This window comes from Micromys minutus (genome assembly GCF_963924665.1).
Source record: "Micromys minutus genome assembly, chromosome: 6".
In the NCBI taxonomy this organism is placed as follows: Eukaryota; Metazoa; Chordata; class Mammalia; order Rodentia; family Muridae; genus Micromys; species Micromys minutus.
Window position 1 is genome coordinate 73,569,141 of NC_137975.1, and position 72,089 is coordinate 73,641,229.

Sequence of the window (72,089 nt, forward strand, 5' to 3'; positions counted from 1 at the left end):
AACCCTATTAAAAAATGGGGTACAGAGTTAAACAAAACATTCTCTGTTGAGGAATATCGAATGGCTGAGAAATATCTTAGGAAGTGCTCAACATCTTTAGCCATCAGGGAAATGCAAATCAAAACAACCCTGAGATTCTACCTCACACCAGTCAGACTGGCCAAGATCCAAAACTCAGATGACAACAGATGCTGGCGAGGTTGCGGAGAAAGAGGAACACTTCTCCACTGTTGGTGTGGTTGCAAACTAATACAACCACTCTGGAAATCAGTCTGGCGATACCTCAGAAAATTGGACATAATACTACCTGAAGACCCAGCTATTCCACTTCTGGGCATATACCCCAGAGACACCTTAGTACACAACAAAGATATATGCACCACAATGTTCATAGCAGCTCTATTCATAATAGCCAGAAGCTAGAAAGAACCCCGATGTCCTTCAGAAGATTAATTGATACAAAAATTGTGGTACATTTACACAATGGAATACTACTCAGCCACCAGAAACAATGACTTAACCAAATTCTTAAGAAAATGGCTGCATCTAGAGAATATCATTGTGAGTGAGATAACCCAGTCACAAAAAAACAGACATAATATGCAGTCACTGATAATGGGATGCTAACCCCAGAGGCTTGCACTGCCCCAGAAACAACTCACAGACTGTATGAAGTCCAAGAAATAAAGAAAATAAAACAAAACAAAACAAAAAAATCTCTATACAACAAGAAAACTTTGACTATTTCCATGTTAATGAATGCTCCGGCAAGATAAGGATGAAGATGATAAAAAAATACTCAAGTAGTATGAATATATCTAAAATGAATAAAAGTGAAAAAACTGTTATTTTATATCAGAACATTGCATAATAAAACAGTTTTTATAAGAGTGATTCTGAGAGATGCTCTGTTTCAGAACATTGTAGCTGGCCCTGTGGGTACATGTTATTTCTGCTTCAAGAATGCCACCATTGTGTTCTCTTTCTATAAATGAACTATTCTCAATACAGAAGTCCTCCCAGATGAAAGCCACATGAAAGATTCTCTTTCTGATATGTTCTCGTGGTTTACTGAATAAAAGTCAGAGTATTACAAGATTTAAACTGTTTTATTTGTTTTTATATTTCAAATGTAAACAAAATATTTTAAAAATTTCTAAACAAATAACAAAGATAAGAAAGGTTAATCATTGTTACAATAGAAATAATTATTTTAATTTTCAATTTTTATTTACCCTGACATATATAATGTGCAAATTAGTTACTGTGCACCATAATTCCCCATTCAGTAGAGAGTATAGAAATCCGGGTTTCCTCAAAAGTTTTCCTTTCATATACAGAAGAACAGAAGACACATTGCCAGCTGCATCTACATGTATAGAGACACCATCACACAGGCCAGAGAGAGAGAGAAGTAACCTAGAACTTGTCTCTCAAGATAACCAATTGTGTTTTCTCTTCCAGAACAAAATGACAATTTTATCACTTCTAATCCCAAGCCTACACACTTATTTACATTTCTTTACATCTGGGATATGAAGAGCTTCTGAGGAACCAGAATGAAAAATACATAGGACCATTGTTGGGCACTCATAAGTTTGAGAAATGTACTTGAAGTTTTATGAGTAAAGATTGCTTTAGAAATAAGGCCAAGGTGGGGATGGAGTGGTAAGGAGACGTTGATATTTCAAGACCAATAAGGTAATTAATGTGCAGGAATAAAAAAATCGGGTAAAGCAAAGACCTTCACTACTGATAGGCATAGGTAGAATAAGCTTATATTGCTCCATTTATTCTACTTCTGTCTAACAAGGGCTTTAAGAAATAGAAAAATGAGACTTGACCTGTCTGTAAGAAGCTGGTCCCCTGCCAGTTTAGAACCTGGCACTTTGAGACAGTGAAAACAAGTCAGGATATGTGGGAAATTCAGTGCACAGAAACATGGCTATTTATTAATTATCTTACCTCACATCCTTCCTATCAAAATAATTAAACCATAATTAAGCTAGAAATAACTTCTGAGCAAAACAGATATCGTGACTGTGGGAGAGAGGGAAGCTGTACTTCAGGGACTGAGGCCTGGCAGTGACCTTTTCTTCATCCTGACAATGTGACAATATTCAACCTGAAGTCTTCAGACCTGATGGCAGCTAAGAGCCCCACAGATCCAGAAATACAAATATGCCCTGGCAAGTGTCACTTTCCCAGATGAGCTTCAGAGTCTGAGTGCACCACAGAGGTCCAGTCACAGAGTACACACCTGTTTCATAAAGAGATTCATTAAAGTTGAAGTCGCTCTCTTACTAAGACATGGAGATGTTGAAAGGATATTTAAGACTTGAGTTCTCCCCTTTTCTTCTGACTTTGACAAGGCTAGTCTCTGGCTCCAGAAAGATGAAAGGAGATAAGTTCCTGGAGATACAGAATGGGACAAAAATTTTGAGGCATTATTATCCATCCTACACCTGGAGTCATGAGAGATGGGTCTTTGCCTAAATATCATCTTGACTAATTTTTAAAGTGATCAGTATATAGAAAATGTTTAAGAGTATATCAAAACTTTGGAGAAAGTCAAGACAGGAATTCAGTAGGGCTGAAACCCGAAGACAGGAGCTGATGCAGAAGGCATGAAGTGGTACTGCTTCCTGGCTTGCTTCCTGTGGCTTGATCAACTTGCCTCATAACACACAGGAACACAGGCCCAGTGAGGGCAAAACTCACTATGGGCTGTGCATTTCCACACTGATCATTTATTTAGAAAATACCTGGCAGTGAGATCTCATGGAAATATCTTCTCAACTGAGGTTCCTTCTTCTCTGATGACTCTAACTTGTGTTAAGTTGACATAGTACAACTGAATACTTATAAACTTGATACAGAAACAAATCAGTATTAAGCCACAACCATTTTTTCTTATTTATCTCCAAGATATAACTTTGAAAACAAAAATAATTTTAATAGTCCCACATTTTTTTTTTTACAAATTCAAACACATTGAAAATTTAATAACTTTAAAATCAAACCTTTCTAAAACTCCAATATTATTTACAAGTTTAAAATATTTCAGGTGTGGGCTTCTGGAAAAATAAAAAGTAAAGTAAATGCCTTCTTTAAGAGGGAAAAGTCAGGAGAAAGGGCCGGGTGACCACCATCAGAACTCAGGACCTGCCCGCAGACAGCTGACCCCAAAACAGTCTCACAAGAGCTCTCCTACCTGAGCCCACGGAGACAGAACTGAGTCACTGTCATCAGATCTCACTGTCAGCCAGCAAGGATCCAAACACACAAGAGCAATCTCCTTCCTGAGCCCATGGGCCCTCTGACCCACAGGAGAGACAATCTCCAGTCAGAGACAGAAAGATCACCTACAATCACTGATAATAAGATGGCAAGCAGAAAGTGCAACAACCTAAGCAGTGGAACTCAAGACAACCTGGCAACATCAGAACCAAACTCTCCCACCACAGCATGTAGTGAATTTCCCAACACACCAGAGAAACAAAATTTGACTTAAAAACATACTTCATGATGATGATGGAGATCTTCAAAAAGCACATAAATAACTCTGTTAAACAATTACATGAGAATCAGGAGAACACAGACAAACTAATAGAAGCCCTTAAAGTAAAAACACAAAAATCACTCAAAGAACTACAGGAAAACAAGGCCAAACAGGTGAAGGAATTGAAAACATAAATAGAAACAATAAAAATCACAAAAAGAGACAACCCTGTAGATAGAAAACCTAAGAAAGAAATAAGAAGTCATAGATGCAAGTATTACAAACAGACTACAAGAGATGGAAGAGAGGATCTCACGGCAGAAGACAACATAGAAAACATTGACATATTAGTCAGAGAAGATGCAAAAATCAAAAAATCTTCTAACACAAAAGATCCAGGGTATCCAAGACACAATGAGAAGATCAAACCTAAGGACAATAGGTGTAAAAGAGGGCAAAGACTCTCAACTAAAAAAAAAAAAAAAAAAAAAAACAGTAAATATCTTCAACAAAATTATGAAAGAAAACTTCTCTACCCTTAAGAATGAAATGATCATGAACATACAAGAAGCCTACAGAACTTCAAATAGATTGTACCAGAAAAGAAACACCTCCTGACACATAATAGTCAAAACACTGAATGTTCAAAACAAAGAAAGAATACTAAAAGCAGTAAGATAAAAAAGGACAAGTAACATATAAAGGCAGACCAATCAGGATTATACCAGACTTCTCAACAGAGACTATGAAAGCTAGAAGATCCTGGACAGACATCATACAGAGCCTTAAAGAACAGAAATGCCAGCCCAGGTTACTATATCCAGAAAAACTCAATTACCATATATGGGGAAACAAAGATATTCCAGGACAAAAGCAAATTTACACAATATCTGTCCACAAATCCAGTCCTACAAATGATAATAAATGGAAAAATACAGCACAAGGAGGGAAACTACACCCAAGAAAAAGCAAGAAAATTATTGTTCAAGAAAACCAAAAGAAAAAAAGCATACAAACATAATTCTGCCTCTAACAACAAAATCTCTTAACATCAATGGACTCAGTTCTCCAATAAAAAGACATAGACTGTCAGACTGGATACTTAAACAGGATCTAGCATTTTGATGCATACATGAAACTTATCTCAGAGACAAAGACAGAAACTACCTCAGAGTAAAAGGTTGAGAAAAGAACTTGCAGAGAAATGGCCCCGAGAAACAACCTGAAGTAGCCATTCTAATATCATATAAAATAGATTTTGAACCAAAATTTATTTTAAAATATAAGGAAGGAAACTTCTTACTCATCACAGCAAAAATCTCTCAAAATAAAATCTCAGTCCTGAATATCTATGCTCCAAATACAAGGGCACCCACATTCATAAAAGAAACTTTATTAAAGTTTAAAGCATATATTGCACCACACACAATGATAGTGAAAATCTTCAGCACCCCATTCTCATCAATGGACAGAACATGGATGCAGAAACTGAACAGAGACACAGCAGAAACTAGCAGCGGTTATAAACCAATTGAAATTAACAGATATCTACAGAACATTTCATCCTAAAACTAAAGAACATGCCTTCTTCTCAGCACCTTAAGATACCTTCTCCAAAATTGACCATATAGTCAGTCACAAATAAAAGTCACCCCCCCCCAAAAAAAGGGCCTTAACAGATATAAAAAGATCAAAATACTTCCTTGCCCCTATCAGATCACCACGGACTAAAGCTGGTCCTTAATAAGAACAGAAACAACAAAAAGCCCACATATACTTAGAAGATGAACAATGCTCTATTCAATGTTAATCTGGTCAAGGAAAAAAATTAAGGATTTTTTAGAACTTAATCAAATGAAAGCACAAAATACACAAACTTGTGGAATGCAATGAAAGCAGTGCTAAAAGGAAAAATTGTAGCTCTGAGTGCCTCCATAAAAGAATCTAGAGAGAGCATACACTAACAGCTTGACAGCACAGCTGAAAGCTCTAGAACAAAAAGAAGCAGATACACCCAAGAAGAGGAGATGGCAGGAAATAATCAAACCCAAAACAGAAATCAACTAAGTAGAAACAAAAAGAACTATATAAAGTATCAACAAAACCAGGAGCTGGTTCTTTGAGAAAATCAACAAGATTGATAAACCCGTAGCCAGACTAACTAGAGGAAACAAAGAGAGAGTATCCAAATTAACAAAATCAGAAAGGAAATGGGAGACATAACAACAGAAGCTGCAGAAATTCAAGAAATCATCAGATCCTATTACAGAAACCTATACTCAACAAAACTGAGGAAATAGACCAGTTTCTAGACAGATACCAGGTAGTAAAGTTAAATAAGGATCAGATAAACCATTGAAGCAATCCCATAACTCCTTAAGAAATAGAAGCAGTCATCAAAAGTCTCCTAAGCAAAAAAAGCCCAGGACCAGATGGGTTCAGTGCAGAATTCTAGCACACCATCATAGAAGACCTAATTCCAATACTTTCCAAACTATTCCACAACATAGAAACAGAAGGAAAACTACCAAACTCACTCTTTGAAGCCACAATTACACTCATAACTAAACCACACAAAGATATGAATAACTCACTAAAAGAAATACAGGAGAACACAGATAAACAGGTAGAAGCCCTTCAAAAGGAAACACAAAATTCCCTTAAAGAATTACAAGAAAGCACAACCAAACAGTTGAAGAAATTGAACAAGAATATCAAGGATCTAAAATGACAACAGAAACAATAAAGAAATCACAAAGGAGGTCAACCCTGGAGACAGAAAACCTAAAACAGAGATCAAGATTCATAGATGGAAGTATCAAAAACAGAATACAAGGAATAGAAGAGAGAATCTCAGGGGCAGAAGATACCATAGAAAACATTGACACAGCAGTCAAAATGCAAAAACCTCCTAACCCAAAACCTCCAGGAAATCCAGGACACAAAGAGAAAACAAAACCTAAAGATAATAGGTATAGAAGAGAGCAAATATTTCCAACTTAAAAGGCCAGTAAATATCTTCAACAGAATTAAACAAAAATAATTTCTAACATAAAAAAGAGATGCCCATGAACATACATGAAACCTACAGAATTTCAAATAGACTGGAATAAAACAGCAATTTCTCTTATCACATAATAATCAAAACACCAAATGCATGAAACGAAGAGAGAATATTAAAAGCAGTCAGGGAAAAAGGTCAAGTAACATACAAATGCAGATCTATCAAAATTACACCAGTCTTCTCACCAGAAACTCTAAAAGTGAGAAAATCCTAGGCAGATTTCATACAGAGCCTAAGAGAACAAAAATACATGCTCAGGTTACTATACCCAGCAAAACTCTCAGTTAACAGAGATGGAGAAACCAAAATATTCCACGACAAAAACAACTTTACACAATATCTTTCCACAAATTCAGCCCTACAATGGAAAACCCCAGCACGAGAATGGAAGCTAGATAAAGTAAGAAAGTAATCTTCTGTCAATAAACCCAAAAGAAGATAGCCACACAAATATAATTCGTCTTCTAACAACAAAAATACCAGGAAGCAACAATCATTATCTTAACATCAATGGACTAAATTCCCTCAATAAAAAGACATAGACTAACAGACTGGGTACCTAAACAGGACACAGCACATTGATGCAGACAGAAAACATACCTCAGTGACAAAAAACAGACATTACCTCAGAGTAAAAGGCTGGAAATTTTTTTCAATGAAAATGTTCCTAAGAAAGAAGCTGGAATAGCTATTTTAATATCAAATAAAATCAACTTTAAACCAAAAGTTATCAAAAAAAGATGAAGGACATTTTATACTCAACAAAGGAAAAATCTACCAAGATGAACTCTCAATTCTGAACATCTATGCTCCCAATGTAACAGCACCGAGATTTGTAAAAGAAACATTACTGATGCTCAAAGCACACATTGAACCTTACACAATAATAGTGGGAGACTTCAACACCTTGCTTTCATCGATGGACAGATCATGGAAACAGAAACGAAACAGAGACAAAGTTATGAACCAAAAATATTTAATAGATATAGAACTTTTCATCCTAAAACAAAAGGATACACCTTCTTCTTAGGACTTTATGGTACCTTCTTTGAAACTGACCATATATTCAGTCACAAAACAGGCCTCATCAGATACAAGAAAATTAAAATAATCCCATGCATCCTACCAGATCACCATGAACTAAGGCTGGTCTTCAATAACAACAAAAGCAATAGGAAGCCCACATACCCATGGAAGCTGAACAATGTTCTACTCAATGATAACTTGTTCAAGGAATAAAGAAAGAAAGAAATTAAAGACTTAATAGAATTTAATGAAAATGAAGGCACAACATACCAAAATTTATGGGACACAATGAAAGCAGTGCTAAGATAACATTTGAAATGTAAATAAATAAAATATCCTATTAAAATAATAGGGCAAAGGAGGATGTAGACCTCTTTAAAAAGTTTTTTGGGAGGTGAATATAATTTGTGGTGTCAGAATATCAGTAGTTTATATATAGCAAAGACATCTTGTTTCCTCAGGCATGTTTTGGGATTTGCTCCAAAAGTAGAGTGTTGGTTGTGATTTATCCTGTCCTCCATAGAAAAGAACTTGAGAAAGATAACAGATCTCTGTCTGTATCAGAAACGGGCCTCTATTCTGATTCATTCATTTAGTTTAGAAGTGTAAAGAGGAGATGAAGGACAATGGGACTCTAGACATAGAAGGCTGGTTCACCTTGTCCCTTCATGTGTTTCTATCATATAGTGAAAACATAATTAATCCAGAGGTAATACTTGAGGTAAACAAATGTAGTAATAAAGGAGGGAGAGGCAAAGTAATCCTTTAGAGACGGAGCTTCTGCAGAGGTCTTCCTTCTCCCTGGTATGGTAATGTGTTAATATCTTGAGGATACTTTATGCTGACAAGTGCTCTCCAAACACCTAAGGTACAAATGTGACCTGGGAAGGCTCACTTGCCAGAAGACCAAGAGCCTGTCTGCCCCTGATCTTTGTGGTGAGTAGAGGTCTCAGTTTTGTTCACTCACATGTGCATGCAACATTTTGTGTAAAGACACACATCTTACTCTCTTTGACTAAGCTAATGTGTGGAGGAGAGATGCTGAGCCTGACCACCTCTACTTTTCTTCTGACACTAAAGTGTAGAATAATTGGGGCCAGTTCCAGGAGACCTAATCCCAGGAAGCACAGTTACTTTAATCCCTGTGTTTAGGGTCAGCAGTCAGGAAAGAGTTTTGGATCTTTGCCTGATACTCCCTCCTTTCTTTCAATAACTAGAACTAAATACTTAACTGAAAATTAGAAACTTTTCTAATCTCTGGGGAAAGCATCTCAACCTTAACTTTCCTTATAAGGCTGACCAAATTGCTGCTTCTTACGGAAAGTGTTCAGTTCATTTGCCTATATTTTTATTAGGTTATATATTCAAGAGTAGCAATTTCCAGCTGCTGTGTGACGTCATGACATCCAGAGCAGGAGTTTTCAGGTATCTTTGCTGCTGTTTTGTCCCTGCCTTTCCTAGCACAGCTACCAATAGAGTGGTGAGGCTGTGGATGCAGCTGATCTCAGCTGAGGCTGGGGTAGGATCTGACTCCTGTGGATGCTGTGTCCCGAGGTGCTCTCCCTGTGCTTTCCTTTGTACACTTCCTGGTCAGTTCCTACATCATGGTTTCTAATAGTTTAACATTTTGTGTGTGAAGTATAAGGACTGTATATCTAGTTTCTGTCCTCTGTCTGAGACTATGTTTTCTACTTTGATAGCAGAAGCTGCAATGGTTCATATTGAGTTTTTTTTTTCCCTTATCCCATTGATCTACAGCTGGTTTTCTGTGAAGATCTTGTTCTTATTGCTAGCATAATTTGAAATTAGGATATGGGATACTACTGGCTTACATCATTTATGCTCCCTGTTTCTTTGCCAGATTTTTTTTCCTCTTATTTGTTTTCATACCTCCATATGCAGTTCAGAATAATTTTTCTAGCTCTGTGAATAAGGTTATGACTCCTAGACTGGCCTTCACTTCACAAACTTCTGGCCCCAGCTCCCTGAGAGCTAGAATTACAGGTGCTTCTCCCACACCTGGATGTGGCTTTGGTGTATTGACAGGGAGCACATTGGATATGGAGAGTGACTCCTGCAGTAACACTAGTCCTGCTGCACCGTAAACTTTGGGAGCTTTCTGTGTGCAGAGATTCCACCATAGAGATCATCTACCCCAGTGTTAGGTTGGCTTAGGTTGGCAATCAGGGTCTAAGGTTCACATGACTTGCTACTCTCCCTGAAACCAGAAGGAATGTTTTGTTGAAGCAAATGCTTAATCAATGGTGGCCCTGAAATAAATAGGAAAAAAATATTCTGTCTCATGTGTTCACAAAGACTTTTATAAGACACAAAATTGTTACAGTAAGGTACTATACTGAAAACCCATCCCTCTCCTTCTTCTTCTCCTTCTCCCTGTCCATCCCCCTCTTCCTATTTTCCTCCTTTCTTCTCTCTCTCTCTCTCTCTCTCTCTCTCTCTCTCTCTCTCTCTCTCTCTCTCTCTCTCTCTCTCTCTCTCTCTCTCTCATTTGTGTGTGTATGTTTCTAAATTGCAATTTTCAATTTTTCTCCCTTTTAAATGTGGATCAGGATGGCTCACACCTGTAAGTCCTGCACTCTCTCATGTTGAGGGAGAAGGACAGCTGTGAGTTGGAAGCCAATCTGCTTGACAAAGATCCTATTGTAAGAAATAATCCAAAACAAAAAGATCAAAATCTCCAATGTGGAATTACTGGGTGGCACCTGAATTTTCTTCATGTTAACATGATTTTTTTTCCAACTCAACTAATTGGCACTAAATAGAAGAAGGTATTATATAAACCATACCTTAGAATTTAGACTAGCTATAGAAAGGGAAGAATACATAGAAAAATTTAGGGGAGAGGATGGGGAAAATCCTCAGAGAATAGGCAAAGATAGCAACCTCTCAAGCAGTGTTACTCATTTCTTCATTGGCTAGCTAGTGTTGTTTTATTGTGTGTGTGTTTTGTGTTCCTTTTTAGATGGAGCTATAAAAGTGATGTTGATTTTTCTATGCTGAACATACATTCTGTGGCTTTCTAACGTCAGCCATCACATCTTCTAGAGTTTTCCGGTAAGCTGGTTAAGGTCTTTTAAATAAGTATAGCTTGTCATGTGTAAATAAATACATCTGTATGTCCTAAATTCTTTATTTTGTTTTGTGTCTTCTCTTGCTCATTACCTAGCTAAGATGCTAAGCACTGGAAAAGAGAAGGTACCAAGGGTAGCAAAGGAAACAATACAAGGTATAAATGTGTAAAAATACCACACTACACCTATTGTTCTCTACAGTTTGTGTTTGTTATTTATCTTTCTTTCTATGAGATGCTCTCTGTATTTACATTTCAAATGTTATTACCTTCCCTATTCCAATCCCCCCTCCACCTCCACATGTCTCCACGAAGGTACACCCTCTCCCAGTGACCCTCTCAAACTCATTGCTTTGGCATTCCCCTACATTGGAAAAATGCACCCTCACTGGACCAAAGGCCTCTTCTCACATTGATGACAAACACTGCTATCTTCTGCTACATAAGCAACTGGGGCCATGGGTCTCTCCACGGAACTCACTGGTTGGTGTTTTACTTCATGGAAGTTGTAGAGGGTTTGGTTGGTTGATAATGTTGTTCTTCCCATAAGGTTGCAAACCCTTTCAGCTCCTTCAGTCCTTTCTCTAGCACCTTCATTGAGTTCAATCCGATGGTTAGCTGCAAGCATGCTCAGTTGTATCTGTATGACCCTGAGGAGGCATCCATATCTGGTTCCTGCCAGGAAGTACTACTTGGCATCATCAATAATGCTTGGGTTTGGTGGCTGCCTATGTGGTGGGTCTCAAGGTGAGGCAGCCTCTAAATGATCTTTTCTTCAATTCCTGCTCCTCTATTTGACCTTGTATTTCCTTCTGTTAGTGTTTTGTTCTCCCTTTGTGGAAGGTCTGAGGAATCCACACTCAGGATGATAGTTTCTAGTTCCATACATTTGCCTAGGAATTTCATAAAGTTGTTGTTTTTGATAGCTGAGTAGTACTTCGTTGTGTAAATGTACCCCAATTTATGTATCCATTTCTCTGTTGAAGGACATCTGGGTTCTTTCTAGCTTCTGGCTATTCTATATAAGGCTGCTATAAACATGGTGGATCATGTGCCCTTGTTAGATGTTGTAGCTTCTTTTAGGTATATGTCTAGGAGTGGTATAGCTGGGTCCTCAGGTACTTCTATATCCAATTTTCTGAGGAACTGCCAGACTCATTTTCAGAGTGATTGTAACAGTTTGTAATCCCACCAAAAATAAAGGAGTGTTCCTCTTTCTTCACATCCTCTCCAGCATCTGCTGTCATCTGAGTTTTTGATCTTAGCCATTCTGAGTGGTATGAGGTGGAATCTCAGGATTGTTTTGATTTCCATTTTCCTGATGACTAGAACATTTCTTTAGGTACTTCTTGGCCATTTGGTATTACATAGTTGAGAATTCTTTGTTTAGATCTGTACCCCATTTTTAATAAGGTTGATTGATTCTCTGGAGTCTAATTTCTTGAGTTCTTTGTATATATTGTATACATACATATGTGTGGGGGGGGGATTTGTAAAGATTCTTTCTCAGCCTGTTGGCTGCTGTTTTGTCTTCCTGACTGTGTCCTTAACCTTACAGAAACATTGCAATTTCTTGAGGTCCATTTGTTGATTCTTGATTTTAGAGCATAAGCCATTGGTGTTCTGTTCAGGAAAATTTTCCCTGTGCCTATGTGTTCTAAACTCTTTACCACTTTCTGTTCTATTTGTTTCAGTGTCCCTGGTTTTATACTGATGTCTATGATAGACTTGTACTTGATCTTTGTACAAAGATAAATTTTCATTCTTTTGCATGCTGACTACCAGTTGACCCAACACCATTTGATGCAAATGCTGTCCTTTTTATGTTGAATACTTTTAGCTCTTTTGTCAAAGATCAAGTGACCATAGGTGTGTGAGTTCATTTTTGGGTCTTCAATTATGTTTTATTAATCCACCTGCCTACCTCTGTACCAATACCATGCAGTTTTTATCACAATTGATATGTAATATACCTTGAGATCAGAGATGGTGATTTCCCTGTAAGTTCTTTTATTGTTGAGAATAGTTTTTCCTATTGTACATTTTTTGCTATTCCAAAGTAATTTGCAAATTGATTTTTCTAACTCTATAACAAATTGAGTTAGAATTGAGTATTGAATCTGTAGATTGCTTTTGGCAAGATAGCCATTTTTACAATGTTGATGCTTCAAATCCATGAGCATGGGAGATCTTTCCAACTTCTGAGATCTTCAATTTCCTTCTTGAGAGATTTGAAGTTCTTGTCATACAGATCTTTCACTTGCTTAGTTATGGTCATGCCATATTATTTCATATTATTTGTGACTATTGTGGAGGGTGTCTTTTCCCTAATTTCTTTCTCAGCATGTTTATCCTTTGAGTAGAGGGAGGCTGCTGATTTGTTTGAGTTAATTTTATAACCAGCCACACTAGTGAAGTTATTTATCACCTGTATGAGTTCTCTGGTAGAATTTTTGGGGTCGCTTAAGAATATTATCATATCATCTGCAAATAGTGGTATTTTGACTTCTTCCTTTCTGCATTGTATCCCTTTGTGTTCCTTTTCCTGTATAATTGCACTGACAAAAACTTGCAGTACTATATTGAATAGGTAGGGAGAGAGTGGGCAGCCTTGTCCAGTCCCTGATTTTAGTGGGATTGCTTAAAGTTTCTCACCATTTAGTCTGATGTATATTTGGCTACTGGTGTGCTGTACATTGCTTTTACTATGTTTATGTATGGGCCTTGCATTCTTAATTTTTCCAAAACTTTTTAACATGAAGGGGTGTTGAATTTTGTCAAATGCTTTCTCAGCATCTAGTGAGACAATATGTGGGGTTTTTTTTAGTTCGTTTATATAGTGGATTAGGTTGATAGATTTCAATATTTTGAACCATCCCTGCATCTCTGGGATAAAGCCTACTTGATTATGGTGAATTATCATTTTGATGGGTCTTGAATTGGGTTTGCAAGAATTTTGTTGAGTATTTTTGCATCAATGTTCATGAGAGAAATTGGTCTGAAGTTCTCTTTCTTTGTAGGGTGTTTGTGTGGTTTAGGTATGAGTGTAATTATGGCTTCAAAGAATGAGTTAGGTAGTGTTCCTTCTGTTTCTATTTTATGGAATAGTTTGAAGAGTATTGTTATTAGGTTTTCTATGAAAGTTGGATAGAATTCTACACTGAACTCATCTGGTCCTGAGGTTTATTTTGCTTGGGAGGCTTTTAATGACTGCTTCTATTTCTTTATGTGTTATGGGACTGTTTAGATGGTTTATCTGATCTTGATTTACCTTTTGGTAACTGGATAAGATCTGGTCCCAGAGAGCATCATGCTACCTGCACTCCATGAGTTTCCAATAGTCTCTCCCCGGATAGCCGGTGGGGGTTGAGGGTGTGCTGACTGTGGGCTCAGATGGGAGAGCACTTGTGAGGCTCTTCTGGGTGCTCAGCCATCCGCCTATGTTTGTTCTTAAGAACAAAACAAATTCATTCATGGATGTTTTGGGCTCATTCAGCTGTATCTAGTGGGTTTTATCTAAAAAGGGTTTATATTTGACAGAATGTTGAGGAACTACAGAAAACCAGTGAATTTTTCAAAGTAGCAAAACTACTATCATGGTGTCTAGTTATAAAGCTTGTCTCTGGGTCACAACCCTCCCCCCCCCTCTCTCTCTCTCTCACACACACACACACAGTTTGTGTGTGTGTGTGTGACTAATGGGCTAAAACTATGGAGAGGGTTACTTTCAGTCTGTCTCTAGATTACCTCATAGTGTTCCTAAATGTTACAGAAACTATGAAACAAAGTTAGAAAACATGCACACTTGCATAGCTATTGGCCTCAGTTTCCAGAGTTGATATTATTCTGTCTCCTGGAACCAGGGCCCAGGGCTTTGGGGGTTGACCACACTCACTCTCAAAATAGTGCAAGTAGAATTTGGGGCTCACTACAGATAATTTTTCAATATTTTGAAGGATTTTTTATTACATGAGTGCACCTGTATGCTAGAAGAGGGCATCAGTCCCCATTAGACATGTTTGTGAGCCACCAGATAGTAACTGGGAATTGAACTCAGGACATATGGAAGAGCAGCCAGTGCTCATAATCACTGAGCCATCTCTTGAGCCCCTAATTTTAAAATCTAAATGTATGTAAAATCTAAATTATACAATCATAGAATCAATTTGACTTTTAATATGTAACTATAAAACTACTGGGTACTAAGCATATAATATACAATAAGAAGGAAGAAACAGAAATTTCTACATTCATCAAATTGAAGGACATAATAGAACACTGAGCATATAATAGGGCTGTAAAAATCAAAATCTGGTTAAATTTGAAAGGTGTTCAATATGTTAAAACAATAAAACTTTACAGGCTCAGGAAGACAGGCTAATAACAGCTCAGGATTTACAAAACTGAGCTACAGCAGTATTATACAATGAAGTACAATATGCTTGACAAAATACTGGATGGAGCCATTGGTGTTAATGTAGACGTGCTGAGCCAGAACACAGATGAGTTATATCAATATTTGAACAACTAGATTCAAATTGGTAGTACAAGTTAAATATATTGCTTGGAAATTTAGACTTTTGAAAACAAGACTTCATGATAGCATTTGAGTCTATATAGCATAACTCACCTAACCCTCCAAAAATATAAATTGACTGGAAAGATACTTTCTCTTACATATCATGGTTTACTGATGATTTCCTCAAAAAGGTATTTGTGAGACTAACTACTCCTGCTTCAGATCTAAGGATGGTTTTGGACCCTGTCAAGGGCACGGTCTTCCTTTGTCTCACTGGAATCGGCACCATTGGAAACAGCTTAGTTTTTGTGAGTTACATGCACATGTTCCAAAGCACTGAGAAGAAATCTACACACCTCATTCTTGCTCACTTGGCACTTACAAATATCATAATGCTTCTTTCGAAAGGGATGCCAAAGACAATAGAAGCCTTTAATTTTGGAAACTTCTTAAATGACTCCAGTTGTAAAGTTGTTGTCTACCTGGCAAGAGTGTCCCGGGGCCTCTCCATCTGCACCAGCAGTCTCCTCACAGTGGTCCAGGCCATCATCATCAGTCCCAGAGACTCCATGTGGCAGAGACTCAAACTAAAGACCCCACAGCACATTTTTTACTCATTGCTCTGCCTGTGGATACTCAATTCCTTGATCAGCATGAACTTACCATATTACATTAAAAATGTCAATAGTGTGAACATAACACAGTTTAAGAAACTTGGCAACTATTGCTATTTTCTGCCTGCAAACTGGATAACAAGATGGATTTTTCTCACCCTCATGGTTCTGAGAGATGCAGTGTTTCAGGGTGCCATGGGAGGGGCCAGTGGCTACATAGTATTTCTTCTCCACAACCACTACCAGAATGTCCTCTACCTTCACAACTCCAAGATTCTCTACAGAACTCCCCCAGAACTGAGAGCTGCCCAGAGTGTCCTTTTTCTGATGATGTGTTTTCTTTTCTTTTATTGGGCAGATTGCTTTATTTCTTTATACTTTACTTTTTCTATAGAGAATCATTCCACAGTACTATATGTTCCAGAGTTCCTAACTCTTGGTTATGCAGTTCTCAGCCCCTTCATGCTGATTCATAGAGATGGACATCTGACTAAATGTTGTCACACTCAGTAATAGAGATTAGGCCTTGGTAAATATCCATTGACCATTTCAGCATGTAAAATAGAAAACTTGATAATTTTATTTTTTGTGCATGTAATACATGATCTAAAAAATATTTCAAGTACATAAAGGTAGATTTACACTCACAAATTGGTGAGGGTGCTTAGCTAATAATGAGGCAGAGGAAAATTCAAAGCCTCAACTATCTCTCCATATTGGCATCTTTTGTGAAATAGCTAATAGGCTTTTGTATCTAGAGAGGATCATCCATTATCATCACTTCAGGTAGCACACTAGAGCCATTGAAATATACCACCAGTGCATGTGAGGAGCAATGTATAACAGTAATAATGAATTCCATTGAATTATACTGTTGATAGGACAACGATTATAATGAAAATCAATGCATTGTATTAAACTTTGAGAAACAAACATCTTAGAAATTCTGCATAATGACTTTCAGTCCTAAATTCCATATTGCATATATAATTGTTTATGTTTATTTTGTTTCAGTACTAATTTGAATGTTTCAGATAGTCTCTGCATGTAGCTCTGGCTCACTTAGGATTTACTGTTTGAACATGTCTATCTTAGCCACAGGGCTTTTTCTGCATTTATCTCTCAAACTATACATATCAGACATACAGCAAAGACATTCAGACACTGCAGCATTATTTTTAAAACCAAATATCTAGTAACAGTATCTTTTGCTTGTTAAATAAAGACAGTTACACAGATCTTTTTATGATTTCCTCATTGGACATATTAAAGAATGGGAAAGTTCAATCTGCTACTCTATGATACTTTAAATGTGCTTATAACTCATTTAAAAATCTAGGCTGTCTACTTCTGTTCAACGTATAATAATAGAATTTAATTGCATATTACCCACAATGTGATCCATGGAAAGAGTATAAAAGAAAGGAAAGCGTACTTGCTTCATTTGAGAGACCCTACGTTAATGGAAATACACAAAGACAAATTTCAGTTTCCTCCTGGAGTTTATTGGGTTATTTATCTATTTCCATAAAACTTAAACTGACAAAGTATAAAATAAACTTGTGCCTCTTTTTCAAAAAAAAATTGTTTTTGCCTTGAGTTGCCTGTTATTCTGTTCTCTGTCTCGGGGACCTAGAAAACATCTTGGATAGCAATTAAATGATAATTTGAACTATATGTTTCTTAAATAGGAGCCAAATCATATTTGTGTAGAACATATTTGCATAGTTTTGAGAATAAGGTATCTGATCAGGTCCCCTTGAACAAGTTTTGATTCGTTTATTGATTTCACACATTTAAGAACAAATTGAAATTAGCGTGGAGACTTTCACTGCTTGTTTCTCTCTTTATTTTATGTCCTTGGGTGTTTCACTTCTCTATTGAACAACTACTAATTTTTTTTGTTTTAATTTGGTTGTACACTATCAAAACAGTTTTTCAAGCATTTCTTGGCCTCCTGCTGGGGCAGATTAACAGTTTGTCTTCTCCTCTAAAGACCAAACAGTCTGAAAGCCTCCTGTGAGTTACACAGAGCAATAGGTAAGAGACCCTCCCAACCAACCTCAGCAGCTGAGAACCCTGATGAGCCCAGCAGACTCAGGACCCCTAACTCCTCAGAACTCCAGCCCCCCCCCCAATTCCACTAACCCTCTGGCCTTTGCCTTCTCCTGGAGCACATCACCAGCATGTCTGCTCCTCTGAAGATCAAACAAGTCTGAAGGCCTCCCAGAAGTTTTGCTACACTCAGGGCAATAGTTAAGGGACCTGCCTAAACAACTACAGCATCTGGAACCCTGAGGAGCCCAAAAGACACAGGACTTGGGATCTACAACCCTCCAAAACCTCCCCAAATTGTACTCCCCTTATGGCCTGTGCCTTTCACCAGGGAACATCACCAGCTAATCTGCTCCTCTGAAGACCCCCACAGCCTGTAAGGCCTCCCAGGACTTCTGTTGCAAGCAGGGCAACAGGTAAGGGATCCTTCAAACAACCACAGTAGCTGGGAACCCCAAAGATCCAACTGAACTAGGGACCCATTCCCTCCTGCCCCAAGAACTCCATTCCCGCTTCTGGCCTGCACTGTTTGCTGGGGAAGATCACTAGCTTGTTTGCTCCCCTGAAGACCCAACAAACTGAAGGCCTCTTAGGAGATGTGCTGTAAACAGGGCAACAAATCACCAGTTTGTCTGTCTCTCTGAAGATGCCAAAATCTGAAGGCCTCACAGGAGGTCTGCTACAGCCAGGGCCACAGGCCTGCCAGTAGACCTGCAGCAAACCAGAGATACAAGACACAGGTTCTAGACAGACACACCCAGGCCAGCTAACACCAGAGATAACCAGATGACAAGAGGAAAGCACAAGAGTATAAGCAGCAAAGGCCAATAAACTTGGACATCATCAGAACTCAGTTCTCCCACCACAGAAAGCCATGGATACAACACACCTGAAAATAAAAAAGCTGACATAAAATCCTATCTCGTGAAGATAATGGTCTTTTAAGGAGGATATGAATAACTTGCTGAAAGAAATACAGGAAAACACAGGTAAACAGGTAGAGAAGCCTTTAAAGAGGAAGCAAATGACTCCCTTAAGGAAATGCAGGAATCAAACAGGCAAAGGAATTGAACAAGTCAGTTCATAATCTAAAAGTAGAAGTAGAAACAATAAAGAAAAACACAAATGGAGGCAACCCTTAAAATGGAGAACCTAGGAAAAAGGTCAGTAAGCAACACCAAAAGTATACGAGAGATAGAAGAATCTCATGAATAGAAGATACCTTAGAAGATATTGACACACCTGTCAAAGAAAATTCAATACATAAAAAACTCCTAACCCAAAACATTCAGGAAATCTAGAAAACAATAAAATGCCAAATCTAAGAATAATAGGAATAGAAATGAGTGACCATTCCCAGCTCAAAGGATATGAAAATATCCTCAGCAAAATTATAGGAAAAAAAACTCCTCCAAGACATATGGCTGTAAGCTTACAAGAAGCCTATATAATACCAAATAGATTGGACCAGAAAAAAATTCTCTCATCACATTATAATCAAACATTAAATGCACAGAACAAAAATAATAATAATAAAAGCTGCAAGGCAAACACTGCAAGTAACATAAAATGCAGACCTATCAGAATTACACCAAATTTCTCAACAAAGACACTAAAAGCCAGAATAACCTAGACAGAGGTCATGCAGAACTAAGAGAACCCAAATGCCAGCCCAGGTTACTACACCCAGCAAAATTCTCAATCAACATAGAGAGATAAACCAAAATATTCCAGGACAAAACCAAATATAAGTAATATCTATGGACCAATCTAGTCCTACAGAGGATTCTAGAAGGAAAACACAAACAAAAAGAGGGTACCTATGCCAAAGGAAAAACAAAGCTAATAGGAAAGAATCAAATGCACATAATGCCACCTATAGCAACAAGCATAAGAGAAATTAAGACTCACCTGTCTTTAATATTTCTAAATATGAGCAGACGCAATTCCCAAATAAAGACATAGCTAATGAATTGGATAATCAAACAGGATTCAGCATTTTGTTGCATACAAATTTTAATAACAAAGACAATGACTACCTGAGGGTAAAAGGCTAGAAAAAAGTCGTCCAAGCAAATGATCCCAAGAAACAAGCTGAAGTTACCATCTTAATGTCCAGTAAATAAACTTTCAACCAAAAGTTATCAAGTAAAATGGGAAAGGACACCTCATATTCATCACAGGAATAATCTACCAAGAGAAAGTCTCAATTCTGAACATCTTTACCCCAAAGGTAAAGGCACCCACATTCAGAAAAGAAACTTTACTAGAGCACAAAACATACATTGAATCTCACACAATAATAGTAAGAGATTTCAACATTCCATTCTCACTAATGGAAAGATCATTTAAACAGAAATCAAACAAAGATACACTGAAATTAACAGAAGTTATGAACTAAACAGATTTAACACACACATACACATTTCACCATAAAAACAAAGAATATATCTTCTTCTCAGCACCTCCTGGCACTTTTTATAGATTGACTGTGTAATCAGTCACTAAATAAGCCACAATGGATACAAGAAGACTAAAATCATCCCATGCATCCTTTCAGATTACTATGGACAAAAGCTAGACTTCAATAACAACAAAAGCAATAGAAAACCATACAAAACAACCAAACAAAAGCAATAGAAAATACATACCATTTGAAAGTGAACAACTCTCATCTCAGTGATTACTTGGTAAGAGAAAAAAAGGAGAGAGAGAGGGGGGGGGACAGAGAGAGAGAGAGAGAGAGAGAAAGAGAGAGAGAGGGACAGAGAGAGAGAGAGAGAGAGAGAGAGGGACAGAGAGAGAGAGAGAGAGAGAAAGAGAGAGAGAGGGACAGAGAGAGAGAGAGAGAGAGAGAGAGGGAGGGACAGAGAGAGAGAGAGAGAGAGAGAGAGAGAGAGAGAGAGAGAGAGAGAGAGAGAGAGAGAGAATTAAAGATTTCCTGGAATTTAATGCAAATGATGACATAGCATACCCAAAACTATGGGACACATTTATAGCACTTAGTGCCTTCATAAAGAAATTGTGGAGATCCTATGTTAGTAACTTAATAGCACAGCTGAGACCTCTAAAGCAAAAAGAAACAAACACACCCAAGAGGAGTAGAATAGACAAACTAAAGGATGAAACCAACCAATCAGAAACAAAGAAAATAATACAATCAACAAAATCAAAAGCTGGTTCTCTGAAAAAATCAACAAAACAAATAAACCCTTAACCAAACTAATGAAAGGGAATAGAGACAGTATCAAAATTAACAAAAACAGAAATGAAAATGGAGACATAACAACAGAAACTGAGGAAATTAAAAAAATCAACAAATTCTACTGCAAAAACCTATATTCAACTAAATTGGAAAATCTAGATTAAAGGGATGATTTTATGGACATATATCAAGAACCAAAGTTAAATCAAGAGCAGGTAAATTATGCAAACAGGCCTGCCATATTCTCTAGCAAAATAGAAGTCATGAAAAACCTCCCAACTCAAAAAGCCCAGGTCAAGATGACTTTAGTGCATAATTATATCAGAATATGAAAAAGAGCTAATACCAAGCCTCCTCAAACTATTCCATAAAATAGAAACAGAAGAAACACTATCTAATCCATTATATAAAACCACAATAACTCTGATACCTAAACCACATAAGACTCAAACAAAAAAGAGACCTTCAGACCAATTTTGCTTATGAATATCAATTCAAAAATAATAAAATTTTTATAAACCACACCCAAGAACACATAAATCCATAATTCACCAAGATCAAGTAGGCTTCATTCATCCTAGGGATGGTTGGTTCAATATATGAAAATCCATTAATGTAATCCACTATATAAACAAACTCAAAGAAAAAAAAAACATGATCATCTCATTAGATGCTGACAAAGCATTTGACAAAACAAAACACTCTGTCATGTTGAAAGTATTGGAGAAATCAGGAATTTGAGGCCCATACCTAAACATAATAAAAGCAATATACATCAAACCAAAGGCCAATATCAGATTAAATGGAGAGATACTTGAAACAATCCCACTAAAATCAGGAACAAGACAAGGATGCACGCTCTCCACATATCTAATCAATATAATACTCAAAGTTCTAACTAGAGCAATAAAATAACAAAAGGAGATAAAGGGGATACAAATTGGCAAAGAATTCAAGGTATCACTATTTGCAGATGATATGATAGCATATATAAATAACCCCAAAAATTCTATCAGAGAATTTCTACAGCTGATAAACAACTTCAGTAAAGTTACTGGATATAAAATTAACTCAGTAGACATCCTTTGCACAAGTGATAAATGAGCTGAAGAGGTCACCTCCTATAGCCAAACAGGAACCACAGTAAAGGGACAGGGACACCAACTCACCCACAAAACTTTTGACCCGAAATGTATCCTGTCTACAAGAAATGCAGAAATATGGAGTGAAGCAGAAACTGAGGAATGGCCCACAAATAACCAGCCCAACTTGAGACCCATCCCATGGGCAAGCAGCAGCTCCTGACATACTAATGATACTAGTTGTGCTTGCAGGCAGGAGACTAACATGACTGCCCTCTGAGCGGCTCCACCCAGCAGCTGACTCAGAAAGACAGATACAGACGACCACTGACAAACAGTACGGACTTGTATGGAAGTGTTTGAGGGAGTAATTGAGAGCCCCAACGGCGAAAGGAACTTCACAGGAAGATCAACAGAGGCAACTATGCTGGAACCTTGGGGGTTCTCAAAGACTGAACCACCAAAGAGCATACATAGGCTGGACCTAGTTCCATCCACACATGTGTAGCTCAGTCTTCATGTGGGTCCAAAACAACTGGAGTCGGGGTGGCTCCCCCGAAAGCTGTTGCCTGTTTGTGGAATCTGTTTCTCTGACTCAGTGGTCTGTCTGGCCTCAGTGGGAGAAGAATCACCTAGCCCTGCAGAGACTTGAAGTGTCAGAATTGGGTGACATCCACAGGGACCTCCATTCGATCAGAGGAGAAGGGAAGATGGAGGAAAGGGACTACAGGATGGAAGCGATGGGGGGGGGGGCAGCGATCAGGATTTAAAATAAATAAATAAACTAATTTTGAAAATAAAGAATATATCTCCTTCTCAGTATCTCACAGAACACTCCCCAAAATGGACCACATACTCAGACACAAAGTAAGTTTAATAGATATAAATAATTTGAAATGATCCTTTGTATCATGTCAATCTACCACAAAATTAAAGACTTTTTATCTTAAAGAAAATGAATACGTGGCATATTCAAACTTATGGGATACATTGAAAGTGGTGCTAATAGGAGAATTCATAACAATAAGTACCTATATAAAAATTTGAGATATCTCCGACTAGCAGTTTAACAGCATACCAGAAATCTCTACAGAAATCTCTAAAAAGCAATCTGATGTACACAACCTATGCTGCCACATGAGGCCCATGTTGCTGCCTTAGGCTATGTCTGGGTCTGGGGCCCAGCAGTAGTAGGGTTTATGTCTATGTCTGTTGCCCATGTTACCACTAAAAGCTATGTGGACATCCCTGGTCTGGGCAGATGCCTGGGGCCATGTTGATGTCTGAGAGCTGAACAGAGCTGACCCTTCTCCCCATAGGCTGCAGAACTTGGTAGAATGCCCCTGCACTTTACCTGGGCAGCACAGTAGAGCTGGTCCTGATACCATGTGCACAGGCCCACAGGGAGTGAGTTGACACAAAAGACAAGTTGGCTGGCCCTGCCTCTCGCCTGGGCAAACAGAAGAACTAACCCTGGTAGCACTGGCACGAGAGATGTTGGGCCGAACAACTCAGCTACCACTCTACTGCCAAGGCCACTTAATCTCTACCTATAATGTATACATATGTGTGTTCCAGCATCTTGTCAAGTCCAGGTGCTTATTACATCTACAACAGCTCCAGAGAAGCAACCTACAGATGCTTCAGCCTTCTCTCGCAGACACAGACGCTTCCACTGAACCTGTTACTTCTGACCTATCCTCAGATGGTTCCACAGACCCTGGACAACAAAGAAACAGCCAACTCTTAAGACTAGACAAATATCCCTACCCCCACTTTTCTGGACTCTCTAAAAACATCGCCCCAAACAAGCATGAAGCAGTTCAGAGATCACAACGACCCTATTCCTGGTCCACCATTGCCTCTAATTTTTCTTTTTTAATTAAACAAAAATGGGGGAATGTTGGGATTCTGTAAACCCCACCCCTCAGTTACCTAGCAATAGCCAGGTATACCCCACCCCTCAATTACCCAGCAGTGGCCAGGTATGCTCCGCCCCAGTGACCTGACACTATAAAAGGAGCTGCTTGACCCCTCCTGTCTCTCTTGGCCTCTCTTGCTCTTGTGCTCTTGCAGCCTTGCTCTCCCTCTTCCCTTTCCTTCCCCCATCTCTCCCACGTGCTCATGGCCTGCCTCTACTCCTCTACTTCTCTCTCTCTGCCTCTACCACCCTCTTAACCCTCCCATGACCTGAATAAACTCTATTACGTACTAAAAAAATAAAAATAAAAATAAAGATTTGAGTTAGCTCACATGAATATCTACCCCATCTATGAACTACTGGATTACATTAAGGTACAGGTCATGCAAATCCAAAGCTGCAGAATATCCAGACACAGGACAACAACATGATATCCAAGAGGTGTCCCCATGAGGATTCAGTATTGATAGTGTAGCACAAGTCAGAGGCCTCGGGCCCAAACCATGACTCATTATAAGGAATGGTAGCAAGTAAAACTATCTGGGTAATTCAGACCCAGAAAACTAAGTATGGTATATATTCACTTATAAGTAGATATTAGCTTTTCAAGAAAATAAACAAGCTACAACCTGTATACCAAGAGAGGCTAGGAAGAGAAAAGGGTCTAGGAAAGACCCATGGATCTCCCTGGGTGGGGAAAATAAAATACATTTTATGAAGGACTGGAGAGGTGGCTCAGCAGTTAAGAGTACTAGTTGCTGTTCAACTGCCAGCAACATCATGGTTGTTCATAATCATCAATGAAGAGATCTGGTACCCTCTTCTGAAATGACGGCATACATGATGTCAAAACACTGTGTACAAAATAAATAAATAAATAAATAAATCTTAAACAAATAAATCTTAAATAAATAAATCTTAAATAGATTTTACAGATGAACTGTGGCCATGAGGGGACAGGAACAGGAGGAAAAAGTTGAGGGAAAGATGGGAGAGAGAAAGAATTTGGCAAGAATTTGACTGGCTAGAACTGGGGTGTATTTGGGTAGTGATATGGAAATCCAGTGCAGTGTTCTTGGAGTCTATAAAGATGACTCTAATGAGGACTCCCGGTGATGGGGAATATAAAGTCTATACTGGGCATCTCTTGTAGTCAGGTGAGGATTCCAGTATTAAGACAGAGATGAATTCAGTAGAGTTCTGTGCCAAGGGTTTCTTATAAAAATTTTTAATCCAGGCTGTTGCTAACTCAAAGGGTTGCTCTTAGAAACTGACGTCATGGACCTATCGTCCAGGACAGCACCCACACAACTCCTTGGACACGGACACATGGAGCTGGTGCCTATATAAAGTCTTTACCCCTATGTTCTAAACTCTTTGTGTGGAAGGTGCTCTTAAGAGATTCAGAAAGAGAAGCATGGACACCAACCCAACCACAAAAACTGACGCCTATAGTCTATTCTGCCCGTACTCAACACTGCTCGGGTGAGTCAGAACAGAGACTAGATTGCTCACAGACCTAGGGTAAAACCAAATAGTACTATTTTTTAAGTATCAACAAAATGACTCCCAATGATATTCTTCTATACTCATAAATCAGTGTGTTATTGACTTATCATCAGAGAGCATTCCCCCCAGCAGGAGAGAAGAATATAGAAACACACAGCATAATATTAAGCAGAAAGGGAGTATATATGAGATGTGCCTGTTAATCCTTCCACTGAGAACACAGGGAATCTTTTGGAAAAGAAGGCAGAAAGATTGTGAGAGACAGAGAAGATGAAGGTCACCAGGGGAACAGGGCCCTCTGAATCAACTAAGCAAAGTACATTTGAGCTCACAGAGGCTAAAGCAGCAAGTACGGGGCCTGAATGAGTCAGGAGGTCCTCTGGAGATGCAGGAAGCTCAGTACACAGAAACTTCCTCTCAAAAATAATTAATAATTAAACATTAATTAAGCTTGAAATAACTTCTGAGAAAAGTGGATGCTGTAACTATGGGAGAGAGGGAAGCTGTACTTCAGGGACTGAGGCCCTGCAGTGGCCTTCCTTCCCCCTGACACTGTGACAACATGAAACCTGAAGTCTGCAGCACCTGATGGCAGCCAAGAGCCCCACAGGTCCAAACAGTACAAATATGACCTGGCAAGTGTCACCTTCCCAGAGCTGCCCCAGAGCCTGACTGCACCACAGAGGTCCAGGTGAGAACACGGAGGTAAGATCTTCATCCCCTCAGGCTGTGTCATGGAGAGATACATTACAGCTGAAGTCTCTCTCTGACTAAGACAGGGAGGAGTTGAGAAACTCTGTGACCCTTGGGTTCTCCACTTTCCTTCTGACCCTGACAATGGTGGTCCATAAAAGTCAAAGGAGACACAGAAATAGCACAGAAATGCTGGGTCATCGCTGTCCATCCTCAGGCTGGAGTCAGGAAAGAGCTCTGGGTGGGGCATTGTCTAACATTCCTTTCATATTTTTTAAAGAAAATCTGTAAGATGGAGAAGATGTGTATCAAAATTTTGAGAAAAGCCTAAGGATACACTTCTGTAACATCAGCACTAGAGAGACTGAGCCAAGAAAGTTGTTGAAAGCTAGTCTGGTTAACACAGGGGGATTCTGTCTCTGAACAAACAAGAAAAAAAGGAAAACAAACCAGCATTGTGACTCAGTGTCATTTGTGTTTGTAGGATTTGAATATGTTGCTTTTGATGCATTTTCACCTTTCAAATATTTGCACATTTTCTATAAATAATAACTTTGAATTCTAATTTGAAGCTGATTTAAAGCTTTTTCTTCTGTGTCCATTGCTATGATTTCTCGATTTTATCAGATGATGTTATACATACTAATCTCAATGTCAGTCATTGTATGCCTGGTGCCCCTACAGAAGAGTAAGCCATTAGAGTAACAGTTGCCTTTACCATCTTGAGAATTCTGTCTATAAAAGCCCAGGCTGTGAACTAGTACATCCTGAAACAGCTCATCTTAATTGTATCTGAATGCCAAGCGGGAAAGAGCAATAAACTGTTTTAATTTTTGTTTGCTTCTTTCTAATGAACTGGGATTAACAGATGGGTGTAACCTTCCCAAGGTTTGAGGACTAGACCCAGACATGTTTTCATCCATCTATCTGGACACAAGTCAATCCCATCTTTTAAATTTTCTTTTCTAGCATTCCTGAAGATGATGTAGGAGATGAATCATCTCTGTCCCTCAGCTGAAAGGCCACTTTAGTAGCAGGAATTGATTATTAAAAGATTAGAAGCTAATCTCAAATACGATTTAAAGTTTGAAAAGGAAAGAGATGACTAAAAAAGAAGGAATGCCCAGGAAAGCAAACACTACAGAAACAAAACAATTAATAATTTTCATCATAGCTAGAAGTTAATTAATGGCAGGGATTTTTACCAATTATAATTATTAAATAAACACTAAATTTTAATTGTATATATGTTAATGAATGAGCTTAAAATTAATGTTTGGAGCATTATTCACTGTGCTCAGATATTTAGAATGATGTTGTGATTTTCAGGGTGCAGTAGAGGAGCACACAAAAGATGATAACTGATCTTTAGAGTCATTAAGCCACCTGGACACAAACCTAGAGGGGGAAAACCAGGTTCATACAAACTAAGTGTGAGATCAGCAGAATATAGAGGTTTAAATAATGTACTCTTAGTTTAACAGGAAGGGGGTCAGGTAAGAGAGGTATTCCAAGTACTCAGAATATACAAACCCATGGAGACACTGGAGCATCCAGATTGATCTTATTTTAGAAAAGGGGCCCAAGGCTGACCATAAATCCCTGTGAAGTGGAAATGGAGCTCTCAAACACAAAGAATAAAAGTCTGGTGAGGTCTAAGTCCTAGAATCAGCTTGGGCTGATGTGGAACAAAGCAGCTTCCTGACAAGCGGGCTGTAAAGCAAACTGATGTAACCATGGCTCACAAGCCCCCCCCCCAGACAAATGCCACCATGTCCTCTTAGATGGGAGGGTCCCTGCTCACAACTGTGTACCCCAACCTACTGTGCTGCATGCAGCCATATTGAGAGCTCATAACTCATTCACTCTTCTCACCACAGCGCCTCACACCTCATCAATCTACTTCTTCCATCTACATCACCATCCCCTGGTCCAGAGCTGCCCCATGCTCCCTTAGGTGCCCTGAGGGCACTCAGTTGTGTCACAAATGTCCTAAGTCTTCTACTAGGGTCACAGCTCTGCTATCCACTGTCTTAGGAAGCACTCCAGAGCTCAGCTAGATATCTCTCGTGAGTACAGACATCCCCCTTGGTCATATAAATTTCCAGGATATCTTTTGATGATTCCGCTTTAACCGTGGGGCCTTACATGGAAGGATTATTCAATTTGACTTAATATTGAGGGCTACTTTAAAACCCTACCTAGCAAATATTTGTATGGAATGAAATCACAGGACAGCCAATATAAAAGCTTTTAAAATATGTAGAAAGTGAAGATACAAAACTATGAACCAAATGTAGATCTATACATTTTAGGCTAATCAAGGTGAAAATATGAAATGAATATTAAACAGAGGAGAATACACTTGGCAGATAAAGTTACAAACTCCTAGATGTGCTGCAGGTGTTGACCAGTAGAGTTTTCAAAGGTCTTTGTGTGATGTGGAGAAGGCAGACAGGTTCAGGGTGAGCCGCAGGCTTTGGGACTGGGTGGATAAATCAGATAAAATAGAATGAGAAACAGACAAAGAAATTGTGGCTGGGGAAACATGGAGTTCAATTTAACAATTATGAGAGGTAGCAAGAATAATGCACACATGCAGACAGACAGACACACAAACAATTAACCAAGCCAATTTTGCTAAAGATAACATTCTCATTTAAAACTTGAGATTTGATTACCAATTGCCAAATGCCTGTCAGAACACACACAATAATAGTCCACAAAAAGAGGGAACTCATCTGCAATATTATATGTGTCCACCACTACCTCTTGCACACCAGAAAATGTTATTGTGTAAAATATATGGTTCAGATCCATCTCTAGTATTACTGATTCATTCTTTAAAATGTATTTGTATTCTGTATACAAGGAAAGAGAAAATGATTTTGAAGTTCATTAAGAAAATATGTTTTCTCTTCATGATGATTCTTGGCACTCTGGGAAACATGTCTGCTTCTGTGAATTATATGTTCACTTGGTGGGGAAGCCAAGAGAAGAAACCCATACACCTTATTCTCATCCATTTGATTTTTACAAATATAATAATCCTTCTTGTAAAAGGATTACCTAAGACAATAGCAGCTTTTGGTTTGAGAAACTTCCTAGATGACGTAGGTTGTAAGATCATTGTTTATCTGGAGAGAGTGTCCCGTGGCCTCTCCATCTGCACCAGCAGTCTCCTCACTGTGGTCCAGGCGGTCATCATCAGTCCCAAAGCATCTGAGTGGAGGAGGCTCAGGCCAAAGTCTGCATGGCACATCCTTCCATTCTTCTCATTCTTTTGGATACTCAATGGTTTGATTAGTGTGAACCTAGTCTACTCCACTACAAATACAAGACTGAATGTATCACAGCTTAAGAGTGATGACAACTATTGTTATTTCATGTTACCCAGTCAGAAAATAAAATGGATTGTTCTCTCTCTCATGGTCCTGAGAGATGCAGTGTTCCAGGGTGCCATGGGAGGGGCCAGTGGCTATGTGGCATTTCTTCTCCACAAGCACCACCAGCAGGTCCTCTACCTTCAGAACTCCAAGCTTCTCTACAGAACTCCCCCTGAGCTGAGAGCTGCTCAAAGCGTCCTCCTTCTGATGCTCTGTTTTGCTTTCTTCTATTGGACTGATTGTGCCTTTTCTCTAATTTTAAGTCTCTCTTCAGAGGTCAATACCTTGATTGTAAATACTCGAGATTTTCTGACCCTTGGTTATGCAACTTTTAGCCCCTTTGTGCTGATTCACAGGGATGGGCTTCTGAGTGAATGCTGGCATGCTCAGTAGGAAACATTGGGAAAATGTCTCATGTATATGTTTAACAAGTGAGGAAAAAAACTTAGCTCTGCAATGGTGTGAGTAAGAAAAAAAATTGCACATCTTAGGAATGAGTATATTCTTAATCAATAATCCTGGTGACTGAAGACTTGCACTGAGAATAATATTATCAAAATAAATAATGTGCAAAACTTAATTTTCCATTGACCACTCTTTTTTACAGGACTTTGTTTTTGACATTTCTATTTTTGTATTACTTGGCTGTGTACGAATAGTTTGACTGCATTTGTGACTGTGTAGCATGAGCATGCCTGGAGCCTGTCCTACCTGGAAGAGATCATTAAACACGCTGTTGCTAACTGGGGTTCATTAATATGGTTCTGAACTAATGTGCTGTTGCTGTGAATTGAAATTGGGAAGCCCAGCCAGTGCTCTTGGCAGCTTACTCATCTCTTCAGCGCTGAGGAAGTCATTTTATCCAGGCTTTGTAACACTGGTTTTACTCCTACCAAGAGTGGAACCATGTAGGTAAAATTCATCAATATTATCGAATATCATACTGATATAATCATGTCAGTCCTAAATATTCTTTATCTTTTACCTGATGTTGTGAATTCCATACCATTGGGTTATTTTAGGCTGTTTCTAAGTGTATGTGAGTATCCATCTGTAGAAAACACTTGACGGAATTTTGAATGAATGACATACGTTCAGTCAGTAGGAACCCAATGCACTAGTCATAGAACTTAAATGTCCTGAGCCTTTTAATTGGTGTTATATTCATGAAGGTGATCTGCGAGAACGAAGACTAAACATATGGGATAAACTAGATAATCAATGCTGATAATCAATACACAGTAAAGTTTCATTTCATCTCTGTATAGTTTCGATGTTGATTAAAAAGTGTGGAGATATCTTGATGCTTAGGATGAATCAGTTATTGACTGAAGCAGGCCAATTCTCAGCAGCAGCTGCCCCTCATTAATCCCAGGTGCTCTCCACAGCACTATCCAGCTCCTCACCACCAAAGAGCTGCGAAGAGACCTGACTCTACATTCATTCCAATGAGGCTTTCACCACATCATTCCTTAAATTGGATCCATACAATGTTATTTTGTGGTTCTCTCTAAAGAGCACATTTTAAAAATTATTTATTGATATAATCGTTGAACATGATATTTTAATATGTTTAGAAGTAGGTATATGCCTAATTTTCATAAAAATTGTCTGTCGTGTCGTAGATCACTTGTAAACAAGGTGGATTCATCCTGGATCTACTTTAGACTATAAATAGGTGTTAATATTTTGCGTGCTTTAGTAGGACATACAAAACTTTTAAATGGGTGATGTGTATTGTATTGTGCTATAGATTATTAGATAGCTTGATTTTCTAATATGTTTGTTTTTATTTATGTCTATGTTTCTCTGTGAGTATATGCCACATATGTAAAGGTCCCATGCAGACCTGAAGAGGGTATTGGATCCAAGGTAACTAGAGCTAAAGGCAGTCATAAGTCCCATTAAGTGGATGATGAAAACGGATCCAGGGTTCTCTGAAAGAGTAACAAGTTATTTAGCCATCCCTTTACTTCCCTGTCTTTCTTATTAAATGTGATTTGTTTGTAGACAATGTACATTACTAATGTTATTCTTATAGCTCTTATGCTAAAGCTATTTCCTAAGTATCTAACGTTTAAAAAAAAACAGGTAAATCAACCTTCTAAATCATTGTGTGTAGTTTGACTCTAAAGGATGTGACATGGCAACATGGAAAAGGATGAAAGAAAGATGTGTTTAATCTGAGTGATGGAGAGGATTGTCAACAGTAATAATAAACAGGGGGCTGGAGAGATGACTCTGAGTAAAATCACCTGCTGACACCCAGACATCCGATCTGTCTCTGAAGAAGAAAGCAGACTTCAACGTGCTTTGCATACTCACATACTCACACACACACACACACACACACACACACACACACACACACACAAAGTAAACATTAAATTTAATTTAAAAATTTTTAACTTGTAAATAGAACATGTATAACTTTGGAAACAGCATGAAAAAGGATAGTCTAGACTCTGAATGGCACATAGAGTTGCTATTTTACATTTCTCTTGAAAGGTCAGAGAATATTGGATAAAATAAGACAAAGTTTTGATTGGACCATAAATTAAAATTTTTAATACAGGATAGAAACGATCATGTTTAAATACATGAAGGATAGAGGAGGTAACCTGTAAATTAAACTCAATTATCCCCTTCAGGAAACACACAAGAGATTTGGCAATTGGAAAGTATAAACATCGTCTCAAGCCTTATCACTTCTTTATGCTGGACACATTGTATATCACTAGCATAGACCTGTAGGACATTACACTAAATGAAATAACTCAACTACATTTAGACAAATACCACATGATTTTACTAACAGGTGCAATGTAAATACAAAAGAGCCTGGAGCTTTAAATGTGTGGAATGCAGCCTACAGCCCTCAGAAGCCCTCTATTTGCGAATCCTGCTTTTGCCTGGATCCTCATATAGTCAGAAATATAGTTGTCTGGCCATACTGAGCCTGAGAAACTTTACCCTAAAATTTTCCTTGTGATAAGATTTTCCTAGGACAATATTTTAAAACATCTACTCCCCCCAAATAGGGTAAAAAGTGTGCATAATTCTACACATTTGCCTGCAAATTTCACAGTGTTCTTGTATTTAACAGCTGAGTAGTATTCTGTACTGGCTGGTTTTGTGTCAATTTGACACAAACTGGAGTTATCACAGAGAGAAGAGCCTCAGCTAAGGAAATGCCTCCATGAGATCCAGCTGTAAGGCATTTTCTCAACTAGTCATCAATGTGGGAGGGCCCAGCCCGTTGTGGGTAATGCCATCCCTGGGCTGGTACTCTTGGATTCTATAAGAAGGCAAATTGTGCAAGCCAGGAAAAGCAAGATAGTAAGTAACATCTCTTCATGGCCTATGCATCAGATCCTGATTCCTCACCCGCTTAAGTTCCACTCCTCGCTTTCTTTGGTGATAAACAGCAATATGTAAGTATAAGCTGAATAAACCCTTTCTTACCCAACTTGGTTCTTGGTCATGATTTTTTGTGCAGGAATGGAAACCCTGACTAAGACATATTCCATTGTGTAAAACCACATTTTCTTTATTCTTTCTTCAGTTGAAGAGCATCTGGGTTGTTTTCAGTTTCTGGCTACTACAAAGAAGGCTGCTATGAACAAGTTTCCTTGTGGGATATTTGGGGTATATTCCCAGGAGTGGTGTTGCTGGGTCTTGAAGTAGAAGTCTTGCCAACTTTCTGAGAAACCGCCAGACTTCTCCAGATTGCTCCAGAGCTCCTGGACAAGCTTGTACTCCCATCTGCAATGGAAGAATGTTCCCTTTGCTCTACATCCCCACCAGCATTCCTGTCACTTGAGATTTTTATCTTAACCATTCTGATAGGTGTAAGGTAGAATCTCAGAGTCTTTTGTTTCTCATTTCCCTAATAACTAAGGACTTTGAACATTTTTTAAGTGCTTCTTGGCCATTAGAGATTTATCTGTTGAGAATTCTCTCTTCAGCTCTGTACCCCATTTTAAATTGGGTTATTTGGTTTGTTGATGTCTAACTTCTTGAGTTCTTTACATATTTTTAGTATTATTCCCTGTTATCCCCTTCTTAGATATAGGGCTGGTGAAAAATCTGTAGGCTGTTGTGTTGTCCTATTGATGGTGTCCTTACCTTCCAGAAACTTTTCAGTTTCATGCAGTCTCAATTAGAAGGAGAGCTCAAGGGAGGATGCTTGAATCTCACTCAGAGGGAGAAACAAAATTGTCCTTGGAAGTAGAGGGATAGAGGAAACTGGTAAGAGATATGACTAGAAAGCAAATTGGAGGGGGGGCAGGGAAATCAGATGTAGGTGGGGCCAAGAAGGGGCAGGACAGTGAATGGAAATCAGCAATGGGTTGGGGAGAGCATCTCTAGGATGCACTAGAGACAAGGGATTGTGGAGGCTCCAGGGAAGCTAATGGGGTGACTCTAGCTGAGACTCCTAGCATTGGGCATAAGGAGCCTGAAGTGACCATCTCCTGTAGTCAGGCAAGACTTGCAGTGTAGGGATAAGGACACCAATCCACCTACACATATCTATATCCAATATTTGCCCTACTTACAAGAAGTGCAGGGACAAAGATGTCACAGAAACTGAGAGAATGTCCAACCAATGACTGGCTTGACCTGAGATTTATCCTATGGTCAAGAATTAATCCCTGACACTATTAATGATACTCTGTTATACTTGCAAACACAAGCCTAACACAACTGTCCTCTGAGAAACTCCACCCAGCAGCTGACAGAAGCACTCGGAGTGATGTGAAGCCAAACATTAGACCAAGCTCAGGAAATCTTGTGAAAAAGTTAAGGGAAGCAGTGACCAACCCGGTGTGGATAGGGATTCTAAAACAAGACCAACAGAGTCAACAAATCTGTATGTACCCTCAGGGGCCTCCAGAAACTGAACCACCAACCAAAGAGCATACGAAGGCTAGACCTCGCCCCATCACACACATACACACAATATGTATCAGATCTGCAGCATGGTCTTTATGTGGGTCTCCCAACAACTCACTCCTGGAGCAAGGGCTCACCCTGATTCTGTTGCCTGCCAATGAATCCTATACTCCCTTAACTAGGCTGTCTTCTCTTGCCTCAGGTGGAGAGAATTGTAATTAGTCTCTCTGTGACTTGAGGTGCCAAGATTCATTTTGCAATACAAACAATACCAGGTGTTTCTTAAATTCTTGCCAAAACAATTCTATGTGTAGGGGTTTTCCACGAGTCAACAATTGTTTTTTATACAGAGTCAATAATTTGGATTAAGACTGTGATGATCTAAAAGACCCTTGCTTCTCTAGTTTCTGCCAAGGAATTGCCACTTGTGTGACTATACCAGAAGAAAGGGACCTTCCTGTGTCACATGTCCTCTTAGGTACAGAGGTCTGACCTGTGAAACTGCCACTAATGCCTGTGGAGGGAATGCCTGCCAACATGGAATCACCTGCCATAATGACTCTGAACATCCTGTCTGTATTTGTTCTGCTGTTAATGCTGGAAGGTTCTGTGAGGCAGACCACAGTGAGTGTGCTTTCAGCCCTTACAATGGGGCTGTGTGCCAGGAGAGAAGTAATGGCTCCTGTTGTCATTAATAGCCAGTCTTGCCAGGGCCATGTGCCTGGACACCAAGGCAGGCGTTATGATGTAGAAATGGATGAATGTGCTTCTGATCCCTGAATGAATGAGGCCGTATGAATGAAATAGAAAGATACATGAATCTGTGTTCAAGAGTGTTCTTGTGTGAACTGTGAGTTGGAATTGAGGAATGTGGATCACAGCCATGTATACATGGCACCATTTGTCAGGATGCTCTTGGGGCTTTTGTAACTATGCACCTAGATTCCGTGGAGGCCACTGTGAAATTAATGAGTGTGCCAGTCAGCCACACTTCCATGGAGGTAGATGGTACCTGGAGGAAACAGCTGCTATGATGACTGCACAGTTACTGGATTCACCTGCACTTTGCTGCCTCATTGTTAGTCAAAGCCTTACTGCAATGATACACTATATGAAGTCAATGCTGGCATCTATATTTATCCCTGCTGGCCTGGATACACAAGTGCTCTGTGGGAGATGGACATAAATGAATGCGGTGGCAAGCCCTTCCAATTTGTGGGGGGACATGCTGAGCTGTCCTCAGAGGATCAATAGGGACACACTGAAGACCTGACTTCCCCCTTCAACTGCCTTGGATCCTCAGGCTGTTTGTACCTGTCAGCCTGGATTCAGACAGGAGCCTAGCATAATTATCCTCTGAGAAACTTCCCCCAACAGATACAGATGTAGAGACTCACAGCAAAATATTAGACCAAACTCGGCAAGTCTTGTGTCACAGATGGGGGAAGGACTGAGGAACCCAGAAGGTATAGGGAATCCTCAAGAAGGCCATCAGTCAACTAGCCTGTATTCTTGAGGGTTCCCAATGACTGAACTACCAACCAAATAGTGTACATGGGCTAGACCTAGTGCCCACCCACCCACTCATCCTCCAACACAAGCAGATGTCCAGCTTGACTTCTATTTGAGTTCCCAGTGAGGGGCTGTAAGCCCCCTTAGAGTTTTCATACAATTCTAAGATTAAAAGAGATGTGACGGGAAGCAGAACAGAATTCCACAAAAGCATGAAATCCTCCAAACACATACTTTACAGGTCCATGCCTCTCCAAGGCAAACCCACCCTGGCTGTGCCAACTAATGGGCTGCATTCCATGAGTTCTAAAGCCATTTGTCATTCTAAAGCTTGGCTCTTGGTAGATACAAGAGATTAAATTCATAGTTGAATACCTAAAACATAATAAAGTACAGTAACACAGAGAATTTAATGAAAAGCAGACACAAAGATACACACTAATAATGATTACTTTTAAAGAATGGTTCTTACAGACATGCTGCTGGTTTATATTAAGAATACATTCCTCAGTTCACTGAATCTGCAAAGAAGCCTATATAGTATATGTTGAGGGCTCTCCATAAATAATGTGCATAGAGGAAAAATGAGGAAAGAGGGTGTCAGGAAACCTAGTTCATCTGGGTTCAGCTTTCAAGGCAGAGCAGAGTTGATCAGTGACAGTAGCTTACTCCCAGCTGCAGAGGGGTCTCCTCTGGTCGTTACATGGTGATGTTTCCAAGGGATAATGAAACTTGTAAGGATAAATATATTATTAATACAATCCAAGTGCCTGAAAGATCATGAATAATGATCAAAATACACAAGAAAGCACATAGATGTGGATTCTTCTTCAAAGAGTGCTATGTGAGCTTAATACTCCAGGTAAGGCTCCAATGCACCATCTAGCCCGCACTCCTGCATATAGTGTAGTCAGACTGGGCTGCATTCAGGTGAATTGTTTGCCAAAGGTATTCCACAAAAGTCCCCAAAGAACCCAGCATTTGGTAAGAAAAAAGGGTAACCCTCTTAAAACTAATTTCAGGGCTTCATTAGCAATCCCACAGAATTCATTGGACATGGAGACACTTGGCTGGTGCCTACATAAGTCTTCACTGTACTTCTAAACTATTTGATGAGGGAAGGTACTTTTTCAGCCCTCAAACAAGAGAAACATGGATACCAGCTCAACCATAAAACCTTTGAGTTACGATTTGTCCTGCCAGAAAATATCCCAGGACAGTGGTAACACAGAACTTACGGGACTAGCCAGTCAATGTGAGATGTTACTTAAGGCCCCACTCCAACAGAAGGAACCCATACCCAACACTGCTTGTGTGAGTAAGAACCAGAGACTAGATAGCTCACAGACTCACAGTAAAACCAAATATTCCTAGTGTTCAAAATATATAGTTCAGTAAAATGACTCCCAATGATATTCTTCTATGATCATAGACTAGTGTGTTATCCAGGCTTCATTAACGAGGCTTCCTTTGGCAGCAGATAGAACAAATACAGAGATCCACAGGCCAAAAAAAAAAAAAAAAAATAGACAGAGAATCTATCTGGGAGGCCTTGAAAGTATCCCTCCCCTCAGCATACAGGGGATCTTTTGGAAGAGGAGGCAAAAAGATTGTAAGAGCCAAAGAGGATGGAGAAAATCTGGAGAACAAGGAGCCCTGAATCAACTAAACAGGGTACATATGAGCCCAAAGAGACTGTAGCAGGAAGCGCGGGGCCTGACTGAGCATACGGGAGGTCCTCTGGGGATGCAGGAAGCTCAGTACACAGAGCTTGGTTAGCTGTTCATTTTCTCACCCCACATCCTTCCTCTCAAAATAATTAAACACTAATTAAGCTGGAAATAACTTCTGAGCAAAACAGATGCAGTAACTATGGGAGGGAGGGAAGCTGTACTTCAGGGACCGAGGCCCTGCAGTGACCTTCCTGACACTGTGACAACATGAAACCTGAAGTCTGCAGCACCTGATGGCAGCCAAGAGCCCCACAGATGCAGACAGTACAAATATGACCTGGCAAGTGTCACCTTCCCAGAGCTGCCCCAGAGCCTGACTGCACCACAGAGGTCCAGGTGAGAACACACAGGTAAGATCTTCATCCCCTCAGCTGTGCATTGAGAGAGGCATTACAGCTGAAGTCTCTCTCTGACTAAGACAGGGAGGAGTTGAGAGACTGTGTGAGCCTCGGGTTCTCCACTTTCCTTCTGACCCTGATAAGGCTGGTCTCTGGGACCAGAAAGATCAAAGAAGACAAGTGGCAGGAGATATGGAAATGAGACAGAAATGCTGAGGCATCACTATTCATCCTCAGGCTCAGGTGAGGACCGAGCTCTGGGTGGGTCTTTGCCTAAGGTTTTGTCCTTACCATTTTTGAAGGAATCAGTAAGATATAGAAGATTTTTTTGGTAACTATCAAACATTTGAGACAAGCATAATGATATACTCCTGTAAGGTAAACACAAGAGAAACTGAGGCAAAATAATTGTTGAATACTAGCCTGGTTTACACAGGGAGAAAGGAAAAGAATAACAAACCAAAATTCCTATATTTTAACCTTCACGTTTGCTGGTATTGGGACTCCAACAGCGTCACTAGTTTTGTAAAACTTGTGGGTTTCTGCTTTTCATGTATCTATACATGTATCATGTATCTAAGCTTTTCATGTATCTATACATGTATCATGTATCTAAGCTTTATTTACCAACACGTGTTTTCTTTACAGCAACATTGAATTCCTAATTGAAAATCTTTCCTTCTGTATTCATCCTAACCTTCTTTGGATCTTATCTCAAACATCTATGCGTACTTGTCACCGAGTCACTGCATACCTGCTGGGTAAGTAGACAGATTGATCACAGGACTAACAGTTACCATCACCATATAACCAAGTCGGGCTGTGAACTAACTACATCCTGAAACAGCTCATCCCACTGCTAAGCAGCAAAGAGCAATAAACTGCTTCTGCTTTTGTCTGTTCTTCTTAGAAAACTAGAGTGGATGCTGCAACCCTCCCAAGGCTCGGGGATTAGACCCAGGCAGCTTATCACCATCTATGTAGACATAAGTCCAACCCATCTTTCTATATTTCCTATTATGAGTTGATAGCAAGGTTTTTACAGGTTCCAATCACTAGCTAAACACTTAATTTTTATGTTAAATCTGCTAATGATGCTGATATCCTTGGTATTCATATCCAGAGCATTATTCAGTGTGTTCAGATATTTAGGATGATGTTGTAATTTCCAAGATGCCGTAGAGGAGCAGATGAAAAGCAATGACTGACTTTTACAGTCATGAAGCCAGCTGGACACAAACCTAGAGAAAAAACCAGGTTCACATATACCAAGTGTGTGATCAGCAGGTTATACACATTTAAATAATCTTATGAGTTTGACAGGATGGAGAGCAGGGGACAGAGACATTCCAAGAATTCAGAACATACAAACCTATGGAGATACTGAAGGAATCCAGATTGCTCTTTTTGTAGGAAAGGTGTACAAGGTTTACCAAAAATATCCAAGATATGAGAATGGAACTCCACAACATGAACGATAACATCAGAGTTCTAAGTTCTGAAATCGGCTTGTGCCGATATAGGACAAAGCAGTCTGCCTGACAAAGGAACAGGAGGAGAAGCAGGTTGTAAAGGAAACAACATAACTGCTGCTTACAAGGTCCCCAGAGGCAAATGCCACCATGTCCTCTTAGATGGGAGGGTCCCTGCTCACAACTGTGAACTCCAACCTACTGTGCTGCATACAGTCATATTGAGAGCTCATTCACTCTTCTCATGGCAGCACCTCACACCTCTTCAATCCCCTTCTTTTCTCTACATCATCATCCCCTGGTACAGAGCTGCTCCGTGACCCTTAGATGCCCTGAGGCCACTCACTCATGTGGGTCACACATGCACTAAAGGCATCCACTGGAATCACGGCTCTCTGCTACCTCCTATCCCAGGAAGCCCTCCAGAGCTCAGCTAGATAGCCTTCATAGCGGCAAACCACAGTTCCATGAATTTTTCAGGTTATCTTTGGTGATTCAGGTTTAACCTAAAGGATTATTCATATTGACACAGAGAACTGCCTTAAAAAGATAACCCACTGACTATTTTTCTAAAATGAAATCACAAAAATAGTCAATATAAACATTTTTAAATATTAAAATATAGAAATACAAGATACAAACATAGTGGCCAAACACAAATCTAGATATTGTTGTACTAATGAAGATGCAGATAAGAAGGGAATATAGAGCAATGGAGGAGAGATGTGAAGGGTAAAGCAACTGTAAGATTCTGCAGGTGCTGAGCAGGGTCTCCCAGTGTCTGTGTGTGATGTGGGGAAGGCAGACAGGTCAGCATGAGCCTCTGGCTTTGCGAATTGGGTGGAGAAGTATGAAGACATACAGTGAGAAAGAGGAAGAAATTTTGTTTAGAAAGACTTCAAGTTCGACTCAACTATGCTGGGAGTTAACAAGGATAATGCATAAATGCAAACACACACACACACACACACACACACACACACATACACACACACACACACACACACACACACAAGCTTGAACATGTCGGTTTTATTAGTGTAGAGCTATCAAATTAAAATCTCTATTAAAAGTCTATATTTCAACCAGTTACCAAACACATGTCAGCACACGTGAAATCAGAGTCCACAGGAAGAGGGGTGGGACTTTCTGAGACCTCACCTGCCACCTTCATCCACCACTGCCTCTTGAACACTTAAAATGCTATTATGCAAAATATGCTGTTCAGATCCACATTTGTCATTACTGATGCTTTATTTAAAATGTATTTGCATCCTGCATACAAGGAAGAAAGAAATGATCTTGAAGTTAATTAAGAAAATACTTTTTCTCTTCCTGACCATGCTTGGCATTCTGGGGAACATGTGTGTTTCTGTGAATTATACGGTCCGTTGGTGGGGAGGCTCTGAGAAGAAACCCATACACCTGATTCTTATTCACTTGGCTTCTACAAACATTGTAATCCTTCTTGCAAAAGGATTGCCAAAGACTATTGTAGCTTTTGGTTTGAGAAACTTCTTAGATAACTTAGGCTGTAAGATCATTGTTTTCCTGGAGAGGGTGGCTCATGGCCTCTCCCTCTGCACCAGCAGTCTCCTCACTGTGGTCCAGGCCATCATCATCAGTCCCAGAGCATCTGGGTTGAAGAGGCTCAGGATAAAGTCTGCATGGCACATCCTTCCATTCTTCTCATTCTTTTGGATATTCAATGCATTAATAAATATGAATCTAATCAATTCCATCGGAAATACAAGTCTGAATATATCACAGCTTAAGAGTGATGACAACTATTGTTATTTCATGTTACCAAGTAAGAACATAAAATGGATTTTTCTCACCCTCATGGTCCTGAGAGATTCAGTGTTCCAGGGTGCCATGGGAGGGGCCAGTGGCTACATGGTGTTTCTTCTCCACAAGCACCACCAGCAGGTCCTCTACCTTCAGAACTCCAAGCTTCTCTACAGAACTCCCCCTGAGCTGAGAGCTGCTCAAAGCGTCCTCCTTCTGATGCTCTGTTTTGTTTTCTTCTACTGGACAGATTGTGCCTTTTCTCTAATTTTAAGTCTCTCTTCCAGGGACAGTGCATTAATGGTAAATCCTCGAGAACTTTTGACCCTTGGTTATGCAACATTTAGCCCCCTGGTGCTGATTCACAGGGATGGGCTTCTGGTTGAATGTTGGCATTCTCAATTAAAGAAACTGAGACAATGTCTCTCACTTATATGTTCAACAAGGAAGAAACACCTCTCAGTTCTGCAATATTGTGGATAAGACAGAATCCCACAAAGCAGTTTAGGCATGTGTTTTTCTCAAACAATAATCTTGGTTACTCAAGTCTTGCACTGAGGTTAATCTTAGCAAATTACAATAATATACAAATCTCTTTCTTCATTGGCTATTTTTACGGAATTTTATGTTTTAGCTTTTTTATTAATTTATTATATGAATAGTTTGTCTACATTTATGACTATGTAGCATGTGAATTCCTGAAGCCTGTACAGGATAGAAGAGATCACCAAATATCCCGTGTCTGACTGGATTTGACAGATGGTTCTGAAGTAATAAGTAGTTTCTGTGAACTAAACCTGGGTTGCATGAAATCAGGCCAGTCCTCTTAGCAGCTGAGACATGTCTCCAGCACTGAATAAAATAATATAACTAGGATTTATAAAACTGGTAGTGCTATTAACACGACTTGAAACATGCAGATAAAGGTTATAAATTTTATCAGAATTCATAGTAAGCTAATCACACTCAAAATTTTCTTACCATTTTACCTTGCTTTGTACTTGCTAAATATTAGCACCATGTGGTTATTTTAGGCTATGTCAAGGTATTTGTAATTATCCATCCATAGAAAAGATCTTACAGAACTGTGGAAAAATGATATGTCCTGTACAGTTAATGAAGAGGGGCCCAGTGCACCAGCCGCAGAGCTTGAATGCCCTGAAACATTTCTTTCCTAAAGGTTCTCTACAGGAAAAAGCCTATAGGTAGGGGATAAACTAGTTAAACAGAGAACTTTTATTTTACATTTGTCTATAGTTCTTATGTTAAATGTGGAACTGCATTTTTCCAAGATGAATTAGAAAACAACTAAAGCAGACCAACACTCATTAGCCACTGCCCTTTGTTAATGCCCAGGTGCTCTCCACAGCACTATCCTGGTCCTTGTCATCAAAGAGTTGAATCAGACTTTACATTCATTTCAATGAGGGATTCCTTGCTTAATTTCTTGAGTAGAATCAATACAATGTTATTGAAATGGTTCTAATAATCTGATGAACAGATTATTTTAAAAATTTATTGGCATAATTATTGAATGTGGTGTCATAGGGCAGTTAATAGCAAGATATGCCTTACTTTGAAAAATTATGTCATATCTGATAATTTTTTATAAACATTGTGGGTTCATCATAGATGTACTTTACAATATGAATAGGTATTTTCTTTCATGCCTGTACAGTATGTACAAGACTCTTAAGTAAAAGGATGTGCATGGTGATGTGCTATAGATGATTAAATATCTTGTCTGTGTGAATGTGCACTGCATTTGAACAGATGCCTATATGGGACTAAAGGGAGTTTTAGGTCCCAAGGAGATAGTGCTACAAGTTGCATAAATCCTATGGTGTGTTGTTTGGGAAGGAAGGAGAGTTCTCCACAAGAGAAGCAAGAATCTTAACCATCCCTCCACCTCCTAGTCTTTCTGATGGAAATGTGACTTGTCTGTAGTTAACATCCATTGTTTATGTGTTTCTTGTAGCTTTTATGTTAAAGCCCTTTTTTAAGTGTCTGACATAAAGACAAACCAACACCTTCTAAATCAGTCTGTGTAGTTTGACTCAAAAGAAATTGGAAGAAGAAAATACTTGGAAGAAGAAAAATGTGTTTAATCTGAGTGATGGAGAGGGTTGATTAACACTAGGAATAATCGAGGGGAGGCAAGATGGAAGCCAACATATATGTTTTTCTAGGCACATCTCTAGCTTAATGAGGTTGTTATGATTATTTCTAAGAATTTCTATGAGTCTAATTTATCTTTTCTAAGTGGGCAGTTTATATCTTTGTCCGTTGATAGTAAGCTTATTAGTTAGAGGGTTTGTGGATTGAGAATTTAACACATAAACCTGTTTGATAAGTTAAAAAAAAAAAGAAAAGAAAAATCAGGGGACTGTAGACATGAGTCAGAGAATAAAATCACCTGCTGATACCCAAACAGTCTGATCTATCTCTGGAAAAGAAAACTGACTCTTTCATACATGCTGATATGCACATATGGGCACATGGAAACAAACAAAATAATCTTTAAATTTAATTTTAAAAATTAAAAAATAAAACATAAATGTATACTTCTGATAAACCTAAAAGGCAGATGGTCTAGACTCAGGAGGGGGGTGCATAGAGTTGCTATTTTATACTTCTCATTGAACAAAAAAAGAGAAGATTGGATAAAGTAAGACAAATCTTGATTAGTACATAGTTTTTAATACATGACTGAAATAGTCATGAGTAAGTACAGAAGGGATAATGAAGGCAGCCTGTAAGTGAGTTTCAGCTATGCTTTTCAGGGGGCAGGAAAGAGATTTAACAATTGGATTAGTATAAACATGACCTCAAACCAAACTTCATCATTTTTTATGCTGGACACATTACATGTCACTGGTATGCTCCCATAAAACATTAGGCTAAATGAAATAAATTAGCTCTTTGTAGACAAATACCACAAGATTTTATTAATAGGTGGGATGTAAATACAAAAGAGGATGGGGCCTTTAATGTGAGGTGTGCAGCATACATCCCTCAAAAACAACCTCAATTTCTCAACCCTGCTTTTGGCTGATTCCTCCATAAAATTAAAAATATCAATCTGTGGCCACTTAGAATTTCCCTGCATTCTCCCTGATGTTCCAGGTCATAAGACTTCTCCTAAGAAAACATCAAAAAATATCTGCTGACCCCATATAGAGTAGAAAGTATGCATAGAATTGGTCCCATCCAATTTGAGTTGAGTGGATCCACATACTTGGATCACGTGAGCACATCATTAGTCATAGAAGCATAGAAAACAAATGCACAGCTGCATATAGAAACTCTAGCTCCAGCATGGGAGAAACCCCAAAAAGCTATACAAAACAAGATCCCAACCCTCAATCAAGCTTCCACCTCCTGTATACTTCCCAACAATACATGCAGCTATTGCAGGAGGATCTGGGGCCTAGAATCTTGATAGCATCACATGATGAAACCTTGCCAGACTCATCTCCTGTCCTAGAAGGCAAGCTGCTACTCTACTCTTCAGTTTAGTTCATTGCTGTGACTATGAGCAAATGCATTCTGTAGGGCATACAGTCACTCTGCTTCAAGGTAGCCAATGGACACACCACTCTTAAAGGAAATAGGTGGACCAGAAAAATCCAATAGTTATCTGGTTCATCAATTCTCTTAACTAATTCCTAGATGCTCTCTTGGAGGACAAGTAGGTTCCTGAGGAGGTTCATTCCATAAAAATGTAGGTAGAGAAGGATGGCTCTAAAGAAACTAGAAATTATGTGCAGAAATTTGGTGGCATTTAGGGTATTGTTGTTGCTGCTACTGCACAGTCCTAAGGGTTCAAAAAATGTAGGGAACACATGTGTGACACATGGGCATTGGTGAACTATGAAGGACCATGTCTGGTTTCAGATCAGGAAGAGAATATCACATGTACCCTTGTGGCAGGGTGAGTGTCAGTGTTACACTTGCTCAGGAGAAGCTGAAAGTGATTCACAGATGAACTTAGTGAGCAGCAGGGAATGCTAAAATGCAGAGGAAATTAGATACAAGCTCCCCATGTAAAATTATGTATAATTTATAAAAAGGGAAGCAAGACAAATAATGCATGTCTTAATCCTCTTTTTAACTCTAAACAGAATGAGAAGTCAAACTACTGGATGCCACATGTAAACTTACACAAATCAATGTGATAGCTTTTGATTTCTTGTTGTTTATATTGTGAAACATTACTGACTGATAAAATAACTGTTTTAAGTAACTTAAGAAATGGTAGGTTACCTTATTGGGAGTGCAAAGACGCAATGCCTAAGTTGAGAGTTAAGTGTCCTTGGGACAATCTCCTTGGTGAAAAGTCAACAGAAGCACTTAGGTTTGTGTGTGAGTGCATGTGAATGGAAAGATCATTAATATGATCCCATGTATGAGAATATAGGGAAAAATTAATCAGTCAGTGCAAGGAGAAATGTTATGCACTACATTACCTAAGTAAATTATGTATTACTTACTGCCAAGGTTAATTCAGAATTAGAGCGAATAAGAAAAGCCACATGAATTTTCTGGGGAAGAAAGCCCATTTGTCAAGTATTATACTTCTTTGAGGAGCTACAGTTTTTGCTAGGACAATACTTCTTGAATGATGACTGTGTACAGGATGGCAATCTGAGAAGGGTGGCACCTAAGGTGGTGTTCAATATCATGGCTTGGCTATTGATTGATGCTGGCTTTGATTTCGATCGTCTCAGAAAAGGAAACTTAGTGATGGACTATATAAAGAACTATATTCTATGAAGGCATCAATATGGTGTTCATGAGGGAGGTGGGGACTGTATATTGAGGGTGAGTCTGAGACTGGACTGCACCCAAAATCATCCTCTTCAGAACAAAGCAGCTGAAAGGTCGAAATGGTGCTGTGCCAAGGGGTAGAGGTTTTGGTCCAAATGCCTGATTCTAGAGCATGACTGACTGACTGTCTTGTCCCTGCTTTGCCTTCTGGAGTTCTGGGGTTAGAGTTGTGCACTACTACAGATACCAGATGTAGGATGGGAAAAGAAGGTTCATCCCTGCTCCTGGTCTGGAGAAGTGTACAATTACAACCCATAAGAAAGAAAAGAGAGCATCAGCGGCTGGGATTATTTATGAAATACTCATGAAATGAGTTTTTCAGGGAAGGTATCTGTGGGCAGCATCAGTTCCAAAATAGGCCAGGATGGGACAAGAGTAAGTTTCTGCACTTCTAAACACAGTCTCCAGCAGCCCAGTCTGGGATATGCTTCTTTTTCCTTTTTCTTTTTCTTTTAATCTCTCTTTAAAAAGTTCATATATGTTTTCATTGGTTATTTTATTTATTTACAACTTTTTTCTTTTTTTCTTTTATTGGGTATTTTTATTTACTTTTTTCTAGGTTTTTTTCTTACAACTTTATTTTTTAAAAAACAAAAATACATGTACAGATTATTAAAAGCATTTTAGAATAAAACTATATGAATATATTCTTGTCAGTACTTGATTTTTTAAAGGTTTGATAGTATGAACTGAAATCTTACTATTTTTATAGATCATAAAGTATATGTAAAACAAAACATAACATGAAAATACTCAAAGTTTTCTTGGTGTGTAAAGAGCAAAAATAATGATATTTAAATAACAAAAATTGCCAAGGGTATCTTCTGAGCTCTTGAGTTATTAATGATTTAAGGTCTAAGTGTCCCCCACTCTGAGAAGGTGCTATACACTTACTGTTTTTCATTTTTGTGAGAAGGACGGGGACTTCCACTAATTTTTGCTTTTTTTATTTTCTTTGATATTCCTCAATTGAGAATTCTTTGTTTAGCTCTGTAACCCATTTTTAATAGGATTCTTTGATTCCCTAGAGTTTAACTTCTTAAGTTCTTTGTATATATTGAATCTTAGACCTCTATCAGGTATGGAATTGGTAAAGATCTTTTCCCAATCTGTTGGCTTCGATTTTGTTTCCTTGACAGTGTACTTAGCCTTACAGAAACTTTGCAATCTCATTAAGTCATTTATCGATTCTTGATCTTCGAGCACAAGTCATTGATGTTCTGTTCAGGAAATTTTCTCCTATGCCTATGTATTCTAAGGTTTTCCCCACTTTCTCTTCTAATAGTTTCAGTGTAGCTGGTTTTATGTGGAGATCTTTGATGCACTTGCACTTGAGCTTTATACGAGGAGATAAGAAAGGATCTATTTTCATTCTTCCACATGCTGAGTGCCAGTTGAGCCAGCACACTTTGTTGAAGAGGCTGTCCTTTTTCTATTTAATATTTTCAGCTCCTTTGTCAAAAATCAAGTGACCATATTGTGAGAGTTCATTTCTGGATCTTCTATTCTGTACCAGTACCATGTGATTTTTAACACAATCACTTTGTAATATAGCTTGAGGTCAGGGATGGTGATTCCAGCAGAAGTTTTCTTGTTGTTGATGATAGATTTTGCTATTCTTGTGTTTTGTTATTCCAGATGAATTTGCAAATTTTGCTATTCTTGTGTTTTGTTATTCCAGATGAATTTGCAAATTTCTCTTTCCAACTCTATGAAGAATTGAGTTGGAATTTTGATAGATTGCATTGAATCTGCAGATTACTTTTGGTAAGATGGTCATTTTTACAATGTTGATCCTTCCAATTCATGTGCATGGGAGATCTTTCCTGTTCTTTCCAAGACTCTTAACATGAAGGAGTGTTGAACTACATCAAATGCTTTCTCAGCATCTAGTGAGATGACCATGTGGGTTTTTTTTCTTTGAGTTTGTTTATGTGGTGGATTATGTTGATGGATTTCCGTATATTAAACCATCTCTGCATCCCAGGGATGAAGCCTACTTGATCATGGTAAATGATAGTTTTGATGTGTTCTTGGATTCAGTTTGCAAAAATTTTGTTGGGTATTTTTGCATCAATATTCATAAGGGATATTGGTCTGAAATTCTCTTTCTTTGTATGGTCTTAGTGTGGTTTAGGAATGAGAGTTACTGTAGTTTCAAATAATGAGTTGGGTAGTGTTCCATCTGACTATTTTTTTAATAGTTTGGAGAGTATTGGTAGTATGTTGTCAATAAATGTCTGATAGGATTCTGCACTGAACCCATCTAGTCATGGACTTTTTTGGTTGGGAGGCCATTGATGACTGCTTCTATTTCTTTAGGTGCTATGGTATTGTTTTGATGCCTTATCTCATCCTTATTTAACTTTAGTATCTGGTATCTGTCTAGAAATTTATCTATTAACTCCAGATTTTCTAGTTTTGTTGAGTATAGCCGTTTGTAATAGGATCTAGTGATATTTTTTAATTTCCTCAGTTTCAGTTGTTATGTCTCTCCTTTTATTTCTGATTTTGTTAATTTGGATACATTCTCTGTGCCCTCTAGTTAGTCTGGTTAAGGGTTTATCAATCTTGTTAATTTTCTGAAAAAAACAGCTCCAGGTTTTGTTGATTCTTTAAATGGTTCTTTTTGTTTCTATTTGCTTGATTTCTGCTCTGAGTTAGATTATTTCCTGCCATCTACTCCTCTTGAGTGTATCTGCTTTTTTTTGTTGTTGTTGTTGTTCCAGTGATTTCAGCTGTGCTGTCAAGTTGCTAGTGTATGCTCTCTCCAATTTCTTTTTGGAGGCACTCAGAACTATGAGTTTTCCTCTCAGTACTACTTTCATTGCATCTCGTAGGTTTGCATATGTTGTGCTTTCATTTTTATGAAATTCTAGAAAATCCTTAATTTCTTTCTTTATTTCTTCTTTGACCATGCTCTTGTTGAGTAGAGCATTGTTCATCTTCTATGTGTATGTGAGATTTTTGTTGTCTTTGTTGTTATTGAAGACCAGCCTTAGTCCATGGTGATCTGATAGGATGCATGGGAATATTTCAATTTTCTTATATCTATTGAGGCTGGTTTTGCGACCAATTATGTGGTCAATTTTGAAAAAGGTGCCATAAGGTACTGAGAAGGTGTATTCTTTTGTTTTAGGATGAAATGTTCTGTAGATGTCTGTTAATTTCAATTGGTTCATAACTTCTGCTAGTTTCACTGTGTCTCAGTTCAGTTTATGCTTCCATGATCTGTCCATTGATAAGAGTGGGGTGTTGAAGTCTCCCACTATTATTGTGTGTGGTACAATGTATATTTTGAGCTTTAGTAGGATTTGTTTTATGAATGTGGGTGCTCTTGTATTTGAAGTATATATGTTTAGGATTGAAAATTCATCCTGATAAATGTTCCCTGTAATGAGTAAAACATGTCCTTCCTTATCTTTTTTGATAACTTTTGGTTGAAAATCTACTTTATTCGATATTAGAATAGCTACTCCAGCTGGTTTCTTGGGGCCAATTGCTTGGAGGGTTTTTTTCTCAGCCTTTTACTCTGAGATAGTGTCTGTCTTTGTCTCTGAGATGAGTTTCCTGCATACAGCAAAATGCTGGATTCTGTTTATGTATCCAGTCTGATAGTCTCTGATTCTTTATTGGGGAATTGATTTCACTTATGTTAACAAATATTAAGGAATAGTGATTGTTGTTTCCTGCTATTTTTGCTGTTAGAGGTAGAATTATGTCTGTGTGTCTTTCTTCTTTTGGTTTTCTTGCTTGGTAATTTTCTTGCATTTTTTGGGGTGTAGTTTCCCTCCTTGTGTTGGGTTTTCCATCTATTTTTCTTTGTAGGGCTGGATTTGGATTTGTGTTCAGATATTGTGAAAATTTAGTTTTGTCCTGGAATATTTTGAACTCTTCATCTATGATAATTGAAAGTTTTGCTGGATATAGTAACCTGGGCTGGCATTCGTGTTCTCTTAGAGTCTGTATGATGTCTGTCCAGGATCTTCTAGCTTTCATAGTCTCTGATGAGAAGTCTAGTGTAATTCTGATTGGTCTGCCTTTATATGTTACATGTCCTTAATCCCTTACTGCTTTTAGTATTCTTTCTTCATTTTGAACCCTTGGTATTTTGACTATTATGTGTCATGAAGAATTTCTTTTCTGGTCCAATCTATTTGGGGTTCTGTAGGCTTCTTTTATGCTCATGGTCATCTTATTCTTAAGGATAAGGAAGTTTTCTTCTATGATTTTGTTGAAGATATTTACTGTGACTTTCAGTTGATATTCTTCCCACTCTTCTATTCCTATTATCTTTAGGTATGGTCTTCTTATTGTGTCCTGGATCCCCTAGACATTTTGGGTTAAGAGCTTTTTGATTTTTGCATCTTCTTTGACTGTTTTGTCTATGTTTTCTATGTTTTCTTCAGCCCCTGAGGGTCTCTCTTCCATTTCTTGTAGTCTGTTGGTGATGCTTGCATCTCTGACTCCTGATTTCTTTTTTTGGTTTTCTATCTCCAGGGTTGTCTCTTGTTGTGTTTTCTTTATTGTTTCTATTTTCATTTTCAATTCTTTCACCTGTTTGGTTGTGTTCCTGTAGTTCTTTGAGTGATTTTTGTGTTTCCTCTTTAAGAACTTCTATTTTCTTATGTGTGTCCTCCTGTGACTATTTAAGTGAGTTATTGACGCACTTCTCCAAGATCTCCATCATCATCGTGAAGTATGATTTCCAATCTGAGTCTTCTTTTTCTGGAGTGTTTGGCAGTCCACTACTTTCTGTGGTAGGAGAGCTGGGTTCTGATGTTGCCAGGATGTCTTGGTTTCCATTGCTTCAGTTCTTTTGTTTTCCTCTTGCCATCTTATTATCTGTGATTATAGGTGATCTTGTTGTCAGTGACTGGTGCCTGTCTCTCCTGTGGATCTGAGGGCCAGTATGCTCAGGAAGAAAATTGCTTCTGAGTGTTTGGCTTTTTGTGGGTAAGCTTTTTGTGGGTAAGTGAGTTCTGGTGGCAGTGACTCAGCTCTGTCTTTGTGGGCTCCAGGGTGGGAAATCTTGTGAGACTGTTCTGGGTGCTCAGCCCTCTGCCCACAGGTCCTGAGTACTACTGGTGGGTACCTGGCCCTTTCTCTAGGCCAAAATAGACCCTTTTCCAGATATGACAGCACTCTCTGCTCTCTGAGAATTCCTGGTGTGCTCTCCCTGGGCCTATGTGTCATGCTCACCTCTGGTCCAGGTGTAAGAGTGCCTCTGGAGCTGATCTTCAAGGACTGTCTTTCCTGAGCAGACCCCATTTCCCTCCGACATAGGCCCAGACCCCACTCTGGGCTGGAAAGGAACCTTTTCCACAAGCACTGCCAAGCACTTTATGTGCTCTGGGTACCCACACTGAAACTTTACCAGGCCTGTACCCCTGGCTGTCCGCTGGTCAAGGTGGAAAAGAGCCTGAGCATCTAGTTCAAAAGCACAGCCTTTTCAAGCAGATCCTAACTCCCTCTGACAGTGGCCCAGCTCTTACTATGGGCCAGAAGGGAACATTTTCCCTAAGCACCACTAAGCAAGCTCTGCGCTCTGGGTACTCACAGCACAACCTCACCAGGCCTGTTGCAAACTTGTTTTTTTAAACATTTTTTTATTATTACATCTGCTTGTTTTCAAGGATTTTCTGTCAAAGAGACAGGAACATAAAGTCTACCTAGTATTACCTCAAAGGCTTCTCACAGAGCACCTCAGACTTTTGCAGAGAGCTATTACTCTGTTGATTTAAAAGTTCATTGTCACTGAAGTCCTTTCTTTCTTACAGCTATAGAACATTATCTTTCAATTAATAAAAAATAATTCAAATTGCCAGCCAATCAGTCAACCCTACCTTGTTCATCTGAGACAGAATAAGCCCTCAAAACAAACTGTAGAAACTGTAAGTCGATGGAAAGAACAGAAAACAAAGAGAAAAGAAGGGAACCACCTTGTGTAAGACACTTGGTGGCTCCTTTTGGAAAACTGAAAAATTCTTCCTTCAGCAGCAGCTCTAGCTGGACGGTGTCAGGTGAACAATTAAGTCACACACTCAGATACAATGAGTGCATTTACTCATTTAGTAAGCACGAAACAGACATTTGGCGTGAAGCCATGCCTGTGAAAGAAATTGTGTCCTAACATTTCCTTACAAGAGAGAAGTAGCCAATTTCAAGACAGACAGACTGATATCTTCTGTATACTCCAAAGACAGTGGATTACTGTCTTACTGTTGCTAACATGAATGTCTTCAAAGATACCAAGTTAAACAATGATAACAATAATGGTTGTTAGTTTTATCATCACACAGTTTTTATAGATCAAGACCCCAGTCTCAGTCTCTCAGTTATAACTGAGTGTTGTCTGTATGCTCCATCAGGAGAATCCTTTCTCTTCTCTTCCCAGCTTCCAGGTTTCATCTCTTCCTTCAGTGTAGCCCTCTTCCACCATCTTCAGCGTCAGCAATGAAAGACCAGTTCCTTCTCACATCTCTCTAAATCACCTGCCAGTGCATTACTTTACATAACATTGGGGAGAGGTTCTCCATTCTTATTGACTCATGATTATATTGGGCTGCCCTGGGTAAACCCAGACAATGTCTCTGTGGTGATTTGAGTGAGGAATGTCCCACCTTAGTCTCTGGTACTCTGAAGACTTGGTTTCCAGTTGGCAGAGCTGTTTGTAGACGTGGACCTTCATTGCAAGAACTGTCACAGGGCCAGCTTTGAGACTTTGTAGACTCACCCTCCTTCCAGTTCTCTGCTCGGTGCTTGCAGTTGGGGTGGGATTTCTCAGCTTCCTGCTCTTGCAGCCCTGCCTGACTGAGGCTTGCTGCCCAGCCTCCCACCATCTCGGACTCTTAGCCCCCTGGAACCCAAAGCTAAATTAAACTCTCTTCCTGATTCTGTGACCTTAGCACGCCTATAAAGACATGCATGGCAACCCATTACAGGTTCCAAAAATTCAGACATGAGGATCTTTGGAAGGGACCTTACAATGTGTAAAACAGGAAATTGTGTTTATCCCATTTTCCTTCTTCCTGGGTTGATGTCTGGTTAGAATATGAAAATTCTGTTTCCCAAGAAATTCCAGGAAGGTCGAGTAATATATATTACAGTGCAGCCTGAAAAGTGTCCATTTTCAGATCAGTCAGCTGCAATCTAAGAAAATCTAACATAGGTCTCAATGCAGAGACATCTGGAAGACAGGAACAATAATTAAAGGGTAGAGATTTAACAGAACACCTGTTTTGTCTGCTTGTTGGAGCTAGTCTTAAAAGAAACACGTTTCCCTGAGGGTGGACTGAGGGCAGGACGGTACTCTCTCAGCAGCACCACACCTGGTTGCTGCCACTCCCCCTCCACCCCTTTCACCCCCCCCCAAGGCACAGGTGTTTTTATCCTTTATCATTCTTGGCCGTCAGCGGATTTTTGTTTATCTGAGGCTACAGTAGAAATCACTAGACTTGCAATGCAAGGCAGGCAACTAACTCTTACTTGAAGAGAGTGCTTCTCGGGGGTCAGACCTCACTTAGATGATTCCTAACAGGTTCCTAGGGTGTCATTTCCTCCTCAAGTGCAGAGAAGCTTTGCAGTTCTCCCCCAAGATAGATCCACCTGACCCCAGGCTGGATTCTCCCTATTCTGGTCAAGGCTTAGCTTGTTCTCTAATTTATTCCAGTACCTCTCTTATTTAGGCTAGCCCTGTCTTCTGTCTATCCACAGAGTTGACTTCTGGTCGCTCAGTAAGAACCAAGCACCGGGAGGAGGAGATTCTGGGATCTAAGAGCATCCCCACCACCCTGCAGGGCACTCATTTCTTGTTTCTCTGCAGCATCAGCAGGTTGTGGATCCACTAGGGAAGAATTCCATTCACTAACCTGCAAAACGCCTCTGTCCTCTATGGCTCCAAGCTCTATAAAGACGGCTGAACTCAATAAAGATAGCACAGAAACATCTGAGCAGGCAGCAGGAAGAGTCCTAAAAAGGTTTGTGAAGCTAACTTCAAGAAGTTGCTGACCTGCTTCCTCTGAGGTTTGAACTGAGGGCCTATCAGATTGGGAGGCTGACGCGCTGCCTACTGTGCTAAGAAGGGTATGACGTTTCTCCTCTGCCTTACAGAAAGTATTCAATATCTTCTATTTTCCCTCACCCTGCCCCCAGACTATGAATTCTCGAATTTTGAGGTATTGTTTGGGGACTGGGATATTTCCTATATAGTCAACACAGGCACTTTTGAAGAACCTCAGAAGTCTTGAAACCAAGATTTAGGACTGAATAAGGGTGCCTACTGTCTGCTAATACTTTCAGTCTTGCATTTTTACTCCATGGTTGTGTATCTTTTTTGGTCTCCTGAATCAACCCTTCACTGTCAATCTTATCCTGCTGGATTCTTATCATGGAATACTTAAAAGTAAAAATGGCTCATACCAGTCCTGGGACAGGTATGCAAGACAGCTGATGCAAATTTGCAGGTCCAATCATGTTGCTTTAGATATCATCCTCAAGATACGGCAATTGATTTTAGCACATTATAATGATACTGTGTTTTTTGTTTGTTTTGTTTCTATTTTTCTACCTCTATGACCCCCAAACCTACTAAGGATCTTATTGACATCTTTCTCAATCTATTTTTTCATAAGCCTATATCTCGTTAATCTTATCTAACTGATAAAGCCAAGGCTCAGTAGAACTAATCACACAATGATGACTGACAAAGCCAGACAACAAACAAATCAGGACTCAGCTTTCTTTCTTTTTTTTTTTCCTTTGAAAATTTCATACATGTTTTCCTAATTAGGGTTATCATTGCTGTGGTAAAATACCATGACCAAAGCAACTTTGGAGGAAAGGGTTAGTCTGGTTTATGCTTTCACATCACTGTTGATCATCAAAGGAAGGAAGGAAGTCAGGACAGAAACTCAAGTAGGGCAAAAACCTGAAGGCAGGAGCTAATGCAGAAACCATGGAGGAGTGTTGCTTACTAGCTTGCTCCCTGTGGTTTGCTCAGCCTGCTTTCTTAAAAACCCAAGACCATCTGCATGGTGTGTGTGTGTGTGTGTGTGTGTGTGTGTGTGAGAGAGAGAGAGAGAGAGAGAGAGAGAGAGAGAGAGAGAGAGAGAGAGAGACCCCTCCCGCAACACACATTATGGGCTGCCCCCGCCCCGTATTGATCACTAATTAAGAAAATGCCCTAGAGGCTTGCCTACATCTAGATCTTATGTAGACATTTCTCAATCTAGGCTCCTCCTTCTCCAAGGAGTGTGTTAAATCTACACAAATCAGGCAGCATACAGAAATACAATGTATCTTCATCATCTTCCTCCCCACTTCCTGCTCATCCTGTCCCTACAACATAGCTTCCAGTTTCATGAGTTCACACAGGCGACACTTAATAGTCTTCTTTCTCCCGAAGAGAAATTTCTGTTCCTGTATCAGTACAGATCTGAAAGACTCTCCCAGAACAAAGAGAAAATGGCAGTTCCCCACTGTCTGATCTAGGGCACCTATCTCTAAGTTGCCCCATCTTAACCCTACCCTGCATCCACTTCTCTTGTGTTTACTGAGCCTCAATTTCTGCTTCATCCTCCTCATAGTCTGTTTCAATATTCAAGTGCCAAGGGAGTAGGGGAGGTGCAGTGCTCAGAGGGGTTCCTCACCTGTTCTCACACAAGCAGGACCTGGTTTAATAGGGAAACATGACATGTTCTGTGAGCATAGCTAGCCTTAGGCTGGGAGCTTGGTTCAAGATCTGTGGAATGACAATGCCAACCTAATCTACAGAGTGAGCTCCAGGACAGCCAAGACTGAGAGGGACCTGACTCAAATAAAACAAACAAATAAAAAAGATTTGCTGAATGAAGAAATACTAGCCAGGTAATTTAGAAATCTTTAAGAAAAGTGCAGTTTTAGAAAAAGAGTGGGCAGAGACAGGGTCTGAAAAATCCTTACCTAAGAAAGAAATGTCACTAGGGAAGAGCAGAAGAGCATTGCCCTCCACGTGGCTGATAAGAACAGACATTAGATTGCCTTCCATGGGAGTGGGGCTCGAGGACCCTAGTTTATGAGGCTTTCTGCTAAGAATGGGAAAGTATGATTGTATGGAATCACGGAACTAATGGTGTGTCTTCTTTTATGAGTCACATCCCACAGGTGAGAAGAGCCGAGTCAATTGCATGAGGTGGATAGGGAAGGACCCGGATGGTAAGGGCAGGGGCAGGGACCTGCTGAAGCTCCTGGAGGCAGCCCTTAGGAATCCAAGACCCTCTGCAGCACGCTGGCTCTGCACTAGAGAAGTGAGCTAAGTCACGTGGCTGGTGATTAGTCCAGAGTCTCAAGAAGTTTCTTTGAACATGGACTGATGTTATAATTGAAAAACTACATTGTAGAGGTGGCTATGAGTACTTACTTGCAAAGGAACAGAGTGTGGTTCCCAGCACTGAGTCAGGGCGATCCAATATCTCCTTCTGGCCTCCTTAGGCATTTGCACTCACATGTGCTCAAATACACATATCATCTACAAAGATTTAAATGAGCAATGTATTATATACACATATTAAATTATATTCCTTGTGTGCATATAGATATACAAAATACCAAAAAAAAAGCAAACAAAATTTGTGTGTGTGTGTGTGTGTATGTGTGTGTGTGTGTGTGTGTGTGTGTGTGACATTTATTTGCTTTTCTGAACCAGCAAATATACCCAGGGCACTTGAAGAGACCTACCAGAGGACAATGCCCATGGAAACCTAGGGCTATAACAGGGCTCCAGACCTTTGTAGACTCCCAGACCTTAGCAAAACAGACTCCATGACGGAAGTACCATTCAGACCAAAAACTCAACATGTAGACAGCACCCCTTGCTAGAACAAAAACAAAGAACTAATCAATCCAAGTCTACACTTCTGGGAACATCTTTAAAACTTTGCTTTTCGGCTTCTGTAGTTCTGCTTCTGGCTGTTTTTGTTAACTGAAGCATGTCATCCTAGGACATGGACTCTGTATTTAAAAGCTCCTCATGTGAAAGGTTCAGTGCTACACTTGGATCCTAAAACTCAGTGTAGGCCCTGAAAGCTAATGAAGACTTCCAGTTCGCTGAAAATCATGTCCCAGAAGTCGTCTCTGCTGAGGACCCCATGGCATAGGCTGGAGGGGAAGGACACACAGCGGGACGCTGACACCCACCTCTTTCCTCTCACCCTAGGTCAGTGAGTGGATTTCTCTTTCCCCGAATCTCCCAAAGAATCAACTGTCCTGCTGAGATGTAACCAAGCTCACTGTGCCCAAGTCCTCCAAGCACTCACGGAAGAGGCTCAGGAGTTTCGATAATCAAGTCTAGACACAATTCAAGACGTAGCTAGGACGAGGATTTCCTGGGTTAACTTCAGAGAAGCTTTAGTAAGGTCCTCTTCAGCTGCGTGCTCATGGGTTTTCTAACCTTGGACTGTTCCCGGATCCATATCCCTGACCGGGCTTTGGGGAAAGGACCGGGCAGAGCTTGTGGACTGGCCGTCGGAGACAGCCTGGGGGTAAAAGCGCTTTTGAGTTTACAGTGGTGCTGTGGCTTGTGACGTTTCTCGGATCTGTGCGTCATGCTCCACGTGTCGCGCTTTTTTAGAATTCTCCTTTGTTCGTGTCTACTCCTGTGGTTGTATCCACAGCGAGGCCACCAGTTAGGGAACTGGAGCTCCGAGGGTCCCCGGAGAGCTGGACCAACGGTGTCTTTTCACCAAAGAACTGGGAGGTGGAGGCTGATGTGCTGTGTTGACCTTCTCAGTTACTTCGGGGTCACAGATATTCGTTGTCACCACAGCTCCTAGTCTTAGCGACGAGAGGCTGTCTTAGACGTCAGGATGAGGAGAATTCAAGCTGGATCATTCTATCCTGGTAGAGGGGAAACCGAGGCATCAGGTCCTGCAGTGGTCAGCGCTGGCTCCTTCCGACCCCATGTGAGTCACCTTGGGTTTAATGCCATTTGTTGCCGAGGCTCTGGAGATGTTCAGACAGTAAGTGTTCAGACGGTATTTCCTGGGTGACCTGAAAATACTCATTTCAGAATCTCAAGTTCTTGACTCCTTGGCAACTTCATCAAAGAAGGACGGAATGAGCACGTACAACCCACTGCCCTATCCAAATGATTTTGGCGAGTGGATTCCGAAATTCAGTAAAGGTTATCAAATTGTCACTTAGGAGCAACAAGGACTGTGCGGTAGATGAACTCCGTCTTGGCTGGAATGTGGCTTGCGGTCTGTGTGACTACTGAGCAAGCGGACTGTGCTGTGACCAGTGTCTCTGGGTTCCACAAACCTGTCAGGAATCCTTGCAACGGAATATTTGTTGCTCTCTTAGAGAATTTTCTTTTTGCCCAGAAAAATTTTTGAGTTAGAACAACGCGAAGTCCGTAACTTTTTCCAGCTTCAATAAAATCTTAAAAACCAAAATAAAGAAATTCAAGGAAAATGACTTTTTAAAACTAGCAAGTATATGTTACACCTTTACAGGGTTAGATAGAAGATTGTCCCTTATTTGGCTGGTTATCTCAGTCTGTTAGAATCTGGTGCTAATGACCCTTAAGGCCATGGGTTCAATTCCTGTATGGGCCATATGTAATCTACTTTTAGTCCGCTATAAACCCAAAACAGAACTATGTAAGATTGCTGTACAACAAAAAGCAGTTTACACCTACTCAAGCACTTAAGGAGTACCACAGGAGGCCCCCACAGTCACTGGGGGCTTTCGGTCTGAGCCAGTATTTCAGGCCAAAACTCTAGATGATGCTTACATTGTCTTCTGAGAGGTCAGCCTAAAACAGTGCTGAGGTTTGTAACTTTATTGGGGGGCAGAGGGGACTTGGTCTAAGATTTGTGGAATGAAGAATTGCTAGTCAGGTAACTTACAAACCTTGAAGGAGAGTGTAGCTTCAGAAAAGGATGAAGAGACAGTGAAGAACTGTTACCTAAGAAAGGAATGTCGCTAGAGGGAGGACATTCTCCTCAAAGTGACTAATGGGTACAGACATTTGCAGCTGTCTTCCATGAAACTTCATGACTGGGGTGTGGGTGGGGCCCTCGTTTATAAATCTATACTAGAATAGGAGAGAATGATTTATGGACTCATGGAATTAATGGTGTGTCTTCTTTTATGAGTCACATCCCACAGGTGAGAAGAGCCGAGTCAATTGCATGAGGTGGATAGGGAAGGACCCGGATGGTAAGGGCAGGGGCAGGGACCTGCTGAAGCTCCTGGAGGCAGCCCTTAGGAATCCAAGACCCTCTGCAGCACGCTGGCTCTGCACTAGAGAAGTGAGCTAAGTCACGTGGCTGGTGATTAGTCCAGAGTCTCAAGAAGTTTCTTTGAGCCGAGACAGATGTTGTAATTGTACAACTATGTTGTAGAGATGGTTCAGAGCACACACTTCTCATGAAGAGGAACAAAGTGGGTTCCCAGCACCCAGTCAGGCAGCTCACAGACACCTGCCACTCTAGCCCCCAGGGATGCCATGTCCTCCCCTGGGCTCCTTAGTCATTTGTAGTCAAATGCACAAACACACATAACATAATTTTAACACCTTAAACCCAAGATAAAAGGCACACGTTTTCATTTTATTGTATACTTGTGTGCACACTTAATAACGTTCCCTACTATACCATCCAATTGGTGGTTTGGGTTTGTTATCTTTGGTTTTGTTTTGGGATAGCAATATCTCTTCAGCCTATGACTGTCTGACTACATCCTGTCTGTGCCTCTCAAGAGTAAGGATTACAGGCACAGCCCAGCAGACTTGGTCTTATAAAAAATTATTTACGTTTAATTTCGGGACCAAACTCTCCCTTCTCACAAAGAAATTAACCATCTTGCTAAAATGTTGTAATTAAGCTGGTTTTGTCCAAGCGCCAGAGGCTCAGTAGTTTGATAATCGAGTCTGAAACGCAATTCAAGGGGCTTGTGGGACAAGGATTTCCTGAGCTAGCTAACCTCCCCTGTGCACACAGGTACAGGTTACTGGATCAGTAGCTGGGACAGGGCGTGGTCGAAATGGAGACCCAGCAGAGCTCTTAGACTGGCTGTTGGGGAACCTAGGATTCTGACACCCTGGCGGTAAAAGCAGTTTTAGTGCAGTGGCTTGTGAGGTTTAAAAGACCAGTGCCTCGGGCCTCACGCCTGCGCTTTTTAAAATCCTCCTTTGTTGGTGTCTGCATTTGTGGTAGTTGCCACAGCAAGGGCACCAGTTAGGGGACTGGAGCTCTGAGGGTCCCTGGAAAACAGGACCAAGAGTGTCTTTTCACCAAAGGGTCCCCCAAGAACAAAAGACAATAGCTGTAGGCTGATGTGCTGCGGTGGCCTCAGCTACAGACTCGGAGATTACGGGGAACTTCAGAGTCACAGATATTCATCACCAGCAAGGTAAGTATTTTCTGAGCGACCTGAAAATACTCATTTTAGAAAATCAAGTTCTCCACTCCTTCGCGACTTCATTAAAGAAAGAACGAATGGCACAGGGGTGTATCCCTGTCCCCTAAGGCAGATATAAAACGCCAGCACTGGCGTCCCCAAAACTTCTGGAACAGGTCTGGTGACGATTGTAAATCCTAGTTCAAGCTGAGCGGGGCGTGGCAGCACTGCGACCCCGGACAAGCGTGGATGCGCCGAGAGGACTGGTCCCTGCGAAGGACGAGGCGCGCTGGTCCTGCTCTCCTCTCACGCAGCGACTCAGCGGACCCCGGCAGTGTCCAGAGACCACGTCCCACCGGCCCGGAAAACGCACATCTCCTGGGAACAAACACTCGGCTCTCCGCGGCCGCCGGTCCGGAATCCCCGCGTCGACAGGATTTAGGGCGATATGCTATCAGCCCAGTAGAGAGGCGCGATCTGGGGAAGGCCTGCCACCCATTGCGTTATCTAAATGTGTTTTGGCAGATTATTAAAATTGGGGAGACTTCAGATAGTCCCTTGTGGGTAAGAGGGAGACGTGGGCTGCAGGACTCTGTCGCGGCCAGAGGGCGGGTTGCAGTTTGTGCCTCTGAGCGAGTGGACTGGACTGTGTAGGGCGAGTCTTTCTGGGACTCTCAAACCATGTTCAGGAATGAGTGACTGCAAAGGAACATTTGTTGCTGTCGTACAGAGTTTTCTTTCTTCTTAGAGACATCTTCTACTTAAAGAAAATCTTAAATATTAGAAACCACCCCACCAAAAACCAAAAATGAAATCTTTTTTTAAGCAATACGTCCCACTTTTACAATTTGTAGAGTTCATGGGGAAAGTAATTGTGGTGGCCGGTTAGCTCAGTTGGTTAGAGCGTGGTGCTAATAACGCCAAGGTCGCGGGTTCGATCCCCGTACGGGCCACATGTTTAATTTTGGTTGCTTTGTTTTGCCCAAAACAAAACATAAACCCAACGCGGAGTACATCCACTCTGTATGCTAAGGCATACCACCTTTGAATGCCCTATGCCATCTAGCGGCGTTCTCATTTTGTGGTTTAGTGCCCTGAAAACACACTTCGTAGAGAACCAGAAGGAATAAATTTGGAAGTAGTGGGAAACAGCAGTGACTACCTGTGTCTTTCTCCACGTCACATTTCCCGCGGTGTACCTTCTCTTCAGCCACACCGATTTCACCAGCTGACTTCCTGCAAAGCTGTGTGGGTTAGAAGACTGGGTAATGCTCCCAGGAAAACCCAGTCCTGGCCTCTGGCTGCCCTTCATTTCCATTATCTGCCTTCTGTTAATCTGGAGACACGGAAATGACGAAGGTTGGGATCAGAACCCCAAGGCCTTCATCAATGTCCGACTGCTTAGTGAGGTCCAAAGCATCTTCCAGTTGAGATCTTTGCTGACACTTTTCTGAACCTGAGCTTTGTCCCTCCCAGCATTCCCAGGGAGCCCAGCAGAGGTCTGTGTTGTGGCGTTTACGATGAGCCTTTTAGTGACCTTCCTCATTACATTATTCCATCATTATAGAAGGCGAGTATCAAGATGAGTGTAATGCAGTGAAGACAGGTGTTTTCAGATATTTCTCCAAACCTTAACGTGTTGTGGACTGAGTTGGGGTTTTATATGCTGGGGAAGCACCGTGCCACTGAGCCACGGTCCAGCTCTTATATACCCTAAAGGTTGAGATTCATCTGATCAAACCCCTCTGAGCTCAGTGAGCAGGTTCACTTACAGCTGGCCTTTGTTGTGTTTTATAAGAAGCAAAAGAATCCAGGGATGTGTCTGGTGGAGGCTCAGTATGATGTGGGGAGCCTTTGCAGGCCTTTGCTAAGGTGGGAGATGAGAGGTGGGGGAGGTATGGAGGGAGGGAGGGGGAAGGGTAAGGGAAAGGGGGAGGAGGGGCGTGAAATGAGAGGGGGAAGGGGAATGGTGAGAGAGAGGGAAGAGGACGAGGGAGCAAGAGGAAGAGAGTGAGAGGGGCATGCCGACCCCCTTTGATAGTGAGTCAGACACACCTGGCTGTTGCCAGGTAACTGTGGGGCAGAGCTTAGAGGCAATGCCAGCACCCTTGGCCCCTCTCTCTTCCCACTTGTTTCACACTCTGGCATTCTCCCTCATAAATCCTTCCTGCTCTTCTGTTGAAAAGTAACATAACAAGTTCTCTGTTCATTGAATGAGTGAATAAACTAATAGCTCTCTGTCCCTACTGTTCTGTTGTATGCTCTGCTTCCTGTTGTGTTTACGCGACTAAATACGTTCCCCTGCAATCCACAAATAACCCATGGTGTCCAGTTCCACACGCGACTCTTAAAGATCTGTTGAGGCATAAACTTTTGTCAAATGTACAGACCAAGGAGTGCATGAAGTGGGAGTGAGAAACTGCGAAGTGAGTGTGTGCTGAGGAGAGCAAAGATGAAAGGCTAACAAGGTTAATTTCAAGTCCGTATTTCCAAAGCTGGAAAGGCAGATTGAAACGTACTTTAAAAGTTAGCTGGAGGATGCGGGCATCGATCCCGCTACCTCTCGCATGCTAAGCGAGCGCTCTACCATTTGAGCTAATCCCCCGACACAACTCAGACTGTTTTGGTTTTTCCTTTCTTTGATGCTAAGAGTCCACTTTTTTTAATGCTAAGAATCACACAGGTACGTGGACTAGTTATGGCACAGAAAAGCATGGCATCGAAGGCTGTAGCTGTGGAGCTGAGATTGTCCGAACTGGCCAAAAATATAGGGAATGAGCTGAAAATCTGAAAACACAAAAACCTGTTCCCGTCCGGTTTCGAACCGAAGACCTCTCGCGTGTGAGGCGAGCGTGATAACCACTACACTACGGAAACCACCAATGTGTACCTTCTATCACCTTCATATTCAAGATACCGTAAATTTCCTAAAACGTTACCTGGACACCACAGTGCGAAAGATTAAAAAGCCACAGTGCAGAGGCGCCGTCCTGAACAGGGAAGGATTAAAAGTTGTGACTTCCACGGCTGAGTGGAGGGAGAAGCCTCTGGGAGTGGAGACGCAGTAGTGCATCTCAGGGAAATCTCTAACGTGTCAAACACAGGGAAGGAGGATGGAAGGACGCTCAACTGCAGACACCTCCAGGAGAATGTTGTAGATGCCAGAGACCTTTTGAGCAAGGCTCCGCAGGTGGCTCAAATAGTCGCAGCGTCGTGTTAGGGAAGATCATGTTTGCACAGCGCTTAGAAATGGAAAACCGAGACTCGTCGGGAGGAGGCAAGGTTCCACTCGGGCCGAATGGGGTTTTTGTCCTGAGGATGCTGGAGGCAGCAGTGCCGGGTAGCTCTCTGCAGTGAGATGAAGAAAACACTCCTACCATGGAGGTAGAATGGGCAAAAGATGGACGAAGATGGAGAAAAAAAGGCAGAATGACAGACAGAGCAGCTCATTTTAAGGGGGAGAGGGGGCCCTAATATGGTCTCACAGAAAAAGGTTCGGACTCAACGTTTGTAAACGCTTACAAGCATTTGTTAAAAGCACAGATCAGTGTATGTATTATATAGATAGAGGAATTCTCAAGAGGCTGGGAATAACCCTTCTGGGAATTATCCTTCGGTTGAGTGTGTTAACCTTTAGTGAGTGTGTTAACCTTCAGTGAATGTGAAGGGGTGAGTGTCTCAGAAGACTGTGATCCGTTATAATGAACAAATGTTCCAGAACACCTTGATTCCATTACTGTGGCCATGTGCCTAGTGGAGGGAAGGCTCTGAGGCGCTGTTTTCGATTTCTAAAGAAATTGTCATGCTAAAGCACCAGCTGCTCTTTCAGAGAACTTGGTTTTGATTCCCAGCACCACGGGAGAGCTCCTAAGTGTTCAGCTCCAGTACTGGGGCCTCTACTGCCCTCTTCTGGCCTCTTCTGGACACTGCATGTAGAAACCCATACAGTAAGAAATATTAGACTTCCCTGTGGATCCACTCAACTTTCCCTTCCTTTGTGTCAGCCAAGGACACACTGAAACCTTTTTTACAGGGACTCCCAGTGACCACACTGGGCTGAGACTCAGGAGCCCCTCCTCCTTACCCCACCTTTATCCCTGGGACTTGACCTCTTGGTAGGGATCTAGGGTTGCCTTAGCTTTTACCCACAGCCCCTCTGAGCCTTTCTTTATAGCGCACCTCTATTCCTTTGTGTCAGCTTTCGATCAGAAATGCCTTCGACCATGAACCCCCAGGAGGCACACTGACCTTGGTCTCCCCTTCCAGGTCCTGGGACTTGTACCTCAACTCGGAGGCATTGCTGGTGAGGCCAAGTATTCTTCGGATGGTCTTACCTGGTGCTACATTTTTCCAGGAAGAAACAGCTATCCTACTTCAAATTTCAGAGTCAGAAGTAGAGGAAAACTAGTCCGGATTCTGCATGTCCCACAGGAAAACGTTCAAGATTAGTCTATCCAGGACATATGGGTTCACCTGAGTTCAATGGGTTCTCTCATGATGAACTCAGCTGCCGCGGCGGAGGTGTTCTTGGGTTCATTTGGTCATTTTCCAAACTAGAAATATTGGGTGTGACCCTTCCCAGTTAGAGCCACTGGTAGGAGGCAGGGCTAACTGTAGGATTTTCCAGACTGCCTTCTAAAAATAGGGCACACGAAACGTCAATATTTATGCTCGGCTTTGAGCTTCTAGCGTGTGAGGCAAAGGTGATATCCATCACACAACAGGAAAACGCTACAATAACATTTCTGTTACTTTACAGTCCAAGTCGCTGTCTTTGCTAAGGCTCCATCAAAAGCACGGATAAAAGCTGTGGATGAGAGGCGAGATAACGTGGGGGGGGGGGCAGGGGGGACCGCAAATAAAGGTACAGACAGATTCAGACTAACTTAAGTGGAGGGTATGGGTGGCTCACATTACTTCTAAGCTAATCCCGCTCTCTATTTCTACTAAGCCCTTTGTGCTCAGGATCTTCTCGTCCCTTGTATTTGCAGTGGGCCTACCGGTTCTCAAGACTGAACGGCTAACGAGTCCCAAAATACATAGCCGAGGTTCTCATAGACAATCCACTCAAAAGCCTCTCAGGACCAGAGCATCTATGCCGTTTTTGTTTTGTTTTGTTTTGTTTGTTTTGTTTTGTTTTTTGTTTTTCCTAACACAGTGGGTTTCGATTCCTGGTGAGAGGACGAAGTCTTCCAACGACCCTTTCACAGGGGGGAGGGTTCTTTCTTTTTTCCTTTTATTGGATATTTTCTTTATTTACATTTCAAATTTTATCCCCTTTCCCGGTTTTCCCTCCAGAAAACCCCTACCTCATTTCCTTCCCCCTGCTTCTATGAGGGTGCTCCCCCCACCCACTCCGTCCCACCTCCCCGTCCTGGCATTCCCCTACACTGGGGCATCAAGCCTTCCCAAGACCAAGGGCCTCTCCCGTTGATGTCCAATAAGGCCATCCTCTGCTACACATGCTGCTGAAACCCTGGGTAGCTCCATGTGTACTCTTTGGTTGGTGGTTTAGTCCCCGGAAGCTCTGGGGGATTCTGGTTGGTTGATATTGTTCTTCCTATGGGTTGAAAACCTCTTCAGCTCCTTCAGTCCTTTCCCTAACTCCTCCATTGGGGACCCTCGGGGGGGGGGGTTGTTAAAACAACTCAAACACACAGATATTTACATACGATCCAAAACTAGCAAAATTACAACTGTGAATTAGCAATGAATATAACTTTTTATTAAAGGGTGGCAGCATTAGTATTTGCTTGGCCCAGGAAGTGACACTATTAGAAGGTGTGGCCCTGTTGGAGTAGGTGTGTCACTGTGGATGTGGGCTTTAAGACCCTCACCCTTGCTGCCTGGAAGCCAGTCTTCTGCTAGCAGCCTTCACATGAAGATGGAGGACTCTCAGCTCCTCCTGCACCATGCCTGCCTGCATGCTGCCATGTTCCCTCCTTGATGATAACAGACTGGACCTCTGAACCTGTAAGTCAGCCTCAACTAAATGTTGTCCTTCTAAGAGTTGCCTTGGTTGTGGTGTCTGTTTACAGCAGTGAAACCCTAACTAAGATAGTTAGGCAGGCCAAGAACCACTCCTCTGCGATGAGAAGGAAGTGGACATGGAAAAATGTGGAGAGCCAACAAATTCCTAGTGGCTTCCTTTGGTTTTTTTCCTAGAAAGAGGAGGGAGAATGTGCTCCCATAGGTGTGGTCAAGAAAAAATGTGAAAGGCTCTAGCAGGCAAGAGCATTACAAACACGGTGCCCACAGCCTTTGCCTTTCTCCCCCTCGATAAAATGTTAGATTACATTTCCAAAGCGAACCCCCCAAGGTCTAGTCCTTTATTTGCCTGTTGGTTAATTTCTGTGGCTGAACACCAAAGTTCAGCTATAAAAACATCAAAGTCAAAATTTATTATTTTGATTACCTGATTAAAATACCCAACCAGAATTTACCAATATGTCCTAGCTTATTCTAACACAGACTTCCATTTTTTTCCCTTAAAATTAACACCTGCAAAGCTATTTGCTGTGGTTTCTGCGGGTTTCAGATTCAGCCACCTTATCTCTTTGCCTTGCTTAATAATGATCTGTTTGTATTTGGTCTGTGCTTGGAAATTGGTGTTTGGGTGTGGTCTATGCCTAATCTGGGGCCCACAGTACATGCAGTTCCTTTCAGATGGATGTTTGCTTAAAATCTCAAAAGTTCTCAGGAACTTCAAAAAGTTACTAAAGTTAAGTGCTGTTTCTGCCCGGTTTCGAACCGGGGACCTCTCGCGTGTGAGGCGAGCGTGATAACCACTACACTACAGAAACACACACCAATGTAGCTCCTGATGTCACTTTGCTATCCAAGACCGGCATTGTATCCTTGCCCAAGTGTGATCCAGAAGTTACAGATCCACCCTATCATGGACAAACGCAAAGAATGCAATCACAGCAAAGATAAAAATCATGTGGAGTGGCGAGATCCTGTTACCGAGATGGATTAATAAATGTGATTTGGGCGGCACGCAGGACGGATGGCGCTCTTGCGAGGGAAAAAGAGTAGGAATTCTTGTGTTGAGACGCAGCGGTGCACCTCAGGGGAATCCGGTGGGCGTAAAACTCAGTCAGAGAATGAGGTTGGAAGAGCCTGAACCCGGAGACACCTCGAGGAGAACGTTGTAGCCTCTGGAGAGCTTTTGAGAGAATCTGGGCAGGTGACTCAAATGGTCACAGCAACTTGTTAAGGAAAGATTCATTCTTCCCACCTCCCTCCCTCCTCCCCCTTTCTCTTTCTCCCTCCCTCCCTCTTTCCCCTCCTTCTCTCCCTCCCTCCCGTCCTCCCTTTCTCCCTCCTTTCCTCCCTCCCTTCCTCCTTCCTCCCCTCTTTCTCTTTCTCCCTCCCTCTCTCCCTCCCTCTCTCCCTCTCTCCCTCCCTCCCTCCCTCCTGTTCTCCCCCTCCTTTTCTCTGTCTCTCAGCAGAGCTTAGAAACGGAACTTTGAGAATAGTGGGGAGGAAGCCACATCCCACTCACGCAGAGTGGAGTTCAGTCCATGAAATGCTGTCGGCAGTGCTGGGCCTGGGTAGCTCCCGCAGACCAGCCCTCGGATAACGCGATTGAGCGAGCAAAGAGATGGATCAGGAAAAGCTTTCAGAGAGGCAGGCAACAGAACATACAGCTCGGAGTGGTTTAAGAGGAAAAGCCGAAACCACACAGAAGAGGCTGTGACTTAGTATCTGGCAAGTGGAACAACAGTGGAGACGCTCAGAAACATTTGTCAAATGTAAACGAGTACATGATGTAAAAAAGACTATACTTTATGCTCAGTTCTCAGAATCAAGGAATCTTCCAGTTGTGAGTATAAAGCAACATAATAACTGGAGGATGTGGGCATCGATCCCACTACCTCTCGCATGCTAAGCGAGCACTCTACCATTTGAGCTAATCCCCCAACACAAGGAAGGCTTTTTTTGGATTTTCCTTTCTTTGATGCTAAGAGTCCATTTTTTTTAACGCTAAGAATCACACCGGTACCTGGACTAGTTATGGCACAGAAAAACATGGCATCGAAGGCTGTAGCTGTGGAGCTGAGATTGTCCGAACTGCCCAAAAGTGTAGGGAATGAGCTGAAAATCTGAAAACACAAGAAAAAGTGAGAAAAGCAACATTGTTTCCACCCGGGGACCTCTCGCGTGTTAGGCGAGCGTGATGACCACTACACTATGGAAACACCATAAACAAGTATGTAGTCTCCTAGTTTCTACACATGCATTCAAAATTTGCTTAGTAAATGACAGGATGCTGGTATTTTTTATATATGCCCTGGTTTCCCCTCCATAAACCCCCTATCCCATGTCCCCCTCCCCCTGCTTCTTTGGGGGTGCTCCCCTACCCACCCACCCCTTCCCTCCTCCCAGCCCTGACATTCCCGTACACTGGGGCATCGAGCCTTGGCAGAACCAAGAGATTCATTGATGCCCAACAAGGACCATCTTCTGTGATATATGAGACTGGAGCCATGGCTCTGTCCATTTGTACTATTTGGATAGTGGTTTAATCCCTGGGCGCTCTGGTTGTTTGGTACTGTTGTTCTTATGGGGTTGCAAACCCCTTCAGCTCCTTCAATCCTTTCTCTAACTCCTCCATTAGGAATCCTGATCTCAGTTCAATGGTTGGCTGGGAGCATCTGCCTCTGTATTTGTCATGATCTGGCAGAGCCTCTCAGGAGACAGCTGTATCAGGCTCCTGTCAGCATGTACTTCTTACCCTCAGCAACATTGTCTGGGTTTGGTGGCTATATATGTGTTGGATCTCCAGATGGGGCAGTCTCAGGATGGCCTTTGCTTCAATCTCTGTTTCAAACTTTGCCTCTGTATTTCCTCCTGTGGATATTTTTGTTCCCCCTTCTAAGAAGGACTGAAGATTCTGCACTTTGGTCTTGAGCTTCAGGTGATCTGTGAATTGTATTTTGGGCTAATATCCACTTATCAGTCAGTGAATATCTTGTGAGGTTTTTTTTGTTGTTATTGTTTTGGGGTTTTTTTTGGGGGGGGTTGGGGAGGTTATGATTGGGCTACCTCACTCAGGATATTTTCTATTTCCATCTCTTTGTCTAAGAATTTCATAAATCATTTTTTAAATAGCTGAGTAAGTACTCCATTGTGTAAATGTACCACATTTTCTGTATCCATTCCTCTGCTGAAGGACATCTGGGTTCTTTTCAGCTTCTGGTTTTTATAAACAAGGCTTCTATGAACACAGTGGAGCATGCGTCCTTGTTATATGTTGGAGCATCTTTTGGGTGTATGCCCAGGAGTGGTATAGCTGGGTCCTCAGGTAGTAAGTACTATGTCCAGTTTTCTGAGGAACTGCCAGACTGATTTCCAGAGTGGTTGAACCAGCTTGCAGCCCCATCAACAATGGAGAAGTGTTCCTCTTTCTCCACATTCTCACCAGCATCTGCTGTCACCTGAGTTTTTGATCTTAGCCATTCTGACTGGTGTGAGGTGGAATCTTAGGGTTGTTTTGATTTGCATTTCCCTGATGGCTAAGGATGTTAAGCATTTCTTTAGGTGTTTCTCAGCCATTCAACATTCTTCAGGTGAGAATTCTTTGTTTAGTTCTGTCTTCTATTTTTTAATAGGGTTATTTGATTCTCTGGAGTCTGACTTCTTGAGTCCTTTGTATATATTGAATATTAGCCCTCTATTGTCACTACAGTGACAGTCATTGCACAGTGGGGATGCGAGGCACATTCAGAGTACCAGGCTGAGAAGGCACTCCGGCTTCCTCCATCACACGATAGGGAGGAAGGGCGGACATGGGCTGAATCTTCTCATTACTCATCTGGTCAAAACACTGGGAATTGATTTCAACGTGATCACCAACCACGTTTCGTTTTTTTGTTCGTTTGTTTGTTTCTAATGTGCCTTGGAATTCTCCTTGTCAGTCTGCTACACTAGCAACTGATAGACCCTGTGTGGAAAAGGAGGTCTCCCTGGCCTCTCTGAGGCTGGATCTCAGCACCTTCTGGTCAGGAGGTTGGTTGATAGACCTGCAGCTGCACTGAGGAGGCCTCTCCCATCCAACTTCACACCACAGCTGTTGAGTCCTAGCGTCTGCGCATCCCGAACCCACCTGTAGCTTTTAAAGAACACAGCATCGCTTGGATTTTGCACCCCAGCAGCTAGTGCTGCATCTGAAGCATTTCACAAACCCCTCCGGGATGCATCTAGACAAGACCCTCCGAGCCGAGGGAGCAGGTTCACTTACCTCATGTTTCACTCCTCTGGCACACCCTTCCCTCTGGAGTCTTTCCTTCCAGCTCTTCTCTGTTCAGAATAACACAGGAGGTTCTCTGTTCATTGACTGACTGAATGAGCAAGTAAGTGGCCCTTAGGTTTATTTTTCTGAGCCTAGTCTAGTCTAGTCTCATCTGTACATACTATTCTGTGTATCCTCTGTTTCCATATGCGTCTGCATGTGATTGCTACCCTTTGCTGTCAATTTGATTGTATCTGAAATGAACTAAAACCTCCAAATGGCTAGGAAAACCTGTGAAGTTTTTGCTCAGCTATATTACTTGAAAAGGACTTCTGATCTAGATCTTTGAATTGGGAAGACACAAGTTTAATTCAGATCTTTTGAGGTGGGAAGAGCCACCTTACCCTGTGGCCTATATAAAGGATGCGGAAGAAGGGGATTTTGGGTTTTGGCTGCTTGCTCTTGCTATGCTAGCAAGTCTATTTCTTCACCGGCATCAGAGACTACTTAACCTTGCTAAAGTGTAGTCCCGAAGTTAAGATTCACAGTAACTGTAACTAAACGAAACGCAACCAAGACCGAAATAAAAACCATAGTGGAGAGGCGAGATCCTATCACAGGGAAGGAAGAGGAAATGCGCGGCGGAGGGGAGAGCTCAGCCGATGGAGCGCGGGAGTAGGGGTTCCCGCGCGGAGACGCCGCTCTGTAGCGCAGGAGAATCACGTTCGAACAAAACACACATAGGGCTGGAGGTTGGGAGAGCCTGATCACCTGGAGACACCTTGAGGAGAACGTTGTAGACTCTGGAGAGCTTTGGACACAACGCGGGCGGGTGGCGGAGTTTAGAAATGGAAAATTGAGACAAGTGGGACGCAAGCCACACCCCATTCAGGCTGTGAGGTGCTGTCTACAGCGCGGGACAGCGAGGAGCAGAAAAACCCTCCAATAAGAACTTACATCACGGAGTGGTTTAAGAGGAAAAGCGTAAGTCTGATGAAGGAACACATGGAGACGCACAGAAACAATACACAAACTAGGCAGTGCAGGGTGAAAGTGTAATTTTTCAGTCCTTAATCTAGTTAACATAATAGCTGGAGGATGCGGGCATCGATCCCGCTACCTCTCGCATGCTAAGCGAGCGCTCTACCATTTGAGCTAATCCCCCAAGATGGAAAACCTTTCTCTTGTATTTCTTTTATGCCAAGTGTGTCCACTTTTTTTTTCACATTTTACC

The 72,089-nt window shown here is 41.0% G+C and overlaps 3 protein-coding genes across 3 annotated transcripts; all 3 read left to right on the forward strand.

Annotated features, from left to right (window-relative positions):
• Positions 1-15,432: 15,432 nt before the first annotated feature.
• On the forward strand, positions 15,433-16,329 carry LOC308421876 (vomeronasal type-1 receptor 4-like; the record flags this gene model as incomplete). Its single annotated transcript, XM_080918349.1, has 1 exon — positions 15,433-16,329. The coding sequence occupies one exon, from the start codon at positions 15,433-15,435 to the stop codon at positions 16,327-16,329; it is 897 nt and encodes a 298-aa protein (XP_080774475.1).
• Positions 16,330-29,096: 12,767 nt separating this feature from the next.
• Positions 29,097-30,060, forward strand: LOC308421884 (vomeronasal type-1 receptor 4-like; the record flags this gene model as incomplete). Its single annotated transcript, XM_080918354.1, has 1 exon — positions 29,097-30,060. The coding sequence occupies exon 1, from the start codon at positions 29,164-29,166 to the stop codon at positions 30,058-30,060; it is 897 nt and encodes a 298-aa protein (XP_080774480.1). The 5' UTR covers positions 29,097-29,163.
• Positions 30,061-40,795: 10,735 nt separating this feature from the next.
• Positions 40,796-41,889, forward strand: LOC308421880 (vomeronasal type-1 receptor 4-like; the record flags this gene model as incomplete). The annotated part of the gene is made up of 1 exon (XM_080918351.1): positions 40,796-41,889. The coding sequence occupies exon 1, from the start codon at positions 40,819-40,821 to the stop codon at positions 41,887-41,889; it is 1,071 nt and encodes a 356-aa protein (XP_080774477.1). The 5' UTR covers positions 40,796-40,818.
• Positions 41,890-72,089: the final 30,200 nt, after the last annotated feature.